At 41.6% G+C, this 72,089-nt stretch overlaps 2 protein-coding genes and 1 long non-coding RNA gene across 4 annotated transcripts; 2 read left to right on the forward strand and 1 right to left on the reverse strand.

Moving 5' to 3' along the window:
- The first annotated feature begins 2,919 nt into the window (after positions 1–2,919).
- On the forward strand, positions 2,920–8,852 carry MARCKS (myristoylated alanine rich protein kinase C substrate). 2 transcript variants are annotated; one of them, XM_033143632.1, is made up of 3 exons: positions 2,920–3,226; positions 3,519–3,710; positions 5,610–8,852. In XM_033143632.1, the coding sequence occupies exons 2-3, from the start codon at positions 3,612–3,614 to the stop codon at positions 6,366–6,368; spliced, it is 858 nt and encodes a 285-aa protein (XP_032999523.1). In that variant the 5' UTR covers positions 2,920–3,226; positions 3,519–3,611; the 3' UTR covers positions 6,369–8,852. The 2 variants fall into 2 exon arrangements, with proteins under 2 accessions (XP_032999523.1, XP_032999522.1); XM_033143631.1 differs by lacking the exon at positions 2,920–3,226 and having other exon boundaries at positions 3,415–3,710.
- Positions 8,853–13,684: 4,832 nt separating this feature from the next.
- On the forward strand, positions 13,685–17,020 carry LOC117043685. Its single transcript, XR_004426221.1, has 3 exons — positions 13,685–14,744; positions 15,034–15,115; positions 16,494–17,020. It is a non-coding gene; the product is annotated as an uncharacterized LOC117043685 (long non-coding RNA).
- A 14,620-nt stretch (positions 17,021–31,640) lies between these two features.
- Positions 31,641–56,464, reverse strand: HDAC2 (histone deacetylase 2). Its single transcript, XM_033143633.1, has 14 exons — positions 56,277–56,464; positions 46,757–46,869; positions 46,061–46,178; positions 44,771–44,845; positions 43,369–43,507; positions 42,544–42,685; positions 39,305–39,397; positions 39,102–39,210; positions 38,234–38,374; positions 35,990–36,098; positions 34,805–34,935; positions 33,484–33,639; positions 32,245–32,302; positions 31,641–32,016 (listed from the first exon to the last, which is right to left on the reverse strand). The coding sequence occupies exons 1-14, from the start codon at positions 56,326–56,328 to the stop codon at positions 31,986–31,988; spliced, it is 1,467 nt and encodes a 488-aa protein (XP_032999524.1). The 5' UTR covers positions 56,329–56,464; the 3' UTR covers positions 31,641–31,985.
- Positions 56,465–72,089: the final 15,625 nt, after the last annotated feature.

The raw sequence follows: 72,089 nt of genomic DNA on the forward strand, positions 1-72,089 counted from the left end.
TTTTATTCTGTTTTCAGTGTTCTGTTGGGAGCTGCCCAGAGTGGCTGGGGAAACCCAGCCAGATGGGCAGGGTACAAATAATAACATCATCATCATCGTTGTTGTTGTTGTTGTTGTTGTTATCACAAGATGCAGTACATGCACACCATTTGAATGGAAATGCCCATGAACTGGGGGTGAAGGGTAGGCAGCCCCTTCAAATATTTGGCGGTGGAGGGGGCTGAAAGGACCTCAACCCCTAGGAGTTGGCTCCTTTGTTACAGTGCCAGACTAGGACCTGACCAGGGTTCAAATCCCTACTTAGCCATAAAAACTCACTGGGAGACTTTGGAGCAGTCACTGCATCCCAGCCTAACCTACCTTGGAGAGAAAAAAGGTGGGGTATAAATGCAACAAATAATCAACAAGCAAAACATGGCTGCACCTCTGGAAATGGTTCCAAGAAGTTGTTCAGAGAAAGGAAATGAGTCCCCCTCCCCACTCTCAGAGCTCCTTTGCTCTCTTGGGGTTTCTTCCAGCTGGCTCCTTTGCGAGTCTCCTCCCAACTCCAGCAGCCCATCTTCCTCTCCACCCAACCCCCCCCTCCTCTTGAGGGTCCATCTGCTTGGTGCTGCCGCGCCTCGCCCTCGCTCGCTCCCTCCCTCTCACGCGAGCCCCTCCCCTCCCTTTCGAATCTTCCCTGGCCGTCGCCTAGGCAACCAGCCGATACCGTGTAAATAGGCACCCTGCAAAAGCAATGCAGCCGGGGTAACAAAGGAGCAACAAAGGAGCCGAGCCTTCTCAAATGAGGCTGGCCGAGAGAAAAGAAAGGAGTCCCCAGACTAGCTCAGTTTGCCCTCCCTTTGATGCAGATGCTTGCAAGAGATGCCTGTGGCCGCTGCCTCCTTCCTCTTCAGACAGGATTCTCAACAGCGATTTAAACCGACAGCTCCCAAATAATGCAGACGGAAGGGAATATGGTGGTGTTCCAGTGAAGAAAAATCAACAGGCTCCAAAAATGCATTTTTTACAGGCACCTGGATGCTAATGGATTTATCCATATGACGTTTCGGTTGAGGACCGCCACATGTGCACACACACGCACACACACACACGGTCGGTTTGCATCAACTAGTGCTGCCGGCTGCCTGCCCGATTTCCCTAAAGGGCGATAAGCCCTGTTTGTTGGCACGATGCACATCTACAAAAAAAGGGGGGGGGAGCTCTAGGGGAATATAACTTGGAGAGTGAATAATGCATCGAGCTGAAGCAGCGTGTCTAAAACCGTCGTCTTCGTCGTCGTCCCCCATCCCCTTTCCAAAAGAGCGAGAAATAATGATTAAAACAAAGAAATCGCGTTTGGCACTAATGGATTTCCACCACGCGATCCATTTTTCCCGTTCTCCGGGCTGGAGAAAGGAATTGCATTTGAAGGAATACCGCGGGGGAGGCGAGGGAATAAGGAAGGAAGCGGGGAGGGCAGGGGGAGAGAGAGAAGGAAAGCTTGATGTAAAAACCAAATGCCTCGTGGTGTATTTTGCCCACAAGAAACTAAATATTCTTTGACTGAGTGCCATCTTGCTAAAAATACTAGAGTGTTGGCAAGGGAAGGGGGGGGGGATTACTGAACGGCAGTGAGTGCACAAATCTGGAGCCATCACACAATGAAGTCCGTAGGGAGGGAGAAGGGTTGGCTGTGGAGCTGCTGCTTTGCAAACCCCCTTTTAGAAACCATCACCTCCCCAACCCTAACCCACCGGCATTTTGGTATCCTGCGTGATGTGATTGCTTTCGAAGCAGCGAGAGGAGAGATCGCTTGGCGTTTGCTATCACTCCACTGTAGCCATTTAAACTGAAGGGGCGGAAAGGGGGGAGGGAGAGAAAGCCCACCATGAAGCTATGCTAGGGTTGTACTCCTAACAATGCAAAGCTAGGTGTGCCCAAAGCTCACGGATTTCGATGGGTGGGGGGGGGAGGGAAGGAGGCGAAGTATAGGATCGGGCTGCGCGGTGCTTAAGGTGGGAAGCCCCCTCCCCTGCCTGTCGAAATCCAGACCATTCGCGTTTGCACACCAGCCATCATGGCTCCGACGTGCACCACATGGAAACGAATCAAGACTCCTGTTCCATTTGGCTAGGAGCGTTTTCCAAGTACACGTGGACGCTTCTCTCGCTCGCTCTTTTTGGAAAACACACAAGCAGCTCTTCTGACGGTATTGGCTTCATCTCATCATCATCATTTTTTTAAAAGAGGTTTTGCAGTCTCAGCAGCTTTTTTTTTTTAAGATACAAATCAAAGTTAATCAGGCAGCGAGATTTAATTAGACCCGTAGGCTCCTCGCAAAATATTTTATTTCAAACCAATATTGATGGGGGGGGGAAGGGCACTCTCCTTTTCCCTAGCCATGGCAGCGGCGATGGCAGCTGGTGGAAGCATTTTTCACATCTGGCCTACAGACCTAATAACGTTCAACTCGTGATCTCGTTTGGCGAAACTTGATCTACGTGGTTTAAATACCTTCCAAATTGGGACGATTGAACAATTGCAACCAATTAAAGGGGGGGGGGGAGCGAAACCTCGAGCCTCCATATCTGTTGAGTCTTCCACCCCCACCCCCCTCTTCGAGCTGAAAAGGGGGAGGAGGAAGAGGAATGGAAAGGGGGGTGGCAGCGGGGGCGAGAAGATGAAATCACAAACACACACACACACAAGTCAAACCATTGTCTCTAACTTAACACGGGGCCGGTGCGGGTGGGGGGTGGGGTGGGGAGAAGGAAGACACGGAGAGACAGACACCAAACAGAGGCTCCCACCACTGCAAGAAGAGGGATACCTTCTTTCACTCTTTCTCGCCCTCCCCCCTTTTTGTGAGGAGTGTTCGTCCGCCAGCGAAAGGAAAGGGAAATAAACTCAGTCTCCCACCGTGCAGCGTTCGATCCCCCCCGCACCTCCCCCGCTTTTAAAAGAGAAATCGGGGTGCACGCTCTAATCTCATTAATTTATTTATATTCTTCGGAGTATTAATTATCAGTCCAAGGCCGATTTCAAATTATTTGCAATCGCAGCTCCATTGTTCGCTCCAATTGGAGGCCCCGCCCCCTCTTTTGTCTGGCGGCGCCGTGATTGGTCGGCGGCGGGCGGGGGCTGCCGTCAGCGCTCGGGAAGCCCATTCATCTGTGCACTTGGGCGTTGGACTCCGCATCTTATTAGCGACCAGGGAGATTTCTCCATTTTCCCCTTGTCTACAGTACGGCTACAAATCTGGGATTTTTTATTACTTCGTTTTTTGTACTAACCTTGGGCTTCTAATATTTTTGTTCGACTTTTTTCCTCCTTCCTTTTTTCCCCCCTTTTGCTTCTGCGCTGCTGCTTTTTTGACCTCTCCAGCTTTTAATTTTTTTAATAAAAAAATCCGGGAGTGTACATATTTTTTAAATAATCGGTTGTCTTCTCTCTTTTTTTCCCACCCCCACCCCCCATCACCTCCTCCTTCTCCTCCTCCTCCCCCTCTGGTGTGTGTTTGTGTTGCTGCTCTTCAGGCTGCTGGTCTCCCAGCATTTATACGAACCCACCGCTCTTTGTTTCCCCCCTTCTTTTGGATCTGTTGAGTTTCTTTGTTGAATAAAACCAGCATGGGCGCTCAGTTCTCCAAGAACGCTGCAAAAGGCGAAGCCGCTGCCGAGAAGCCCGGGGAAGCGGTGCCTGCGTCGCCTTCGAAGGCGAATGGACAGGTAAGCGGGGTGCAATGGGGAGAAGCGAAGAATAATGATAATGGAATAATGTCTCTCTCTTTGAATAAAATAAATGGTGTGCACGGTGTTTGTTTCTGCTCCCACTTTCTTGCTTGGTGGGGATGCACGGCTTTTTTTTTTTAAATCTGACTACAGCCCTTTAAAAGAATGGTAATGAAAAGGAGTGGCTTTTCGCACTGCTGTGGATCCAATGTTTTAGGCGTAGTAGTGTGGTGAAGGCAGAAATTTGCTAGATGCTTGTGTACAGTGAGATGTGTTTTCTCTTTGGCGTGGTGCAGTTTGCTTCTTATAAACTGGCGGCATCTTTGAAGACCTTTTTGCTGTATTCGTGCTCTTGGTTGGGACTGATCGTGTGCTACTCTATGGCTTCCTATCCTGTAGGTGTAGCAGCCCCAATTCTGTTCTCTCCCCCCCCCCCCAATTCTCCTCTTTGGCGCGTGAGGAGAGTGTAGTGGAGCTTGGCAGCGATAAGGCAATAGCAAGCGACAGCGGTGCTTGGTGGGTGGGGGGCGCTGGAGAGTTGTCCGTGTGTATTGGGGAAGGGGCTAAGAGACCGTCTTCTCCATCTTGCTTGCTGGATCCTTCTTCGCTCTGTCGGTTGCCTACATATAAGCTTGCGGCACACACTGAATGTGGTTGATCGTAGACGGCACTACGAGACTTCCCCCCCCCCCCCCAGTGCATATTATTGTCGTAGCCAAGGCTACTCTCCCGGCATTGGTGGGAGATTAGGGCGAGATTTTCGGAGAGGCGCTGCTGTGCGCGCGCTTTGGAGAGCTGTTGCTACGGGATTCGCGAGCGTGCCGACGGCATTGGGGTGAACGTGGGGCAGCCGGGGCGCTTTTGCGCGCCTGCAACCGCGTGCATGTTGTATGTGGCGGCGCTTCGCTCTCGGCCGCGCTGCACCGTGTAGATCTCGCCGCCGTGCGCGCTACGCCGTGGAGGGCGCAGGGCTGCACCACGCCTCTTAGCGGCAGCTGCTGTCTCGTCGCCTCGCCGCTCCGCGGAGGAGCTGGAGGCGCGCTTTGCATAGAAATAAAACGGCAACCGGTGCGATGGGGAGCGGAGGCGCCGCTCCTTCCAGTATGGTGGGCAGGAGGTGGGGATTTATCTCTCCGTTTGGCACGAGGGAGGAGGAGGCGACGGCGGCGGTGGTAGAAGGAAGAGGCTGGGAGAAGCTGCGGACGGAGCTTTGTTCGCCTAGCAGAGGCGATCCCGGCCAAGGCGACGCTTCCCCCTGCTTCGCCAGCGCTTCTCTCCGAAGTCTCCTCCCTCGGAGCTTCGCTCCTCCTTCGGGTGGATTTGGCAAAATGGAGCCGTAGTGCCCTCTGCCGGCGGAGACTCCTAGCTGCGTTGGCCTCGTTTGATTCTCGCAGGGTGTGTTGAGAAAAGGTGGTGGTGATGGGAGATGCGCGCGCGGGGTGGGGTGGGGGGTGTTAAATAAATCGCAGAAGGGAAGAAGCGTGGACGGGGGCCACGCGGCGCGTTTCCAAACGACGCTGACTTGACGCCGCGTCCAAATTGGTGGGTGGGGGGAGCCCTGAAGGGAAGAGCCGGAGTGAAAAGGGCGCGGGGAGGAGGGGCTTGCGTCTTAGTGGCGTCGCCTCCCCTCCCCAGAGCCTGGCCCTTGCGTCACGCGCTCTCTTCGGGAAAAGCAGCGGGAAAGTCGCTGGCAACGTGCTGCCATGGCTGGCCTAGGGAGTTATATCACATAAACTGATTTGTGCAGTGCTGGGTTCCCTTCATATCCCTTTGACTGAAAGTGCCTCAATGACACAAACGGGGTATATGGTCTTGTGTCAACCTGCACTTGACATGAGAGAGATCTTACTCTCGCTCCCCCTTCTCCTCGAATAACGCTGAGTTAATCTCTTCCAGGAGAACGGCCACGTGAAGGTGAATGGTGATGCTTCGCCAGCAGCCGCTGAGGCAGGCAAGGAGGAGGTCCAGGCGAATGGCAGCGCTCCGGCTGAGGAGTCTGTGAAGGAAGAGCAGAGCCCTTCGGAGGCTGCCTCGGAGAAGGAGGCCGCCGAGGCCGAGAGCACAGAGCCGGCCTCTCCCGTCGAAGGGGAGTCCTCCTCCAAGGCCGAGGAGGCAGCCACCCCTTCTTCAAGCAACGAGACCCCTAAAAAAAAAAAGAAGCGCTTTTCCTTCAAAAAGTCCTTTAAGCTAAGCGGCTTCTCCTTTAAAAAGAACAAAAAGGAGTCTGGGGAAGGAGCCGAGAACGAAGGGGCGGGCACTGGGGGAGAAGGTGGGAAAGACGAAGGGGCGGCGGCCACCCCAGAGCCCGCCAGCAACGAGGAGGAGAGCAAAGCGGCCGCCCAGGAGGCGTCTCCTTCCGCTGCCACCGGCAGCACAGAGGAGGCCAAGGAGGAGGCCGGGGGCTCTCAGGAGGCCAAATCAGAAGAGACTGCGCCCGAGAAGCCTGCAGGGGAGGAGGCCAAGCCTGCCGAAGAGCAGAAGCCCGAGGAGAAGCAGGAAGAGGCGCCAGCTACCCCGAGCGCTGCCACCGAAGCCAGCTCAACTGAGCAAGAGGCGCCCAAAGCAGAGGAGCCAGCGGCAGCGGCAGCGGCTCCTACACAGGAAGCCCCGTCCGAGTCTAGTCCAGAAGCTCCACCAGCTGAGTCGGCAGAGTAAAAAGAGAGAAAGAGAGAGAGAGGAAAATTTGGCAATTTTGAGATGATTGAACTTTTCTTCCCCCCCGTTTGTTTGTTTGGAGTGGTGCCAGGTACTGGTTTTGGAGAACTTGTCTACAACCAGGGATTGATTTAAAAGATGTCTTTCTCTTTTTTGTCTCTACCCACAGATCCCATCTCAGATCATTCTGTTACCACCATTCCAACCGGCAGAGGAGAGACTAAACGCCTCCCTCCGCCTCGTTCCTCCTCCTCCTCCTCCTCCTCCTCCTTTTTTTTTGCATCAGTATTAATGTTTTTTGCATACTTTGCATCTTTTACTCAAAATGTAAACTTTTTTTTTCTCTGTCAATCTATGGACATGCCCATATATGAAGGAAAAGAATGGGTCAATAAAGGGATAGCAAATGAAGAGTGATAAGGGGTCACAGTGGGGAATTAGTGAGTGGTGCAGATAATTTGCCAAGAAAATGTGCCACAAGAAATAAGGGGTTAGTCTTTTTTAAAAAAGAAAGTTATTACAATGTATTTTGTGAGGCAGATGTTCTATAAGGTTTACAACACTACAAGTCTTGACTAAGAAGGAAGAAGAAAAATTCCAATACTCAGATTTTAAAAAAAAGATCATAGTCTTAGGAAATTCATTTAAACCATAGGAACTTTCACTTATCTCATGTTAGCTGTACCAGTCAGTGATTAAGTAGAAATACAAGTTGTATAGGCTTTATTGTTTATTGCTGGTTTATGACCTTAATAAAGTGTAATTATGTATTACCAGCAGGGTGTTTTTAACTGTGACTATTGTATAAAAACAAATCTTGATATCCAGAAGCACATTAAGTTTGCAACTTTTTCCACCCTGCCCATTTTTTTTTTGTAAAATTGCAGTAATCTTGGACCTTAAAAGAAAAAAGAAAAAAACCACACACAATTTTAAACTCAACCAAGCTGTGATAAGTGGAATGGTTACTGTTTATACTGTGGTATGTTTTTGATGACAGCAGACGATGCTTTCTTTTTCCAGTTGTCTTTCAGAATAAAGAATAAAAACCAGTTTCAGATGCAATGGTTTTTGTGTAGCATCTTGTCTATCATGTTTTTGTAAATACTGGAGAAGCTTTGACCAATTTGACTTAGAGATGGAATGTAACTTTGCTTACAAAATTGCTATTAAATTCCTGCTTAAGGTGTTCTAATTTTCTGTGAGCACACTAAAAGCGAAAAAATAAATGTGAATAAAATGTAGAATTGGCTGTGTTTCTTTTTCTGGATACTCTTGATAGCTTAGTAGATAGCCTGTATTGTCTAAATTTGTATAAAAGAAGGCACTTGTTTGCCACTTAACATTATTCTTTATTTCTAAATTACGGATTGTGTGGTCTTCTGGCCCTACTTAAAAGCTGTATCTGTAGAGAGAAAGAGCATTCAGGCCTTCTAATAGAGATGTGCATTGGGTTTTAAATGAATAACCTGTGCTTCTTTGGACATTTGATTAGCTAATATGTCAGATCTGGGGGGAGGGGGACAAGATAAATGTGTTCACAACAAGCTTGCACAAGTTGACTTTAGCTAGAATGGATGTGTGTGTAGCCAGAGCCTTGAGGACCACTTTATGGTGTATTAGATTATTATCTCTTAGCTTGAGTTGACTTGACACTTTGGCTGTGGTTGTTTGGGATATCTTGGGCTTAGCCTGAGTTTTCAAACAGGGATGCCTGAATTCAGGTGTAAGACAGCAAAGGTCCAATCTTACATGCGACTTCTTAACCATTTCAACATCTACTTCAGTGCCTGACTTTAAGCTTGCCAGCCTTGGAAGTTTGGCCTAAAGTAAAAAAGAAAAGAAAAGAAAAAAGTTTTTGTTCTACCAAATTGTTGAGCAATACTTTTTGTATGTTACTCCCAGCTAAATAGGTGAGCTAGCAAACAAACAAACAAAAAAGATTGCTATATTTGTCTACAAAAGGGTCACTTGGTGCTTGCCTTTTAACTGTTTAGACTTTTGGGCTAATTTCCACCAAATTGCTCAGGGCAAAATATGCCTTAATAAAACAGTAGGCTTTTGTAAAAAACAAACAAAAAAACAAAAAACAAATACAGTGTAGTAATGGTGTTGGAGGGTGGAAATTGATTCAAGGAAGTGTTGCTCCTAGGTTTATAGGTGAAATTTAGTGTTACACTTAACTTGCTTCCATCTATGTTTTCAGCAGTTAACTTGCTTTGGAAGCAATTACACTCACTTTATATGAGAGTGGCACATTAGCACCTTGTTCCCTAAAGAACAAAGCCTGAGCTGAATGAAGTTCAATGGATTTCATACTGAATACATACTCTTATTCAGCTGTCCACATATTTTTTTATTTTTTATTTTTGGCTTGTATATATACTCTGGTCACCCTGGTATTATTTCTCTGTAGTGTTAGAAATGTATTGACTATTATGCTTTAAATGGCCATGGGATGAAATAAATGGATGTAAAATGAGATCTTCCATACCGGTGTCGTTCTTGGACTGCATCTGTTGGGAACACAACATTCATACCTCTTGATAAAACGTTGACAACAGCATGGCTGCCTGCCTCTCTTCTGTTGCTATTGGTGCTTCATAAATGTGTGTTCTTAAGTCAGTAAAATAAAGCTGGGCTTGATTTTTATTTTTATTTTACATATTCTGCACTTAAATGGAATTCTCCCCATCTCCAAAAACCAGCTGGGGCATAGTTTTATATATATCAAGTCCCACTGCTTTCAATAGAACAGAGCCAGCTGGAATGCTGCAAACTGGGAAACGCATGTATTGTAAGGTACACTTACATCGGAACTTTGTGTGGCAGCAATTCTCTGTAGGGCAATACCTTTGATTTGCCTCTGTATCAGGTCTTCCCAAACCTGGTATTCGCTAGATGCTTTGGACTAAACCAAAGAATATGAAGGGCACCAGGTTGGGAAGATTTCTCTGTGATATATAGAATGGCTCTTAAACTCTCTGAATTGTGCAGATTACAAGCCTTGGTTTCTTGATTATGTTAAACTAATTATTTCCATCCACCCCCCAAAGATGTCCACTGTTGCATCACTCAAGATTCTTGGTCACTTGTAGAATTAACTGCATAGTTAACAAATTTCTGCTCCTCCTCCCAGAACATGTCTGGCTTCTACAAGCAGTAGCGTGAGTAAATGCTTTTTTGTCACCAGTGCAGTTGGTTAGCCAGTTGGAAGCAAAATGCTAGGTTAGACAGCCATGCGGCCTTCTATAGTAGTCTACTAGATTCCACTCCACTGAAGTTGGATAATTTATCTTAATGTTGGACAGTCATTTATTTTCCTAGTACAGGAAACACTGCTGTGGATTTTAAATTATTGCAGGGATTATTTCTCAGACAATATACTATCAGATGTCCCATAGTGGAGCTACCTAATTAAACAGGTGCCGCTGCATAGTAAGTGGAGGATTAAATCATTGGATGTTGAAAAAGAATAGTACACAATAGAATTCTATGGAACAATTGAGTTTCCCATGGAAATGTACTGTTGAATATTTTGAATTGGCAGCTAACATACAGTACTTGATGAACAAAAGTACTGAAGCTGCATTCTTACCTTGAAGCAGCCCATTCGCTAAATAGCACTTTCTTTCTAAGGGTGAATTAGGTGCTGGTATCTTATTAAGCCTCATGTGCTAGATCGTGATTTCCATTTTTTAAACCAATGAAGAATCAGTGTTGTAATTCAAGGCATGCATATGTGATGATGATAATTTTATTGTTTTTACCCCACCCATCTGGTTGGGTTTCCCCAGCCACTCTGGGTGGCTTACAACATATCTGAAAACATAATAACACCAGTCCTTAAAAACTTCCTTAAACAGGGCTGCCTTCAGAAAGGGAAGTAAATCTGAGAAAATGTGGTTGGAGCTGGACTTCCAGTTCAAAGGATATGTACACAATCCCCATTGATTTCAGTGGGTAATGTAACAAAGTAATATCAGAGTTACTGGCCCAAGACCATTTTTGTTATGTCTGAGTTGAGATTTGAGTGCAAGGATTTAAGTCTTGACACTGTTGGCTGGCCCTTCATGATTGCTAACAACGTTTTCCAGCAGCCAGTTTATGGTAAATTATAGTACGTTTTTAAGATAACAGATGAGATTCAACATAACATGAATGGGTGTCTGTTGTGCTCACATACAGTAATGGGACCTTGCTCCCCTGCAGTCCCCATTCCCGAAATGATTACTCCAGAGGGTTGAGGGATCTTCTGGAGATGATAATTCCCTAGGCTGGAGGAGAGAGAAAAGAAACCAAAAGTCCTGTTGTACAAGTGGGTTTTTGCTCAACAAGACACATTTGGTTGTCACCAAGCTGAACTGATTAAAACAAATTCTTCTGAAAGGATTGTGTGCAATAGTCAGTTTGTGCTCTATGAACATCCTGGTTGTTCAAATTTTAGCTGTGGAGTCTTATACAGTGGCATCCTTCAGAGAAGTGCATTGTACTTGTTCCTATACCAAGTAGTAATAAGTTTCATTGAATTTAGTGGGGCATATTTTTGAGTAAACGTGTATAGGATTGTACTGGAAACTGCACAGGCTGCCAAATATTTTAGAACAAGGATCATCTAAATCCACCATAAATCTTTTGTGTTCTGTTAAAAAATATATATTTAGGTTAATGGAGGAAAAACAGCTTGTGGCAAACATTGTGGATGATTCCCTAATGCCCTGAAACCAAAACAACACAAAATAAAAAAAATCCTTCCAGTAGCACCTTAGAGACCAACTAAGTTTGTTCTTGGTATGAGCTTTCGTGTTTTTGTTGTTTCTGGTTTTTTTAGAGGGGGGTGGCTTTCAGTGTTGAAATACTCCAATTCTCAGAAAATCAAAAAGACTTCCACAGATTAATAACCAGTGATTTCCCTCCTCTCCCACTCCCAGTGCTACTATTTTTGGTTTAAAAAAATAACAACCATAATCTTCCTGATCTATATTCACTAAAATTAGGTGGTGATGATGTCACCCTAATTGTAATGAAATAAATGGAAGAGCAACAAGTGTTCTGAAATGTTGGACTGTGTCATAGCAATCCTATTGGGAGGGGAAGGGGAGCATTCATGGCATAGAAACTACCCTATCCAAGCCCTTTTGGGCATGCACCAGTCAGGGCAGAGACTGGGGTGGCAGATTTTCCCCAAGCAATTTTTGTGTGTTTCCGCCCATTGGTTCCTATGGGAGGGAAATTCCCGATGCCAGTATCGGGACTGGATTCATTTTATTCCTGGGTAGGATTCTCTGATTCCAATGCCTCTCTCAGTCTGCCCCAGCATGCCCCTGGTCACACATTACCTATAAATAAACATCGACCAAATTCATTTCTGTTAGCTTATCTGGAATATGGCTTGAATGTAGAATGAATGGCTTTGAAACCAACAGTCAAAGCTGTGATAAACTTGCAGTATCCATTTATGCCTGTATGCCCTTGACTAATTATGAGAATTGCCAAACATGTTTCCTAAAAGCTATTTTAAAGATTCTGTACCTAATGACTGTATAATATGTACAACATTTAGTAAGTGGGGTTTTAAAGTGTTTACAAGCTGTTCCGGGCACTTTACGCCAGCTAATCAAAAAGTGGTTGTAACTGAGCTGTAATTTTAGAAAGCACTTGAATATATTTGGGATTGGCCTTTTCAAAGACCTACAAAAGTATTGACACTGAGGACTGAAACATGTTGAAGAAGAAAAGAATATTTATTTTGAACTGTTAACTCCCCCCCCCCCCGGTTGTACAGTGTTGCAGTTGATAGTTCCTTCTTAACATTTTCTGGAGACAAATAAGTATGTTTACACGCTTCTGGATACCACAATTGCTCCAGGGAGACAAGAGAATAATAACTGTGTATGACTACATGGGACGATGTAGAAGTAAAACTGCCATTAATCAATTTACCTTGGAGTAAGGAAAGCAAGTTGACATTGAAAGTGCTAATTTACTCATCTGTATGTGTGGCTGCGTTTGCCTAGGGTGCTTCAAAACAAAACCAAGCAGTCTATTTAATGTGAATATGCTATGAACTTAAATTGAAGAACAATCTTGTTGCATGTGAGATTACCCCCCCCCCCCAATTTCCACTGGTTAAGATGCACTTCCATTTTTAAGGAATCCAAGTCCACTAATCCTTGAACCAAATAAGAATCAAAGCAAAAAAAAAAAGAGAAAAAAAAGAGGGTTCTTCTTCTTTTCCTCTTCCTTCTCCAGTTGGGCACTGAGTATAGGCCAACTATCTGCATAAGATCATTGGTGTGTACCTGCAAGTCTTAGATTGCCTTTGAATGTCATCAAGCCTTCCTGGAACTGCATGGGACAAATGTGCTTGGTTGATTTCAGCCAGAGAAATCAACATTGCTTTCTGACCTTTGCTGGCATTTGCATCCTGCACTACAGAAGACTACTCCGGAGCTATGCTAATGTGTGCTGAGTTCCTTAAGGATTTCATCTCTTTTCATGCACCACATCTAGAAATCTGTTAATTTCCACCAAGGGTGGAGAAGCTCAGGCCTGGGAGTGAAGAGTAGCCTTCCAGGCTTCTCTGTCAGTCTCTTAGGACTGTTCTCAGACCATGTCTCTTCCCCAGGTCACCCCCCGACACACTGTCCCTGCTCCAAGCCCTCAGGTGTGTTAGCCAGTGGAATGTATCCTTGGCCAGGGATAATGCCTCTTGCTTGCTTGGATGAAGAACTGTGTGCTTGGGAGACGGAGAGAAGGGTGGGAAGGGGAAACTGACTTTTGTGTTGTTGGAATGCAACCTATTGTACAAAGGTAAAAGTTGTATCAATTGCTCCATGCACTTTTTGCCTCTGCCTACACTGGCATGCAGCCCATCAGGGAATATGGCCATGATAATGATGGATTTGTCTCAAATTACACCTGTCCCCTACATATGTCATCATCATACACTTGATTTGCTGTTTTGTGCTAAACAGGAGGACCATTCATCTTTGCTTAAACAAATTCCTAACCTCCACAGGGTTTAAGGGCAATTCGGATGGTCTGCCCCCAAGGTCTGAAGCTTTCCCCCAGAAACTCTGGGGATATTTCTTGCCCTTAATGGTGGCCCTGTCCAAACCTGGTTTATCTTTGGAATAGGAGGATGACCTGGATGGGTGACATAATTTATCAAGTGCTTTCTTGATACACCAGGAAGAACTTTCTGACAGTAAGAGCTGTTCAGTAGTGGAATGGTCACCCGTGGGTGGTTGTGGACTCTCCTTCCTTGGAGTTTTTTTTAGCAGAAGTGTTGAATGGCCATCTGTTGTGGATGTTTTAGCTGAGATTCCTGCATTATTCCATGATTCTTCTACTGGTTTTCTGAGGAGCTTGGAGTGATGAAACAGCAGGGATGGTGGTTAGAATGCAGGGCAGAAACTCAGACTTAAGCTGACAGAACATGGACCAGACTCTAGTCTGCAGCATCGATTGCAATGGAAGCTGACTTCTCCATCACCATTGCATCTGCCCATTGTCACTCTGTAGAGCTGATCCAAGTGTTGAAGTGCCCATTTCATATCGCTCTCAGTAGTGTTTATGGAGGGTGGGCAGTGAGAGATCAGAAGAGCCACGCTAGCCTGCTGTGACCAATTTGCATACCATTATTGGATATAGTCATTCATAAAATCACTCCAGCATGAACTGCATATTAACTACTGACATTGTTTTGGATGTCTGCATATGCAATGGGAGTAAAGAGGGGAAATGCAAGTGGCAAGATTGGCCAACCACCCAAGGTGTGTATATGAAGTGTCACTGTCCAGGATAGAACAAAATGTTAGATCAATCTCCCAGGTAAACCAGGCCAACCGTCCTGATACTTCTCTCTCCAGGCCTTGGGTTGGGAGGTCATTAACCCCACTACCTGCAACTTTTTGCTCCCTTTTACACCAATGCCTATGCAAACACCCAGAACAAAATTGAGTGGAATAACACATAGGTTCAAGTTAATTTACTAAGAAATTTGTGATAAAATAAATTGTCTGCTGTTCCCTCCCTGCCTTGCCAACGATAGCTTTGCTGTTTATAATCTCCATTTCTTTCTCTTTCGCAACATGACCCATTGCATGTCCGCTCAGAAGAAAACCCTACGTGTTCAGAGGAGCTTTGTGTCAGGTAAGTGTGCACAGGATGGCAGCCTCTCCCTAGATCACTGCAATTGTCTTCCTTGTCTCTCCCTGTTTATTGGATAGCTAGGGAAATCCACATACCATGCCTATTTTTATTCACTTTCTGGAACTGCTCTCTAGCAGAGATTTGTCACCCTGGATTTTGGACTGGAGGAGCAACTATTTGCATTTGCAGAGTTAATGACAGGCAACCGATGATGGGCAGGTTGTACTTGCCCTTTAACATTTCATTTTCTGTCATTCTTAATTTCGCACGTGAAAATCATGCGTCAGTCCTCCAAAATCAAGCAAAACAGATGCAATGCACTGATCTGTACAGCAAACCAAAACACAGGATTAGTTTCAAAGTCAAGTTATTTGTCACCGAGCTATACTTACGTTAGGAGCATACGGAAGTGAGATTTCTACCTGTAGTGTCCCTTCGCAGGTCTGTTTTGAAAAGTAAATGGATTTGGAATCTTAATGCAGTGTTTTATGTGCCTGTTTCTTGACAGGTATTTCTCTATGGAGGATAAAATTTAGATCACAATTGGCCCCTTCAGGGAGGCTTTCATTTTAAACATCTATGTAAGTCAGGTATGTAAGCCTCATAGATTATACTTTCACTAGTACAGTATTAACCTTCCAGGGAAAAAATGACTGTTATACAAAGCTGATAATGGAGCTGAATGCAGCACTTTAATTAAGAATGGGGAGAAACCAATGTATTAAAAGCAGATAATATTTTGAACAGATTTGATCATTATATAGAAAATGAACGTGGAAAGAAGTATGGGTTTTATAGAAAGCTCTCTGGTGACACAGTGAGGCCACTGTAGTGTATTACTTCAGTGCATCTATTTTTCTAGTTTGCTGCTAAATACACTGCCACAGAGAGAATATGTTTATTATTTGAGTATAAAAGAGATGTTTCAAAATACTCACTGGGGTGGCAAACCCCAAACACTTTATTAAGCCAGTTCAGAAAGTCTTGGTAGGCTTTCTCCATAAATTCTGTTCTTAATGGGCCTAATCGTCAGCCTGGATAGCTCAGTTGGTTAGAGCGTGGGGTTGATAACACCAAGGCTGCTGGTTCGATCCCCATCTGGGACAGCTGCATATTCCTGCATTGCAGGGGGTTGGACTAGATGATTCTCAGGGTCACTTTCAACTCTACAATTCAGTGATCCAGCAGGTTTATTTGCAATATACAGTAGGCTGGTGAAGCAGCAATTTGTGTCTCCACAACTCCTTACGTTGGTTCTCTCCTCACCCAACCAGCAGTGGAGGCTGGTTGAATGACTGCATGAGCAGGCTGGAAGCTTCCCAGTGAGTTTGTTTTTATTACACAAAATTTATTTGCACTCAGATTTCCCAGGTCTAAATTGGCCATTAAATTGAACATTATCTCCGTTGGGCTATGCTGTTTGTGTATTCACCAAAGACAAGTTTTGGTCTTTCTGTTCCATGTGAACATCACCGAACAGCTTTTTCAACACGGAGGTGCTTTGTGCAGAAGCAGTACCATGCAAGGCCTCTTATCCCTTGCACTCCAGTGCTGCTACTGGGATATGCTGGTACTTAAATGTATGATCCTTGCGATCGTGCAGGGGACAAGGTCAAGAACATTTAGATGTTACAATGTGAGGCATGCTGCTGTAAATCTATGGGTGCAATTTTGAAGCAACATGATGATTTCTTGATGCAATAGAACAAACAGTTTCAGGCAGAGACTAACAGTAACAAGAGGAAAAAAATAAGTGATGCCTGTAATTAGAAATAAGGTCATGAATCAGCCCACAGTTCAGTATGAAATTAGTACTATACAGTATACTGTACATAACGTTCCAGGCAACCTCCTAAAAGAGGTACAGTATGTGTGACTGCTTGCTTATATATATTTAAATCTCCCTGAAAGAGCAAAAGTTTTTGCCCCCTTTTGTACTCATTATAATTTTTCTGTAATTCTTTTCAGATGGCTGAATTATTTTTACAGATTCAGCGAGAGTTGCTCTTTGGAAAATGGTATATGATCACTCAGCACCCAGCAGACCTTTTCAGCAGGAAACACCTTTGAACTGAGCCATGAAACTCTTTCTGCTTAGATACTCATGTGTGTCATGTAACAGCCAGCAAGCAAACTAGCTCATAAGTTCAGGGTGATAATGTTGTTTTCCTTCACTGAAACCCCGGTCTTAATTCGTTTGTCAAAGTACATCTAGGGAACTAATCTGGCATATGTATAACAAACTGATCCACCTGGATGGCTGTATACCATATGGTATTGGCTAGTTCTGCCTTGACATTTTTATTTTTAGGTTTTCTAGGAAAACCTTTTGATTCTGACCTTTCAAACAATGCAGGAACCAAGTGTGTCTGAACTCGCTACATATTTCAGCATAATGTAATATAGATTTTTAAAAACTTAAATAAATCCTTTGCTCACTATTGACTACTCAGTGCTTTGCTAAAGTGCACTCATTTACACAAGCACACACACACACACACATCCCTTAAAAAAATTTCCCCTAGGTTTGGAACGTTAAGCAGATGGATGCCAATATAACCACAATGTTGTATGTAACAGGATGAATGGGATTTTTTTAGTCAAAATGGCATACCTGAAACATGTAGCTGGTCCTTGTCAAATAAACATAAGGAAAAAATGTGTTTTCCACCTGTTACACTCTATAAAAATTGTATTGAATGAATAAACAAATACAGTGGTACCTTGGTTGTCAAATGGCTTGGGTCTTGAACAAATCGGCTCCCGAACGCCGCAAACACGGAAGTGAGTATTCTGGTTTGCGAAAAAAAATTGAACACCTAACATCTGACATGGCTTCTATGGCTTCCAATTGAGTGCAGGAAGCTCCTGCAGCCAATTGGAAGCCACTCCTTGGTTTTCGAACGGTTTCGGGAGTCGAACGGACTCCTGGAATGGATTAAGTTTGACAACCAAGATACCACTGTTCAGGCAACACCCCATTTATGTAAGGCTTATGTTTCAAAGCACCATGTATTTAAGTGAAATTGTGTATATTTGAAACACCATTGAAAAAGCCTGCAAACACCCCATTCTGTCCCTGCCCCACTCCTTTTTGTGACATTTTGGCGTCACTTCTGGGTTCAGTGTGATGTGCATGTGCACGGTTGCACACTTATTGAACACACGTTAATGAGGGGTTGCCTGTACACAAGTAAATAAGATATATAAATAAACAATACAAAAAATAAGAGGGGGAGTACATTTCAACTGCTATTATATTTTCTGTCTTCTCAGAAGTCCCAATATGTTCAATGGGATATACTCCCAGGCTGCAGATCTAACTCCTTAAAAAAAAGAAAAGACTATGCTATCCCAATGTCCACTTAGAATAAGTAACCATTATATATAAGTATGTATCTCTAGGTCCTTAATAATGCCTAGTTGATGTTGGTGTGACAGGGTCTTTTCAGTGGTGGTTTCCCTGTTGTAGAATGCGCTCCCTAGTGAGGTTTGTCTGTCTCCATCATTATTCGCTTTCAAGAGGAGTTTGGAAACGTTCCAAGCATTCGGTGGTTAAAGAATACTGTTTGTGGCAACCCTGAGATCACTGGGTGAAGTAATGTTTTTAATTGTAACTTTTAAAAATGTTTAAGTGCTCAGGATGCTTTTTTAAATAGAAAATATTGTGGATGGGTTTGCTGCCCTAGGCTCCTGGTTTTTTTTATAGCACTGACCACAAACTATTTGCTGAGTAGAAGTGAAACAGCTGGAGTGGAAACATTTCCAGAAACTGTGTTAAGTTTCCTTTTTACTCACTTTCATTGTTTTCTTTTAAAAATGTGATGGGTTGTAACCAAATATTATGTTTGCACCTCAGGGTTTCTATCCCCCCTTCTTCCTCCTGCAGCCTCCTTCTCTAAATATAAGGTTACCTTAAAGTATTTTGTGCTGCTTTTTTTGTTCACATTTTACAAAACTCTGATGAGTGGGTGAACTTTTGCCTAGGACCTAGGTCTTGTTGTTTTTTTGCTCTTTGAGCCATCAAGTTCATGATATACAGTTGGCTTCTAGTTTCTCTAAAATTATAATCCATTTTTCTTTTGAAAAGATCAAAAGGGCAAGAGATCAGTTTTGCAATTGCACCCTTCAAGTGATGCCAAAATTTTGTCTTCTTTCTATACTAACTTACTCGTTATCATACAATTAAACAGAGGACCTGAATTTTTTTAAATTGCAATGAAATCTCCAAAGCTTTCTTGCTTTGGTTTAAAAGAATCTTTGATCATGCTTTTTTAAAACAGATTTCCAAATGCAATATATTTTGCAGGTGGGTGGGGAACACATTCAGGTCAAACTGAGGCTGTAATTTCTGTCTTTGATGGTGGAATGTGAATTTTTGGTAAAAATGAAAGCTGATCAGTGCAGATCATGTGCTTGCTCCAGATGTATTAGATATTTCACAGTGTCCATTTCCATCTAGGGTCAGGTGTTTGCATTTGTACATATTATGTCTATGCATGCCTTATTTTCCAACAATGATGTTTCCTGCTTGGCAGGGGGTTGGACTGGATGGCCCTTGTGGTCTCTTCCAACTCTATGATTCTATGATCAGTTTTGTTTGTAGGTAGCCAAGATGGGCTGACTCATCTCACATGATCACAGCTTGGACTTACACCCAAAGGGTAGTTAATGGACTTCGTCGTAAGGCTGCAGTGAAGAGTCAGGCAGTGCCTTTTTTGATGGAGAAACTTACTGGTAATTGCCCTGACCTACTATATTGGTTTTTTTGTACCTGGAATTGAAAGTGCTTCTAGAGATTTCTGACATTTTGCTTTGAGAGCATTCTCTTAGGTATGTGCTATTGGCCTTGAATGTGTTTCCTTGTGTTAGTTGCTGTAATCTGAGGTGTTGGGGAGGTGTTTGTGTGAGAGAGGAAAGGGTGAGGTACACCTTGCTATAGAGGATGCACCCTGCATCCAAAGGATGGAATCCTGCCATAGGGTGGTTTCCAAGCAACCTTTAATGTCTTACAAAGAATTTCATTTATACGGTTGGCATTTATCTTTCAACTAAAGTGTGCAAACCTTTTATTTGCATTTGCAAAAGCTTTTGAGGATTTTGTGTGCATGGATGCATGATGGTACCGTTACTAGTCAGTGATTAGTACCACGAGTCTAAACCACTGAGCCTCTTGGGCTTGCCGATTGGAAGGTTGGCAGTTCAAATCCCCATGATGAAGTGAGCTCCCATTGCTCTGTCCCAGCTCCTGCCAACCCAGCAGTTTGAAAGCATGCCAGCGCAAGTAGATAAATAGGTACCACTGTGACAGGAAGGTAAAAAGTGTTTCCATGCACTCTGGTTTCCATCACAGTGTTCCATTGCCCCAGAAGCGGTTTAGTCATGCTGGCCACATGACTTGGAAAGCTGTCTGTGGACAAACGCCGGCTCCCTCGGCCTGAAAGCGAGATGAGCACCGCAACCCTATAGCAACCCTATAGCCCTTTGACTGGGCTTAATCATCCAGGAGTCCTTTACCTTCTTTACCTTTAGTACTTATATCAACCTTTCCAAACCTGGTTCCATCCAGATGTTTTAGACTACAAATGCCATAACCCCTGACTCTTGGCCATGTTGGCTGGGGGGTGATGATATGGTAGCTGTAGTCTGGAGGGCATTAGAGTAAGGAAGACTGATGGAGATATTGAGCCACACCAGACATAACTTTGTAATGTTTATCATCGTGTTTTCAGTCTGATCTTCCCATCCCACATCCTTCCACTCCTTCTCCTGCTTTGGGTCAGTTCCGCTCCGTTGACTGGGCTGATTGGAGCAGCGTTTTTAAGATTGCTTCCATTTTCCCCTTAGCACTTTGATGTCCAGATGAAGCACGGGTGATTTCAACTCCTTGCCCCTTTCCCCCATCCCCATGGCTTTACTTCCTCGAGTAAAACTGTGGCACCAAGATCACTTTCAAATACGCAGCTGTATATGTGTGTTCATTCCTTCATGCTGTGAATAAAGGAATGTAGTTTCTTTTCTTCTCCTTTTAAAATTGGAAAAGTTATAGTTCAAACTGGAGCTTCGTTGTTGTGCAAAATAGTTTCAATCAACAGATCCTTGATGGCATTTGTTTGGAAAGTTATCACAACTTAAATCAGTCTACATTCCTGTGTGCTTAACACAAATATTCTTCTTTTAAAAGGCCTCCTTTCCAGATCTCAAACTTTGATCAGATTCCAAAGTATGTTGCTTTTTTTTTGCTTTTGTCTGAGAAGCCCTTGAAATGACAGGGACCAAAGATGATTGCGGCACAATCGTTTCAGGTATGCTAAATCACACACTTTTTTCTTTTCTTTTTTTAAAAAAGAAAATGGCTGCTTTTATTATGTAGCCAAAATGCATTATCTGTGGAAAGGTTCACACAATACTTTACTGCCCATGTGATAAGACTGTGATAAGACTGCCAAAAATCTTTAGATTTGCACTCACATATTAATTTAAGAATGTCTAGCAAATACATTATCAAGATAGCTTAGATACCATAAAATAACTAAGGCTGCAATCCTAATCCCTGGCTGGCAGCATCAGGGCTTGATGGAGTGCCACAGTGTTGCATCAATAGTACCCCTCCCTCCACGCCAGCTTTGTAGGAAGGGAAGGAAAAAGCTCCTTTGGAGGCCTATTCCTGTCCCATGAGAGCAACCTTGCCTGGCCCCATCCGCACCCCGAAATATCATGTTTCAGGAGTTTTCGCTGGCTACTGCAAGTGGGTTTACTGGTGACAGTAGCTTCTGCCCACCATTTAGGTAAGTGCATTGGGGGGCTGTTTGCTGGCAGGGCTTCCTTTAAAAGACCCCTGCGCAGTGGCAATCGACCACATGTCATAGCCCTATCCACGCACCTGTGTGAACATGTGTAGGTTTAAAGTAGAGAAGAGATGCCAATGTCTGCACACACACTGGTTCCGTTTCTGCTCTTCATATATTGAACCCAAATGTTTGAAAGGAGATTCTAATCACAAATGTGCTTGAAAGCCTCCCGACAACCAAAAAAGCGCCTTCTGCTATCAGGGTTTCCAAAGCACAATACTCAACAGTAGTGTACATGCTTTTCCTGGAGAAGCTCCCATATCAAATTGCTGTCATCTCCAGGTAGGAAAAGGAGAGAAATCTTGGAGAGACCCTGCCAATCAGCACAGACAATATTGAGCTAGATGGAACCATGGTCTGACCCTGGTATAAGGCACTGAAGATAGGCATGTGCTGGGATACAGGGGGTGGGCCTTGCTTGCACAGCCTTGCTCCTTTTCCACACACATTTGTCCCAGATATATACCTGTAAGATCATAAGATGACATTACAGAGACGACACGTTGCTGGATGTTTGGCATCTGCTTGTCAGCGGCTCTTCTGAAAATACTAGTTCATAGGAGAAGTGATTTACAGAGCAATTTTATATGTACTTGGAAGTGAGCTGCATTCAGTTCATTGGGGCTTGCTACCAGGGAAGCCTGGATTGGACTACAGCCTCAAGAACGGAAGACTTTCACCTGAAAGAAACAAAGAGACAGTTTGGCTGCCGAGACAGGGTGGGGCTAAAGTGAATTCCATTCCTGGGGACTTCCCAGGTATCAGTGGTTTGAAATGATAAAAACCCTTTCATCTTTAACTAGCAATCCTCACCAGACTAAAAGGAAGCTTCAAAGACTTAAGTGTTAAGGACTTTCTGGATGCCACACACCAGTACTGGACGGTTCAGATTTTTTGAATATTTGTGAGTGAATCTTCGCTGGAACACTTAAAAGAAGAAGAAGCATACTTTCCAGAATTGCTGGTGGCCACTGGAAAAATTAAGTTTCCATCTGTGATGAGCTCATTAGCTTGTGCTGTTTATTCTTTACCCCAGTTCTAGCCATTTTCTAACGTTGTTGGTAATTAAGATAAATAAAAGCTGGTAGCTTTGTAGCCCAGATTATATTTGTTCTCCTCCAAAGCATCACGTTATTGAGCCTATTATATACAGGTTTCTGTAGCTGGGAAATGCCTGAGTCTAAAACAACCATAATATTGATATCTTGCATGACTTGCTACATAAATGGTAAAAAGTTGCTGAAAAATTGGTAAAGTTTGTCACAGATGGTTAAGAATAATAGCAGTGCAATCCCATGGATATCTGCTCAGAAGCATGAGATTTTCTACCAGGTAAGTGTGTATATAGGACTACAACTTAAACACAGTAATATGTTGTTTCCGTTAAGAATTAAATACTATAATGCAATGACAGAATCATAGAATTGCAGAGTTGGAATGAATTATCAGGCAGAAGGTCTGTTTTCCTAATTATTGGTTATACCTGAAAGTCTTCCTGAAACCAATTGAAACAGACATCATTAAACTGCTTCTCAAGTTGAATGAATTCATTTTGCATTATGCATACTGGGCCATTCTCCCATGAAAATTACAAAGCACTCAGCATTTTTATAACAATGCAGTGATCAGCAGAAACCAACATGGATTTGTCAAGAAGAAATCCTGCCCAAGAAAAATCTGTTTATTAATTGGGTTACCAGCTTAGTAGATTGCAGAAATGCTGTGGATGTAATTTATCTTCATTTCAGCAAAGCATTTGACAATGTGCCCCATGATATTTTGGTTAGCAAACTGTTTAAATTGTATACTAGATGATACTGCTGTCAGGTGGAGTCACAGCTGGTTGGAAAACTAGTAAAACAGTGCTGACAAAGGTCCTCCCTTTAACTAGAGGGAGGATTCAAGTGGGGTGTCTTAAGCTCTATCTTGGGCACAGTGCTCTTGAACATTCTTACCACAGACTTAGGGGCTGGGAGAAACATACCCTTGCCCAGTCAAAAATCTAATCTTAAAGTGCAAATGTGAATAATAAAACCACAATTACCAGATTTTTATTTTTATTTTAATAACTAGGGTTCTGCAATTTGTCTCATTGGATTTTAATGGTGAGCTTTGGTTGTCTTGATTTATTTTGTTATTGTGAAGTTCTCAGCCACCTTGGGATTTTCTTCATTAGCCTAAAGTTGGAACTGAAACGGGAAAGCCCTCAAAAATAAAATAAATACATAATAGATAAAATTGTGGAAAAAGCAAGGAAGTGGCAGCCATATGTTCCCCTCCATTAACCACCCTTCCTACTTACTCATGTAACTCATAGGAATCTGCTCTTTCCTACCAAGTCAACAACTGTCCCACTTCTCCACCTCAACTTCAAATCCTAGGTGATACTGGTAAGTTAATTTTGTTATCTGTAAATATCAAGTGACACAGAGTAATACACTCACTTCAGCAAATAGTTTTGGTTTACAGACTCCTACTCAGTATTACAGCTCTCTTTCCCGAATTAAGGCACTTCCTCTTCAGCTTTAGTAGCTAGCTGACCTTTTGAAGATTTGTTTTGCTGCTTTCCCCCCTTTCATTACCAGCCTGTTTTATTTGGGTCTCTAAATCAGTAGCGCTCTTGAACAGTGCATTTTTCTAGACTACCTGCTGGGAAGAGAGAGAGAGCAAAACTACTTCAGAACAAGCTGTTGAATTAGTCAGATTTTATTGGAAATATTCATGAGGCCCCCTTTTTTTTTTTAAAAAAGGAAAATCATATAACTTGCTTGTTCTATCTTGGCTAGGGAAAATGTCTGAAGACATCTTGATCAGTTCATTTTATTAAATGCATTTTAATACGCGTCTTTCAAATGTGCTCAGTAGTACACATCCAATTGTAGAACAGACCATTCCAATATAAATGGCCTGATAGTTCATGAATAGAGGAACAGATCCAAATGAAGAGGGCAGCTGATGAAAATGGGGAACTTCTAGAAGGCATTGGAGTTAGTGGTTAAGAGCGGTAGACTCGTAATCTGGGGAACCGGGTTCGCGTCTCTGCTCCTCCACATGCAGCTGCTGGGTGACCTTGGGCTAGTCACACTTCTCTGAAGTCTTTCAGCCCCACTCACCTCACAGAGTGTTTGTTGTGGGGGAGGAAGGGAAAGGAGAACGCTAGCCGCTTTGAGACTCCTTCAGGTAGTGATAAAGCGGGATATTAAATCCAAATCACTGGATTGTGGGGGAAGATGATGTTTAAACATACTAATTCTTGTCAACACTCATGATAGTTAAAATTTTCTAGGGCTGGATCCAGACAGTGTCATGTTTACACAATACCCATTGAAATCAGTCAAATTCAGGTTAGGGAGCAATCCTAACTCCTGTCTGCGGGGAGATGTGGCTAACAGAGCTGTGGTGTCACCTCCAGGGCAGATGATAGTGAGTGGCTTTATCCTGCTCCTTCTTTTGCGGCACCAGCTGTAGACTGATGTTGCGTGCAAGCACAAATCTTTACCACTGATAGTAGTGGACCATTTAGCATGCAGTGAATCCTTGGCTAGTCTAGCTCTACGCTATCCTACGTGTCCCAGTAATGCCATGTTTCAGTATTTTCACAACCAGGTATACGGCCATTGGTAGCTTCTACCAGCTGTGCTTTCATTATGGGCACAGCAGGGACCTCCACGGAAGATTCCTCTGTCACATCCAAAACCCCTTCCAGGAATAGTGAAAAAGGAGTTGGATAATTAAAACCATGTGCAGTGATTATATGTGCAGCCCAACTTCATAGTGCCTCGTCTGTCTATTCATTGGGGTTTTTTCCCCAGTGAAGGATTAATACTGCATCCCCACAGCTCAGTTCTGTCCATGTTTCCTCCCAAGTCTTGTTGTGCGACTGGTCTTGCTGTTAAGTAAGACTGAGGACTTAGCTATTGGGAACAAGCTTTCACTCTTGCATTAATTGAATTTTTGTGTCACTGAATTTCATTGTGACACTTCCAAACACAGAAAAATTCACAGTGCCAGAGTGTGCCCTAGTTATGCATTCCCAGACAAGATTTCCAGGTGTGCAGGGGCAATGAGGGTCACTCCACAGAGGACATTTTACTCACACAGGTGAGTGAACAAGCTCTAGGAATAAAGGACATTTATAAGACAAGCCAGAGATACTCTGTCTGAATACTGAAGACGACAAGCTGGGGGATGAGAAACTCTTGAAGAATTTACAGAAGTGGAAAAGTAAGAGAATTCAGCAGAAAAAAAGAAGCCACAGCCTTCCACAGGAAACCATATAGTGGAATGAGTGAGAAAAGTATTGGAGAAGCAAAACCATGCCGAGTAAGAATGCAGCAATCATGATTAAAGCTCCACATTTTGTTCATTTAGGGCAGGGGTAGGCAACCTAAGGCCCGTGGGCCTGATGCGGCCCAATTGCCTTCTCAATCCGGCTGGTGGATGGTCCGGGAATTAGTGTGTTTTTACATGAGTATAATGTGTGCTTTTATTTAAAATGCACCTCTGGGTTATTTGTGGGGAATAGGAATTTGTTCATCCCCCCCCCCCAAAAATATAGTCTGGCCCCCCACATGCTCTGAGGGATGGTGGACCAGCCCACGGCTGAAAAAGGTTGCTGACCCCTGATTTAGGGACTTGTGTCCTGTCTAGTATCAGGATAATGGTGATTGCCATCATTTCACCTTTCAAATGGATGCAGCATCTTCAGTATGGCACTTATTAGAAGCTTACTAGTGCACCTGTAGTGCTGTAACAGGTTTTTATTCCACAAACTTAATCTTCAACCTGTTACCTGCCCTGTACTCCGTGGCAGAGCATATGCCCATACTGCCCAGTGCAGGGTGCGCTCCCGAGGAGGCCGGGGTACGGAGAGTGCCCTCCCAGGCGCAGGATAGCTGTCGCCCCCCTCAGCGAAGACACCCAGGGTGGGCTATCCCCACCACACACCTTTCCTCCGCCACTGTCTGTACCTTCAGGGAAAGGGGTGGGCTACAAATAAAAAACAGCCTCCCATCATAATGCACTTTGAGAGAGAGAGAGCTGGGATTCCAAAGAGAATACCTTCAAAATAGCTCGATTCTATGTATATTGACTTGGATGTAAGTCTTAACCTAGCTCTGGCAGCAGAGTTGCTTTTGAATGCCTGCAGCCTCCACACACCATGGCACCTAAGCTGCTGCTAACTTAAGGCTGTGTGGGTGTGAGATGGAAACGTGGAGATGTGGAGGGGACCACTGAAAAAAAGGAGAGAAGCGAATCCAATAGGATATGGCAGGGAGGCTGGTGAACAGGAGGGCAGAACTCCTCATCCCCCCCTCCGCTCGTAGATTTATAATGTCACAAGTGGACCTGTAATAAAACATGATAGTTTATCTTCATCTCCCAGTGTGTTTAAAGTTTCTGCCATGCAGCCATCCCCTGCTCCAGGATACTCCATTCCATCGCTTTTCCCTTTTCCTCAGCTAACACAAACTCGTTACTGATTTTGCTCCATGCTCATGGAACCAATTTTGTGCGTGTGCATTTCTTGACTCCCTTTGTTTCATATTGTTCAAAATATTTTCTCCTGTCCTTCTGTATAACTTAGGGTTCTGTCAAGCATGCCAATACGCCCCACTTTTCTTTCGGCCACCAGAGTTGTTGGCACGTGCTGTCTGAGGGAGCAGACAGGGAGCTGAGTGGGGAGCAATTGCCAGCGCAGGCTCAAGTGGTCATTCTGAAGTAAATATCCCACTCCTGCCTAATGCACTGTGCTTCAGGGCTGGGAAGTGAATAAAGCAGAACCAGCAAAAAGACATGCCTCTCAGTGAGACGAGAGTCCCTTGCAGTTCAAGATGGCTTCCTGTTTCACCAATGGAATGAATTGTGGGTATGGCTGTGGCCTGTGCCAGCTCTGACAGAAATATGCCTGGAAATCTATCAAAGCTACATCTGAGAGCTTCAAGAAACGACACACTGGTCATAAGGTTATTGCCAAAGATATAATCCCCCTAGTGGGTCCTTTGCATGTTTGCACCCTGGTGTAATGTTAAGAATTGGCCAACAGCAGCTGCCAGGAGCATGGAGCAGAAGCATGGAAACTCAGTGCAATGGCAACCACTTCTGCGGGCAAGCCATTCCAACAGTAACAGCAGGGTGTGTGCATGTGCCCAAGTCAAAGTTGCCACAGGAATGTTATTGATGGCATAATGTGCAATGCAGCCCTTAGCGTGGCTTTGAAAAGTTTCCACATACATTTCTGTTGGAGCAAATATAGGCCCACAGCCATGCTGACAATGCACTCCACTGGCAGGGCTGAAAGCCATCTTGAGCTGCAAGAGTTTCCCTCTATACAGCGTGGCATGCCCCCTTTCTGATATGACTTTTCTGACTTCTACAACCTTTGCTCAAATGGTAGGCTAGCCTCCATGTGTTTCCCTTTCCCTTTTGTACAGCCGCCCTGCAAAAGACTTCTCAGTGTCAACACAGAGGAATCTTCTGCCTTCAAAGGGAATAATTTCAGCAGGTGAAGATTTTGCCTTTTAAGAGCTAAAAAAACACATCTTTGCTCCATTCTGTGCATCTGTTAAAGAAGCACAAGCTTGTCTCTTACAGAAAATGGTAACCTTATTCCAGAACCCCAATATCCTACAGTTCCCCACAATGCCAGCCACTGAAAAAAATTATAGATTCTGCAAAGCCTGCAATGTTCAGTTGTTAGAATGAAGAAAGTCACACAAATGGATGCAGAAGATCTCCAGTCTACATTTGGAGATATGTTGTAAAGAGAGAAATCTTGATGTTCCTCTTGCAGAATGTGCCTTCCATGGTACAGTATAATAGTATTTTAAAACTTGAGCTGTATTTCCATTTTGTTCCCCGTACCTTTGAATACAAAGCATGTGATCTACTACTGGGACCCACTCCTATCACTTCTCTCTTTAGTGATATAGAACTCCTTTCACTAGCAAGTATGTCCCAATAGCTTTTTAAAATAGTTACACTTTATTTAAAAGCATACTCTCCTAAAATTAGCCATTAGAAGGACTGGATTCAACAACAGACTGACAAATATGTGATGTGGAATGATTGAACATTTGCCCAAAGCTCATTTTGTGCATTTCTTAGCAGTGCAATGGGGGTGGGGGGATTGGAAATGGATTCTTATTCAAAGCTGGGAGGTTCCATTTATTTCTGCCTACCCACTTCAGATGTCCCAATCTTGGCATCTGTTAAGAATATACACTCAGTGTTATTTATAATTCATCATGTACAATTTAGGATACCAAGCACTGTATGAAAACCACAGATGGTAAATGGCCAGTTTTTAATGTTGCCCACTGTATATGTCTGCGCCATCTGTGCCATTGTGTGTGCCAATGAAGCTGAGAAGACTGATGCAAATTATTTCCAGGAAACAGAAAATTAATTATTGCAACAGATTAAAAGGGACACTTAACAAGGACATCAATGGCTGTATCTACAATGCAGTGTTTAGCCATGGCTTTTTGTTAAAACACAACCAGTTTGGTATGGAATGACACAGTGCTCAGTGTGTTTTTAAAATAATAATTGTAAAAGTGCCTTGCAAATGCCAAAGAGTAGTAGCAGGCCTAAACTTTAAGTGCTCAACTTTAGCAAGAAGCTCTCAAACTATGACCTTTGTCACATCACACATTTGAAGCACTACGATACCACTTCAAACAGTCATGGCTTTCCCCAAAGAACTATGAGAGCTGTGGCAATAATTACAAACCTATATTCTTACTGGAATAAATGCTTGCATCCTAATGAACGGCTTGGATTCAGAGTAGATCTTTTGCAAACAAAGTTCTCCTTCCATTTGTGTAAGGGCAGGCCATGGAAGGGTTTTTTTTTAATTTAGAAGATCCCCCTTCTGTGCAGCCTCCCATACTGTTCAGAGGATTCTCGAAAGCAATCTGTCACGGAGCCAAGCATGGCTCGGGAAGAGAGCGTAGAAGAAAGAGCAGGGAGAGAAAGTTGTAAAACAGACAGTCAGGGGGAGGAGGCTGCATATAGAGAGCAAGGGCCAATAATCACAACAGATACGTCCTCGTCAAACAGCCCCCCTTTGCAGACATCGCCGGAAGAAAGAGAAAGCACTTACTTCAGTAATAGACAGGGGGAGGAGAGCCAGAGGGGAAGAAAGAGATATACACGTCATTTCAGAGCGACCCGGAAATTCTTATGTTGGAAAGCGCGCAAAGAAGACAGCAGTTAGGATATTTGCCCGCAGGGAGAGCAGACATGATTTATCACACTGTAATTAGCAAGCACTAATAAAATGCTTTTAAAGCTCGAAACCTGAGCCGGCTATTACTCACAGCAACATCAAAAGGCAAGGGTTGCCGTGACACAATCCTTCCAATGGCAGGTAAGAGAAAATCAGAAAAAAATGCCTTCTCCACTTTTCTGTGAGTAGGAAGATTCCATGAACGCTGTTCACAATATTCAAACTAAATGTCTCTCAAAAGTTTTCTCATTTTGTTGCTAGAGGCTGTTTTACCCCAGTCCTCTAAGCAAAATCAGACTCTTTGTAAAGAGTTTCTGCTCAAATGTTCCTATTTCTTTGATCTAAAGTGCAGTTACTCTGTTTGATTCTAGGCTGCGTTCCATAACTCCCCCTACCCCACCCAATCATTATTGTTCCATCAACAAAGCTTCATTTCAAAAGTTTGCTATTTTTTGGACTCTAGATCATAAGATGAGAGGCATCATCTCATCTTTTCTGCTCAGAGATACTGATAAAGCTACTAATGCTCTAGTCTCTTAGATAATTATGCAATCTGAAGGTGTGGAAGCATTTTGATGCAGTAAGCATTTCAAAAAGGTGCCAAGTGGAAAATCGTTACACGGGCTACTAATTTGTGTGTATGTGTGCTCACTCAACCACAAGTGCTGCATGCTTACTGTACAGTCCATCAACCTTTCAGTGTGGCAGCACTTACACCAGGCATAGGCAAACTTGGCCCTCCAGATGTTTTGGGACTACAACTCCCATCATCCCTGACCACTGGTCATGTTAACTAGGGATGATGGGAATTGTAGTCCCAAACATCTGGAGGGCCGAGCTTGCCTATGCCTGACCTACAATATGGAACTCTCTGCCCATTGACATTAGGCAAACACCTTTACCGTTTTCAGAGCCTGCTAATGGTATACAAATTCTATTAAATAAATAAAGCACTCTCAGTGCTACAGACACTTTGCACGCTTTAGAATCAGTTCCCTAAATAAAATGTTTTATTGCTAACATTCCAATCAGAATGCTAGTCTTTAAAACTGTAATCACCAAGCAGAAGCTGGAAAATTAGCGCTGATGTTGTTGTAGGTCATTGTTGAGTGCACTCCTTTATTCTTGCCTTTAAAGAAATGAAACTTTTCAGAAGATCAGTGTACTGTCAATGAGGAAGAAGGGAGCTTCATGGGCAGGGTGTATTAAAGACAGACTCAAACTTAATCTTGAACCTTCCAAAACAGAAACCTGTCCCATATATGAAAACCATAGAATCAGATTATAAAACATGTCCTATCAACACTACACCCTTTAAACACTATTTTTATTCTTAAATCAGTTTGCAGCAACCTGGGAAGTAAGTAAGGCCAAAAACTACATACAACTTACAAATGCAAGTAGTGTAATCCAAATTTTATAGGAAGATTGTTTAAAATGACGCAAGCAGCCTTACAGGGCATAATATTTTTGTGCCAAGCTTGCTTCCTACGTATTTATGTTTACTTCTCTGGTGAATTCTCAACTGTTACCACCTAAGATGCATTTGGATGGTAGGGCAGGGGTACAGAAAAGAGGAAGAATTGCAAGAGGCCCGATGGGTTGATGGTTTGACACACAACCCTGTAGTTCTTCATTCACTAAAAGCCTGTACAACCTGAGCTACAAAGCCAAACATAACCTGCCAGCCAGGGTCAACACAGCTCACTTTGCTGTCAGTTTTGAACTGCAAGAACAGGGTTCTCAAGCACTTGACTATTATATATTAATAGAGGGAGTGATATAGTGATAGTGGTATGTTTTTTCTAGTTGGTAGGTCATTCTTTGATTTTCACAAGTAATCTCCTAATAGTTATCCATGCAAAGTAACCTCTCAACACAACGTTCATTTGCCCCAATAAAGTTATACAAAAAGCATTCTTTGTGAGTCCAATGTAGTTCAGTGCAATTTCAACATTCACTATACTTCTTCATAATAGTCTTAACAGCATGACATTTATGTGTTTTCTAGGCAATGATGGACAAGACGGCTGAGTACATTTTTTTTTAATAAAGATATAATTACAAAAAGGGGTAAAATCAGTTCAGGAAAAGGCAAATTTTAATAGATCATTTAGACGTCTAACATAATAGCACATCCATTTTGAATACTATTACTTAAAGCCTGGCGGAAGGAACAAAATTTTGCATCATAATTAGAAAACTCACAATACAAGTTGCCAAAAACAAAAACACAGTTGTTTGAAAATAAATACGCTCCATGCCAAATAGTACAAAATGAAAATCAAGAGTCTCTTCTCATATGAAAAGTTCCTTTTAACTCCCCCCCCCCCTCACTTTTGTATTGTGTCCTTTAATTGATGTGAGCTTCTACATTCAAGGATTGCTGAGCTGTTCTGACTTTGTGCTGTTCAGAGGAGGGAAAAAGTCAACTGTTAACATGGGTCACAATTTAATGCCATTCTCTGCTCATTTAAAAACAGTAAGGGTTGCATTGCTCACATTATAAATTCTTTAATAGCTATTGGCACTGATTTATTGTCATCCATAATGGATAACAGATGCATAAGTAACACTTCAAAGTTAATGGCTGTTCTGAAACAGGCACATTATAGGATGGCCACAATTTACTTACCCTTTGGTATCTGCTTTCTCACCACTGCTGTCCTTGGATTTATCTTCCTCTTTAATGTCTAAAAATAATTAAAAGCAGCAGGTTTATATAAATTTCAAATGACAACTGTTGACAACTGTTTAGGGAAGTTTTTAATCTGTGATATTTTAATGTATTTTAATATTTGTTGTAAGCCTCCCAGAGTGGCTGGGGGGACCTGGCCAGATGGGTGGGATACAAATAATAAAATTATTATTATTATTATTATTATTATTATTATTATTGACTAACTGTTAACAAATTACAATGAAAATGAACACTGATAGAAGAATCTGAATGAAGCTGCACCTTTGCCAGTTCTTTCAAAACAGGTGTGTGGAATCTTTGGCCCGCCACATGCTGCTGAACTACAACTACTGGCCATGCTGACTGAGGCTGATGGGAGTTGTAGTTTAACAACACCTGGAAGGTGAAAGGTTTTAAACAAAGAATGAATATTTTAAAAGGGTTAAACTAGAGATATTCTCAGAAAGATAAACATTCCAACCAACAGCCTAATCCAGAAATGCACAACTTAGATTCAAACTAAAGCAGGCATGTCCAAAGTCCGTTTCGAGGGCCTAATCCAAACCGCCAGTCGGTTTAATCCGGCCCCTGTGGCAGTTTATTTCCTGTGGTAAAATCCTCAACAACTTCAATCCTAAAAAAAGCTGAACAGCTTTGGGGTAAACAAATCTGGCCCTCTTTGAAAAAAGTTTGGACACCACTGAAAACCAACAGTTATGGACCATGGCATGTGAGCTGTTTGATGCCCCAACTGTTTTTGCAGAATAATGAATACAGTGGTACCTTGGTTCCCAAACGGCTTAGTTGTCGAATAAATCAGCTCCCAAATGCCACAAACCTGGAAGTAAGTGTTCTGGTTTGCGAACGTTTTTTGGAAGCCAAACGTCTGACGCTCAGCTTCCGACTGAGTGCAGGAAACTCCTGCAGCCAATCAGAAGCCACACCTTGGTTTTCGAACCGTTCTGGGAGTCAAACGGACTCCAGGAACAAGTTCGAGAACCAAGGTACCACTGTATAACAAATATGGGTAGTTTACCACCATAAATTAAGTAGGTCTGACCTAACCTCAACAATATTTAGTTGGAAGCAAACCCCATTACTTTCATAACTTGTTTTCAGGAGAGTATGACATGCTTAGGAATATAGCCTACAAGGAAAGTAAAAGAAAGAAAAAATACTGATTTAGACTTTTACCTGCTTTTTTATCTTCTGTTTCTTTCTTGTCTTCTTCTAGTCGGGCTTTCTTTGCTCCTTTCTTGTGATCTGCAACATTTCTGCGTCCACCTTCCCCTTCATCTTCAGAATCAGAAAATTCTTCATCACAGGCTATTCGCTTATCTGATGCACGAACTAGAAGTAAGGGAATAGGATTAGAAAACAGATTCCTCCAAGATCACCTCCTTGTGTGTTCCATTTCTCTCACCATGAGAAGGCAAAAAATAAATAAAAGTTATTTCGTGACAACAACTCTTCCCTGCAATTTGAATCAGTAAAGGAAGTCCTGCTGCATTGATCATAACCATAATGAAAACTTTCCATATGACAGCAAAGTTGTGTTAAGAAAGACATTCTACACTACAGTGAGTGGGTGGGGAATGAACTCACAATGGGGTTGCAGTTTCAATAGTGTATTGGTGATAAGTGCAACGTGTATTCTAGCTCTTATTCAGGCCTGAAGCAAAATTTGCCGCTTATTTGCCAAAAGATGCAGTAGAAATAGCGTGTATTACTGACATGAAATTTCAACATATAAGCAGCATCAGTCCTCATTCACAGATAAACAGGATATAAAGTCCAAAGTAGAAGCTACTATTGAAAAATAGCACCTGTAGTGTCAACCTGACTCAGTTATTCCCTTCCTGGAAACTAAGTAAAAATCAGAATTTCTAGGCTAATTCAAATGCTCAGAAATGTCTCGTGATTTTATTGAACTGGTCCAATATGTAAGGCCCTTGTATCTAATTTGTGCCCTTAAACAGGTACAAGGCAAACATTTGCTGAATGAGAATGGGAGGCAGTTTTTGCCAATTCCCCCTCCATCCTGCAGCCCCCAGTGCCCACTTCCCAAATCTGCTCTAGAGAGTCCCTAATGCTTCAGAATCATTTTTTAGTAGGACTGGGGACCATTGGGGAAATAGGCAAAAATCACATTCTCTGTCTTGTTAGCAGAAACCTCTTCTGAAGCAAAAGTGATAGAACCAATTAAAAAGCTTAGTGTAAAATCTAAGAACTATGACAAAAATGGCACAGCAAATTATATAAGTTCATATGATTTCAAGATTGGCTTTAAAAATTAAGTGGCTTCCCCTTGGTTGCCAGTTGTGTTTATTCCCCAGGCTTTCTGTCTTCATGTCCTGATACATAATTGCTGTCTTCCTCACAAAGCACTAAAGCCAATTTGTTTCTGGATGGTCATTTTAGATGTCCATCTGACTTATTGGGGCACTTCTGTTCCACCTTCTTTAGTATTACTTTTTCAACAATCCACCCAGTATTAATGTTAGCCCATTCTTACTAGAAATACGTTTGTCTGGATCTTCGCCATCTTCATCACCACTGTCTTCATGAACAGCATCTTCAGGAATAGCCTGCATCTGTACACCTGGGGCATGGGGCAACATGCGCAAGTTCTCAAACAAACGCTGTCTGCAAGGCAAGTAATCCAGGGAAAAGTTGTTATGAGACAACTTTCTTCTCAATAGGTTGGGAGTTTCTTAGTTCTCTTCCTCACAAAAATACCCAGCTGCCTAGTAATGGTAGGAAAATAAGGTGAAAAGTTACATAGCAAGAGGACTAGGGGCAATTTTCTTGAAAAAGGCAAGCCATGGTGTCCAAAGGAAATACATGTGTTAGACAGAACATCTATGGTCAGAGGTGCACACATTTAAAAAATACTAACTCTCAGAACATACAGCTGGCATTCAAGCTCAATGCAACCATAATGACATTAAGCAACATATAGTGATAATTTGATCATGTTTCCTGCATTTCTGCTGACAAAAGAGCTTACTGAGACTTAATAGCTCTTTTGCAAAAATAAAAAAATGATTTTAACAATGTGTACCAAATTTTGAAAGATAAAAAGGTTTTCCTTTCCCAACCATTAAGCACTGAGAGCTATAGCCATCTAAGCCATGCTCGGAGTAGATCTAATGAAATCATACTTAAGTCTATTAATATTAATGGGTCTACTCTGAGTATGACATAGTTGGATACAACCCTGAAACATTAAAATACAGGTTTGGGTTTATCCAACCATGTCCCTCCAGCAACAGAATATAATTTGATCAAGCAAAGGCTTCCATCAGAAGAATGAGGTTTGGGGGTTTTTCCTGCTTTTTTCCTGCCCCAGAAATCTGCTCCATAAGGTTGGCCTAGCTTTTAGAACGACATGGGAGGTGGCACAGGAGGCTGCAGGGAGAACTTGTGAAAAGTGCCTCTCCCCCTTCCATTGACAGAAGCATTCACTGATCAGAGAGCCTTTCTTCAACAGAGGGACACTAACTGAATACAGTCTTTGACTTACTAGTTTCACCTGTTGGCTTTTAAAGCAGTAATTCTGCTATTTCAAGAGCCCAGGACCTTTTAACCCCTCCATTTCCCTGCTTCATATTGAGCATAAAAAAGAAAATGGATCCTTACCCACTGCAAAGATTTAGATTGTTAAATTATTTATGTGTTTTATGGCATTAATACTCACTTAATCTTCTCCATATATTCTGGGGTATTCTGGTTTGTCATATTTGAAGGGCTAATATGCAGCTTGAAATCTGGTCCAAAATACTCAAAGTAGTCATTGTATGGCAATTCTGTTAAAACAAAATCAAGTAATAATAGCTTCTTAAAACAGCCTTCTTGCTCTTCAGATTATAGTGGTCAGATATGATAGTATGCATTTTTTTATGTTTGAAAGCATAGCTTTTGTTTTCTTCTACTAAATGCTGAAAAAAGAATAAATTCAACTTGATGGACAAAAGGAATGCAATGCAGCATATGGCAGCTCTCAAATATTTAATAGACATTCAAAATTATTTTCTGATCCAGAATAAAAACATTAGGAAGAATCTGAATTCTAAGGAAGAAAGAACATTTTTTTCAAGATTAAATGTGCTACAGTTATCTTTTATAACAGAAATCTAGACGCTCCACCGTGGTATAAAAATGAAGCCTCCTTTTGTTTCTGTGATTGTAAGTTGCTTTACACTTATGGTGATAGGTAGGTAATTAGTAACAACAACAACAACAACAACAACAACTTACTGGCGTATTTCACACACCATGAATTACTAGTATGTTGAAGATGTAGAAAATCTGATGTTTATTAAAGTTTAAATGATTGTATGGTTTAATGAAATAGAGGAAACAAGCTTAACTTTAGGTTGTCATGAAACCAGGCTTCGCTTCCTCAAAGCAGACAATCAGTAAGCCATAAATAAATCTTCACTTTCTGGTTGTGGTTTGTTTGGAGAGAAACCAACATGAGTCCAGGGTTCACATTCACTACAAGCCAGACTCTGACTTGCTTCTTCCCTTGCACAGCACAATCAGGAGCTGGGAGGAGCAAAGCTCTTGTGCGTTTAAAACCATGGCTTATTTAAACAGTAGTTTAAAATAAAATAAACTATGTTGAAAATAACACACTGTGTTTAAATAAAACACACCAAATACACTTACTCATTTATACAATCTATAAAAGGTCCACGCAGATTTCTATGCATCTCATTAATGCTTTCTAAAACATCTGTGTTCACCCATCTAGGTAAGCCATTCGAAGCTACCAAGAGTCTGGTTAATGAGCCAGAAACCACATGAGTTAAGACAGATATCCTGCTTCTTAATGATTCAACCATTAGCAAAATCCCCTGTAGATCAAAGAATGGTTATGCTGTAAGACAAGTCTTTTCTGTCAGTCTCCAATCCTCTGTAGCAGGTTGGCATAGGCTCTATGGCAAGATACACTGTACTGCAATACAGTGGTACCTCGGGTTACATATGCTTCAGGTTATAGACTCCGCTAACCCAGAAATAATGCTTCAGGTTGAGAACTTTGCTTCAGGATAAGAACAGAAATCGTGCTCTGGCGGCGCAGCAGCAGTGGGAGGTCCCATTAGCTAAAGTGGTGCTTCAGGTTAAGAACAGTTTCAGGTTAAGAACGGACCTCCGGAACGAATTAAGTACTTAACCAGAGGTACCACTGTACATATATTTGCAGTTACAGAATACTAACAGTTCAATTAATGCACTTTTAAGTCCACTGATTTGAGTGAGAAAGATTTAGCATGTGCTTAGCACCACTAAAATCAGGGAGACTTTGCTTGGACTATGCTCTGACAGTGTCACGTATTCTTTCTTTGTACTCATTTCTTTGCTTTAACACCCCACACTAAATCAGCAACCGACACCACATTTTACAAAATTTCTATGTTCTGCCTAGTTATTCATCACTATTTCCAGGCTGTATATTTCAAAGAAAAAATAATTTGACATTATCTGGTAAATAATGGTTGTCTCATTCAGGACTTCGGGTATCAATCTAGACCTGAATGACATGGGGAAGATGCCAGATACAAAGGGTATCATTTGCATATCCTATGAATTCAAACACATTGCTAAAGGCAATCACCCTGGCCACTGAAACAGGGGATCTGATGACTAAGGCAAGCTAAAGTTTAAGTCACATTTTATTCTTCATATGGAGACAACTTAAACCCTGGTGCAACCTGCGATACTCCTTAGAACAGTGTCTCCTAAACCCTTTCTCCCAATGAACTACTTCATGAGGGACTTTGTGGACCACTTAATGATTTTTCTGCTTGTTGTAGCAATTGTAATACACTGTGCTACGTAATGTATGACTTTTCATGTATTTTTACAGACATGCTCTAGACCACTTGAATGAAGTTCATGGACCACAGTTTGGGAAACCCTGCCTCCAAGTATTTACCATTAGGGATTTCACAATCTAAGGCAACAGCAGTCTCATAGGTCCAACATCGAGCAACATTCCGTATGGTATATCCACCTCCTCCAAGCATCAGAAGAGGCAAGTTGAAAGTCTTCACAACTTCTACACATTTAGCATGTCCTTAAAAAACAAACAAACCATAAAGACATACAGTTATATTCATTTCAAGATTACACAATTAAGTTCTGTATACAGAAACATCAGCTCTAGAAAAACAAGCTTAAACACAACTGAAAGATGCAAGAACAAAAAAAAAAAAACCAGAATAGGATAAGGTATCATATCAATTTTGGAATCTGATCTTCTGTTTATGGCACTGAGTTACACAAGTGTTTTTGGGTTTTTTTTTGCAAGAGTCATAAAGGCAAACAGATCCACACTCAGTTTAATAATTCTTGCAATCTATTCATAAATTGAATGCATTTAATACATTACTGATCTAATTAAAGTAAAATATTGACCATATTGTATCACACATTATGCCATATTTAATAGCTTATTCACATAAACATCACTGAATTTCTACATGTGATGTCTGCCTACTAAGATCTAAACTTATTTCCTAAAATCACACAAAACTGAAGCACTGCAAATGAAGTCATCGACATGGAACATCTTTTTCGCATCTTCCTTTAGATGTACTATGGTCAAAAGGGTGCATACTTGACAGTCACCAGTGTGTTTCTGTGTGGCCGGGGGGGGGGGGAGTCCCAGCATTAGATACAGCCCAGAGAGATGGCTGCAAGAGAACTAATACTAAAAATAAAAATTCCACTAAATCTGCATTCAGTACTTGTTTCCAAAACATATGTAACTGTGACTCTACAGGGATGTTTTGCTCTCTGACCTTTGACGGTAAGATTAAAACATCCCAGCCTGTCACCAGACAGTGAATCTGCCCCACACTGCAACACCACAGCACTAGGTTGGTACATCTCCATGACTTTGGAAATAATCTGTAAAGAAGCAAAAATCATGGTAAACCTATTATGCAGCCTCACAAAAGCATCTCTAAATATATATATATATGTATATCTAGAATATACTCACTGGCTTAAATATCTGACCATATGACTCATCATCTATTCCATCTCTCATTGGAAAGTTGACAGCATAGTATTTGCCTTTTCCAGCACCTATGTCCTATAACAGAACATGAAAACAAGAAAAAAAACAAAAATCACAAACTCCTATCAAAAGGCAATACACATTTGTTGTTTACCACTGGACCACTTGTGGCCAAGAGTGTTTGAAAGTAGTTTAGATGCTACCTAGACATTTGAAAAATATTGAGTATGAAATGAATACCAATACTGCATATATAAGAACTGTGCCAGATATTTATTATTTAAATTTATCTCATTCTTTTTCCCAAAGCAGCCCAGGGAAGCAAACAATACTTCAAGTTAAATCTTCAGATAAAGCATTAAATCTTCAGATAAAACATTTGTTTGATCAGTGCAGTAGAAGAAATCAGTGCACAAGGAAGTATGTCCAAAAGAACAGAAGGATGACATGTGAAAATACAGAAGAATCAGACCCAAAAGTATAATTTGGATTTTATGACTTTATTGAATCTCACCAAAGTATGGTTTTAGAATCATTGCAGGGGTTTAAATAGGGTAGCACCAAGAGTGGGGATGGCATAAAACAGAAACATATGGGTAGATTGGCTTTAAAAGACAACCAGTTACCTGGGGATGGGGAGTAATATCATGGGTCTGCTGTGTCAGTTCCGTAAAATCACATGTTATTATATCTACAAGAAATGTGCCAAAATTCACTAAGTGAAACACATGAAGTTTATTCCTTTTTGTACCAGCTTCAACATTCATGATTTAACCAAACAGAATACAGGACCTTCGACGTCTGTTTAGTACACCAGTAGCTAAAAAGACATATTGTTTCCAGTTTGAATATATTCTTCATATTTACTAATAGGAAGTTACAATGTTGTTCTACGGGGAAGCACAATTATTGTACCTTAAGGATAAATGAATATTTTGTGACAGAAGCTTTCATGGTCCACTTCAGGTGCATGAAGTTTTATACAGTTTGGCTACAAGAATTGTGCTAGTACAGGGCAACAGTCTTCTTTGTTTTTTGAGGTACAGTACAAAGTACACTGCAGCAGTTCCTTCAGTACAAGCTTTATATATCTAAACAGTAGCAGATTTTTAAAGCGATACAATGAAAATGTTTCTTATACAAACAACCTCTTTCCAGAAGTGTCAAATCAAGTGAGGAGCTCTAACTTGTTATGGAGTCACTTTTTATCACCATGTGTCCTTCCTTACTATTTCACAACAAGAAGCAAAACTGTGAAATGCATTGAGGCTCAGGACCGCAATACCTCAAGGACCGCCTTTTCCCATATGAACCTACCTGAACCCCGAGATCATCACCTGAGGACCTTCTTTGTGTGCCTTCTTGCCATGAGGCTGGCAACACGAGGCAGGCCTTTACTGCAGTGACTACCCATTTGTGGAATGCTCTCCCTGGGGAGGGTTGGATGGCACTATCATTATACACCTTTAGGTGCCAGGTAAAAATGCTCCTCTTCAACCAGGCCTTTGGCTGATTAACAACTTATATACCCCTTTTAAATGTGTTTATTTGTTTGTGGTTGCTGCTTTTTGTTCTTGTTTTATTATGTATTTTGTGTTTTTATAGTGTATTTTTATGTTGTGAACAACCCTGAGATCTATGAATGAAGGGCAGTATGCAAATTTAATAAATAAATAAACAAAATGCTATTAAGAGAATCTCATACAATGGTTTTATCTAGACACAGCTGAATTAACACGCAGTGCTCTTAGCGTACATTGTAACATACACAAAAGGCATGTAAGCAACTTAAGCTTACTTTCTTGTATTATACAGTACATTATTATAGTTATTATATTATATATTGCATGATAGACAGGACACCCACAATGTTCCAAGTAAACAAAATAAAAAAGTCTTGGAAAATATGGGAATCAGACAAATATATTCCTATTTAGCTGAGATATTAATGTCAAAATTAACTGAATTTGCCTTCTGGACAGACTATTAAGGCTATCTGGAGACTAGGTTTAATAAGAAATTAAACCTTCATGTATTTGACAGGTGAAAAGCCTGGTTTAAGGTCTGTGCTTCTGCTCTTTTGAGGCCTGCATTTAGCATGAAGCAACAGTACCATCTTGTGGCCAATCAGGTTGAGATATAAAAGCTGTCTCCAACCTAGCACATTTAATTTCTATTGAAAAAAGAAAGAAATACCACAGCTAGCAACAACAGAAATGGTTACTATGGATTATATTATGCAAAGGAATTTTTAATGAACAACTTTGTGTGATCATGCAAATGCAAGCATCTCTACTATAGTAATGTTCTAGATAAGTTTCAACTATGATTACTGGTGATTTTTTAATGACATTTTAGTAACTATTAGCAAGCTGGGCAGGGGTTTTTTCAGCTATTTTGACGTTTTGTATGATACCTATCTTACTCATCACTGATATGCTTGAAAGTATTTTTGCCCACTCCCAGAATGGTTTATAGATCAAAATAAAATGACACAGGCTTACCCTGTTTCTCCTAAAATAAGACATGGCCATAAAATAAGCCATAGCAGGATTTCTATGCATTTGCAAAATATAAGCCGTTCCCCAAAAATAAGCCATACCCCGAAAATAAGCCATAGTGACGTGGTACCTCCCATTAAAACAGCCTGGAGAGGCATGGCTATGCAGCGTACCGATGTGACACGGTTAAAATAAGACATCCCCTGAAAATAAGCCATACTGTGTTTTGTTGAGCGAAAAAAAATTATAAGACGGTGTCTTATTTTAGGAGAAACACGGTACAATCTAAAAAGCACAAAAAGGAAAAAGAGATGGAAGAGGGAAGAAGAAACTCAGATCTACTCTTGAAGATAGTTTTTAGATTAGCAAAATGGATGTCAGATATAAAATGACAAGAAAAAAGTTACCCTAGTTACCAAAATGGTCATTCATTCCAATGTTGCAGTACTATGCCACTCAGGGGCAACACACATTGTTTACATAATAGCCCAATGAGTGTAGGAAAAAAATACTGTAATTAAGATGAAAAAGACACCATATATAGAATCGGATTCATCAAGTTAAGAGTTAGCCTTTTTTCACCCTGATCAATTCAAAGTGTCCTTCAGAAGGAAGGATAAAAACTAATTAAATTAAAATTGTTAACTTGATAACCAGGCTTAAATATAACATTTGCAAGATGCTACTTTAATCAAATGGTAACCTCATATCTGAACTTACTCTCAAATCGCCTGTGCCAGGGAAATATTCACCATATTTATGGAATGATACTGTCATTACACGATCTGTTGTGTAAAATGCTTCTTCAACGCCATCACCGTGATGGATATCAATATCAATGTACAATACTCTTTGGTGGTATCTGGAGGGAGAGGGGAGGGAGAGAGAGACTTTACTTGAGCAGTACCAATAAAACTCACTACTTACCTTTCAAGAAGTTTATCTGGTGCCAGATTTATCCCCAGACAAAATCAGATATATAAAGCAGCATGACTACATATATACAGAACTGTTCTCCCTTTTCCAATATAATGCTTAAAACTATGTGAATAATAACACAGTATCAAGAACCAGGAAGGTAAGTGTGTATAGTCGTACTGACAGCTCATTAATAAACATAAAATTATCTGCAAATTACACTTGTTTAGCTCCCGGAGAGGGACCAAATTAGGGTACCTTTGATGCACCAGACTACTGCTCATGCATCAACAATGTCCCCCCAGAAACCCCCAAAGCCTGAATCCCCTCACTATTTGCCCTGGGCAAGGCTTCAGATGGAACAATAATTCTGCTGCTTTATTTGGTCCTGATGCTTGCTCTCCAGCCAGAATCTGGATTGATCAGTAAGCTATTTAGAACAAAAAGGGTTTTGTGATTTACATCATGCGTGCACACACATACGAACACACATAATTTAATTTAAAACGACCAAGGAACAACGATCACTAGTCCTCTGGTAAATATATAAGATTAAGCCAATACACAGCCTATATTTTTAACATTTCTAGAAGACAAGTTGTGCATATAGCACCAACATGAACTTACTTTAGTAATTCCAGAATGGCAAGCACAATATCATTGACATAGCAGAAACCTGATGCCTCTGACTTCTTGGCATGATGAAGTCCTCCAGCCCAATTAACAGCCATGTCTGTTTGTTGTCTGTTTAATTTTACTGCTCCAGCTAAAGAACCATTGTGGAGAAAAATGCAGGTAAGGAATGAAAAAGGTAGACAGTATGTCTTGCCAAAAAGAAGAAAAGTGAGAGAGAGCTTCAATGCAAGACATTGTGGTACAGCCTGGATTTTAATTATTTTTAGGCACTTCTACAGTTGGATATGGGGCGCAGGTGGCGCTGTGGGTTAAACCACAGAGCCTAGGGCTTGCTGATCAGAAGGTCAGTGGTTCGAATCCCCACGACGGGGTGAGCTCCCGTTCCTCGGTCCCAACTCCTGCCAACCTAGCAGTTCAAAAGCACGTCAAAGTGCAAGTAGATAAACAGGTACCACTCCGGCGGGAAGGTAAATGGTGTTTCCGCACGCTACTCTGGCTCGCCAGAAAGCGGCATATTCATGCTGGCCACATGACCCGGAAGCTGTACGCCAGCTCCCTCGGCCAGTAAAGCGAGATGAGCGCTGCAACCTCAATGTCGTCCGCGACTGGACCTAAGAGTCCTGGGTTCCTTTACCTTTACAGTTGGATATACCAATTCATGCAGCAGAATGAACTACTAATTTGTAATGGGAGATGCTGAAAGATAAAAGGCCCAACTAGTCCAGCATTCTGTTCTCACATTGACTAACCAGATGTCTAGGGCATGGATAGGCAAACTAAGGCCCAGGGGCCGGATCCGGCCCAATCACCTTCTAAATCCAGTCTGTGGACGGTCTGGGAATCAGTGTGTTTTTACATGAGTAGAATGTGTCCTTTTATTTAAAACGCATCTCTGGGTTATTTGTGGGGCCTGCCTGGTGTTTTTACATGAGTAGAATGTGTGCTTTTATTTAATATGCATCTCTGGGTTATTTGTGGGGCATGGGAATTCGTTCATCCCCCCCCCCAAAAAAAATATAGTCCGCCCCCCACAAGGTCAGAGGGACAGTGGACCAGCTCCCCGCTGAAAAAGTTTGCTGACCCCTGGTCTAGGGGAAGCAGAGAAGCAGGACATGAGTGCATTAAACTTCTCTGACTCATGACCCCCAGCTACTGGCATTCAGGCGCATATGGACTCTGATACTGGAGGTAGTGCATATCCATCATGCCTAGTAGCTACTGATAGCAACATTTTCTTTTAATTAAACATTTCACTTTATATTTCTATTAAATTCTTTCTCCCTCATTGATTTCCACAAGAGCTATAAAAGTTGTCTCATGGGTAATGTTTGAAAAAAACAGGTACAGCCTTTTAAAAATTAACAACTCCAGGGAAACATTAGGATATACTTACCCACAGAGCCTCCTGTTGACAGCTGACAGAACTCAAACAGCCCATCAAACACAGGACAGTCTTCCCCCACGTTAACTATACAAGACAAGTTTTATTTATCCTTAAATGTATTATTACGTAAGTGTGTATATAATCTTTTTTTTTAAAAAAAAAGTATAGCATGCTGGTCAATGGACTAAACATTATCAAATGTTCAATGAAAAAAGAACACCTCTGCATTGGTAGCATTATCTCAAATGTGGCCACACCATAGGTTTCAATACTTTTTTACAAAACGTATTTCACTGTTTGTTAATCATTCAATTTGCTGATGTTGAGTGTGTGTGTGTGTGTGTGTGTGTGTATTTTTCTAAAAAAATAATGCTAAATGTCTATTACTTGACCAGTGACATGTATCAAATAATTTTTGATCCATTAAATGCCCAACACTATCTTTAAAATGAAAACCAAAACCTTAGAACAGAGGTATTTTTCAAAACTTAACCTAACCATTACCACAGATGTGAAACTTGGTACACACATTTTTTGTCAATTAAGTATATTTAAATATGCTTTTATGGATTCAGAGCAGTTTGTAGCTGACTGTATGCCTAAATTTACAGCACCACTATATGTCAAATTATGGCTTAAAAGGTTTCAGCAAAAGGACAATTACCAATTAAGATACTATAGGTGGTCTAAACTGAGCAAATAGTTATCCAACTAGTAAAATGCAATTCTCTTGCAAGTTATGCTGTCATTTAGAATTCATAATGGAAATCAATGTTCAGAAATCGAAGAAAGTACAAGTTTATTGAAAAGATAAATATTACAGCTTTTCTTCATGCTATCTAATGTTCTAAATTTTGGGACAGAAAATTACACTAGTTTAATTTAATACATGTGGCACACCTGTTACTATGGTCCAATTCAGATATATAGCTTTGAAACTAGAGAATGAAATTAGAAGCTGATTTCCACCTCTGGTGTAAAAGCTAACTATGGTTAGCAGTAACTATCCCCTAAGAAGAAAAGGGAGACGTGTGCAACTCCTAGGGAAAGAATCATGTGCAATATGACTCAGTTATCAAACTATGGTTTGGTAACTGGGCAGCATTACATCTAAACAAGCCTGAATGTTATAACCATTATAGCCAACAACTAACAACTCAAAATGATTAAACATCATATAGACAGGGTTCTGCACGTTACAGTAAAATAGATAATATAATACTTTCCATCTTAACAGATCAAGTTCCCAAAACAAGGTGGGAAACTGAGGGAAACTAGTTAGTTTAGCAATAGACTTACATCTTTGCATTTGTTTGCTATATTCAGACATATTGTCAGGTCTAATTGAGCGAAGAAATTTTATGTACTCATCGCTGTGGTATTTCGTCATTTCTTCTGCTGTAGCTTTGTGAGGCCGCTGGAAAAGAAACAGACTGAATTTGATCTGAGACAGAAGAAAAAGCAGTAGTATTTCAAGTACTTTACTTCAAACAGATTTGATCAGGTTAAGCTGAAACTTGCTGAAATATTTTAAAATATTTCAGCTTTGGCTCAACAACACATTATAAACAGAAAACACTTTATTGTATATATTTTACTGTAACCATATCATGTTTTCCATCCAGGAGATATCTGAACACCAAATGCTTGTGAATTTTGTTTCCTTATATGGCATTTTCACAGGTACTCATAGGTTTCATAGAATTGTAGGGACCCTGAGGATCATTTAGTCCAACCCCCTGCAATGCAGGGATATACAGCTCTCCTATATGGGGATTAAACCTGCAACCTTGGCATTATCAGCACCACACTCTAACCATCTGACCCAGGCTGAGTTTGTGTTCTTCTTTGGAAGAAAAATGTTACATCAGAATCAGCCAGAGGATTTTCTACAACAAAGAAAGTGTTGAAGTGAATTCTTAGGAATCTTAGGAAAATATAGTCTCTTCAGTGCTCATCAACTTTCAAGTGACCAAACTGTAAATGTATACTCACATAAATTTCCATTTTTCTGTACAAGCCATAATTTAGCAACAAGTTATGTGTCATGCGAATCCTGTGAGGCTTCATTGGGTGCCCCTGTCCATAATAATAGTTCCCAATATCACCTAAAAGAAAGCAAAAGAGTCATGCTTGAAAATGTAATGATCACTTTTTCTGGCTTTACTTAACTAAGTTCACTCTCTAGAACAGGGATTCACAATACAATCACTAGTCATAATGGCAGGCTGCTTTGGTGACTATTCCTTCAGTAAGACTGTGCCCTCCCTTTGCATCTCAAAGGATGTAGGGAAGAACCATACAGTTACCTTGTTTTGCAGCTAGGAACCGTTCTGGACGCCCGGTCGCTAGCCGAAAAGGACGCAGGGCAAAGCACCGTGTCTACACATGCATGTGGAGCGATTTGTGGTGCTGTGCATGCATGAGAAGCAAACCTGGCAGTAACCCATTCTGGTACTTCCGGGTTTGCTGCGGACGTTCGCCAGAATGGACGCTAGACAAGGCGGACGTTCGTGGAGGTATTACTGTAGTTGGTGATTATAACAAATGATGGTTTCTTAACGCAATCTACAGCTACACAGGTGCTCTAAGACACGTTTCACATTTCCAGGCAAGACTCTCACATTCTTGCAATGGTCTCCTTCCCCTAATAGCACAAGGAAAGCTGATAAGTGATTATGTCTGATTTGCACATACAGGAAATGGATGGATATTAGACAGGGATTATTACTTGTCTTGGCAAACTGTTCATTATTTCACATATAAGGCAACTGTGCTTAAGAGAAATAAGAAATAAGAGAAATAAAAACTAGAAGTGCACTTCTGCAATTCACCAATAATCAGTTTTGCATTTCATCTCCTCGTTGCCTGGGGAAAGCAGCTAGGTGGGAAAAAACTCCACTACCTTTGCACCTTAATATGCGTTTTGTTTTTAAATATTAGCTGTCAGAGTTAAAGTTACACCATCTTCTCCATTTAGATAGGTCCTTTGTCTTTTAAATCAAATCATCTGAGTTGAATACAGATAGCTTCAGACTAGAACTTTACAATGAAATCACCTACTTTTGGAGGTATTAACAAGCCAAAATATAGCAACTGTCCTACCAAATCTGTTTCCTAGGTAAGTGAGGTTAGAATTTCAGTCTAAACACAGTATTACCTACCATCAGTGTGGGAAAATAATAAAAAAGAGCAACATCAAAAGATTCAACACATAACCACTACAAAAAAGATTTTGCATAAATTGAAGATTGGCTGCATGCAGAAATTGTACTAATATAAGGAATTCTGGTCACATACACTTAATCTAAAATCAACAAACAACTAAAGTCTTTTCTCCTTTTTTATAAGCTCTGCCTGGTTCTCAAGCTGCAAACATTTCAGGACAGGGATAAGCTGGCCATAGTAGTCCATGAGTTGGTAATACTACTTTCTAAAGTAGTATAGAGCAATGGATTCTGGGCACACTTCCACCAGGAGACAAGGACTATCTTGCCCAAGAAAGTGGCAAAAAAGCAACTCTCCTTTAAGCAGCACTCTACTTCTTGCAGACAAGGGAGAAGTTAAGCATCCCCATCCAATTTATTTGAAGAGAGCTTTTGAGTCGCCAACTCAAGTGCACCTGTACAGTGCTGTCCGAAGCACACCACAGATGAGGAACTTGTGGCATTGCTATCAGTGGAGCTATAAACACACAAACTTAAAAGAAAACAGAATAATCACTTAGAAAATAGAGGAGGAAATATACTGAGCTAAGTAATGTTATACCTGGAAAAATGATGCCTACACTTATATTTGGACTTCAGTTTAGAATCACAGAATCATAGAGCTGGAAGAGACCACAAGGGCCATCCAGTCCAACCCCCTGCCAAGCAGGAAATACCATCAAAGCATTCCTGACAGATGGCTGTCAAGCCTCCGCTTAAAGACCTCAAAAGAAGGAGACTCCACCACACTCCTTGGCAGCAAATTCCACTGTCGAACAGCTCTTACTGTCAGGAAGTTCTTCCTAATGTTTAGGTGGAATCTTCTTGTAGTTTGAATCCACTGCCCCATGTCTGCTTCTCTGAGGCAGCAGAAAACAACCTTTCTCCCTCCTCTATATGACATCCTTTTATATATTTGAACATGGCTATCATGTCACCCCTTAACCTTCTCTTCTCCAGGCTAAACATACCCAGCTCCCTAAGCCGTTCCTCATAAGGAATCGTTTCCAGGCCTTTGACCATTTGGTTGCCCTCCTCTGGACACGTTCCAGCTTGTCAGTATCCTTCTTGAACTGTGGTGCCCAGAACTGGACACAGTATTCCAGGTGAGGTCTGACCAGAGCGGAATACAGTGATACTATTACTTCCCTTGATCTAGATGCTATACTCCTATTGATGCAGCCCAGAATTGCATTGGCTTTTTTAGCTGCTGCATCACACTGTTGACTCATGTCAAGTTTATGGTCTACCAAGACTCCTAGATGCTTTTCACATGTACTGCTCTCAAGCCAGGTGTCACCCATCCTGTATTTGTGCCTTTCAATTTTTTTGCCCAAGTGTAGTACTTTACATTTCTCCCTGTTAAAATTCATCTTGTTTGCTTTGGCCCAGTTCTCTAATCTGTTAAGGTCATTTTGAAGTGTAATCCTGTCCTCTGGGGTGATAGCCACCCCTCCCAATTTGGTGTCATCTGCAAACTTGATCAGGATGCCCTCAAGCCCATCATCCAAGTCACTGATAAAGATGTTGAATAAGACTGGGCCCAAGAAAGAACCCTGTGGCACCCCACTAGTCACTTCTCTCCAGGATGAAGAGGAGCCGTTAATGAGTACCCTTTGGGTTCGGTCAGTCAGCCAGTTACAAATCCACTGAATGGTAGCATTGTCTAGCCTGCATTTGACCAGCTTCTTTACAAGAATATCATGGGGCACCTTGTCAAAGGCCTTGCTGAAATCAAGATAGGCTACATCCACAGCGTTCCCTTCATCTACCAGGCTTGTAATTCTGTCAAAAAATGAGATCAGATTGGTCTGACATGACTTATTTTTCTGAAACCCATGCTGACTTTTAGTGATCACAGCGTTCCTTTCTAGGTGCTCACAGACTGTTTGCTTAATGATCTGCTCTAGAATCTTTCTTGGTATTGATGTCAGGCAGACTGGGCGGTACCGGTAATTGTTTGGGTCTTCTCTTTCCCCCTTTTTGAAAATAGTTTAATATCTGAAATCAAATATTTGGACTTCCGTTTAACAAGATTAGTGACAAACACAACAATTGAACACATTATTTAATGTATGAAAATCAGGATGCATTCTCCATGTATTCTTACAAAGTACTGGACACACAAGATTTTAACACTATCTTTCGCCTATAAAAACCAAATCTCAGTTCACAAATAGCTCTCCCTACTAAGGACTATTTTCTCCTCTGTTGAAAACTAAACAAAGAAGAGTGAGCAACAAAGAAGGCTGCTGCAACCACCATTCTGCCTTTCTTGGCAGCATTTTAGAAATTTATACTAGGCTGAAAAGCTTCTGTCTCTGCAAAGCAGATTAACTGCACTAGTCAAACTTTGAAATGCACAGCTATCTACCCCAAAACTGTCCATTCAGAGTGTGCAAAGTACTGAGTATATCCTTTCTTCACCCAGCTCCCACTGAGCATAACTATCAGATTCCCCAATTCTATCCATTCTCTCAGTGAAAAGAATCACTTAAATGGTGGTTATATATTTAATATGATCCAAGCATATTTGCTTAAGAATCATTTCCCAAGTAGATGCATTTAGGACTGAAATCCTATTCTAATTATTATAGCTAGCATATTGATGGCAAGACAGAATCTCAAACTAGGATGTGCTCTCCCAAGCCCACATTCTGAGCATGTTCATACTCCCGTCTCAGGGAAATGTGAAAGTATGATGATTCGTAATAGTATTAATGTTCTTTGTTTCTGAATGTGAAATTTTTATTGTATTTTTGATAATAGCTGGGGGTTTTTTCTGTTGATATGAAGTGGAAGATAAATTAAAATAATTTATTCTGAAATAATTTATTTTCTGAAACCCATGCTGACTTTTAGTGATCACAGCGTTCCTTTCTAGGTGCTCACAGACTGTTTGCTTAATGATCTGCTCTAGAATCTTTCTTGGTATTGATGTCAGGCAGACTGGGCGGTACCGGTAATTGTTTGGGTCTTCTCTTTCCCCCTTTTTGAAAATAGTTTAATATCTGAAATCAAATATTTGGACTTCCGTTTAACAAGATTAGTGACAAACACAACAATTGAACACATTATTTAATGTATGAAAATCAGGATGCATTCTCCATGTATTCTTACAAAGTACTGGACACACAAGATTTTAACACTATCTTTCGCCTATAAAAACCAAATCTCAGTTCACAAATAGCTCTCCCTACTAAGGACTATTTTCTCCTCTGTTGAAAACTAAACAAAGAAGAGTGAGCAACAAAGAAGGCTGCTGCAACCACCATTCTGCCTTTCTTGGCAGCATTTTAGAAATTTATACTAGGCTGAAAAGCTTCTGTCTCTGCAAAGCAGATTAACTGCACTAGTCAAACTTTGAAATGCACAGCTATCTACCCCAAAACTGTCCATTCAGAGTGTGCAAAGTACTGAGTATATCCTTTCTTCACCCAGCTCCCACTGAGCATAACTATCAGATTCCCCAATTCTATCCATTCTCTCAGTGAAAAGAATCACTTAAATGGTGGTTATATATTTAATATGATCCAAGCATATTTGCTTAAGAATCATTTCCCAAGTAGATGCATTTAGGACTGAAATCCTATTCTAATTATTATAGCTAGCATATTGATGGCAAGACAGAATCTCAAACTAGGATGTGCTCTCCCAAGCCCACATTCTGAGCATGTTCATACTCCCGTCTCAGGGAAATGTGAAAGTATGATGATTCGTAATAGTATTAATGTTCTTTGTTTCTGAATGTGAAATTTTTATTGTATTTTTGATAATAGCTGGGGGGTTTTTTCTGTTGATATGAAGTGGAAGATAAATTAAAATAAATAATAAACATAAAATATGTAACAAATTTATTAACAATTAAAATTAATTTAATAACTGCAGAGGTAGCAAGGTACTGAAACCCAGCAACTGGGGCTTGGGGGCTGAAAGGGAAAAACTACTGCCCTCATTCACTACTTCTGGGTTTCCTGGAAGCATCCGCTGATATTGTACCCCAGGATGCTACAATATGTAACTTTTTAAACTGACCCTGCAGTGTTCATTAAGAACTTTAAAATGAGCTTATGAAGACACAATAATTAAATTAAAAGGCTGAAAGCAAGCATGTTTTAATTGTCTGTGCCCAAGAAAGGTTTTAAATGGCTAACTGTTTCAAGTTTTTACCTTTTTATTTTTAATCCTCCATCCCTCTAGTGAAAGTGCCAGCTGCAAAAGTGAAGCTAACATATGCTGCCATGTGAGAGGAATGAAGTGAATGCATTCTGATAAGAAGCCAGGGGACTCAGGCGTAAAGCAAAGACTGTAATTTTTTGAAGAATAAGAATTATTAATAAGACCAAGAATACTCAGTATGGCAAAAATACAGTTAGATACCCCATTTACTGTTGGCATCGTGCAGCAACTGCTGTGTGTGCAACTGAAAGAGCTCAGAGCTGGTGATGCATAAATTAGTGAATGAAAATGGACCAGAGAAAAATAAGGCTAAAGGCGGCACAGAACCTTTGGGAAATAATATTGATGGCGGACTACCAAAACAGGAGTGGAATGGTAAAACTGAAGCAGTAGATGGTGAAATGGAGAGGACCCTCCAAATAGGTGCCTGGAGGAGTGAAACAGTCCAATGGTTCTTATCATTAATGGTGGAATTATGAAGTTGGAAGAGTGGAATGCAACCATGGATGGAGAGATTAAGAAATATTCTGGGTTGGCAGAGATAGAGCTGAGAAAGGATTCTGTATACATTTTGAGTGAATGAAGAGAGGAAAACGATCAAGCCTCTTGTAACACTTCTGGAAAAAGAATGGAAGAAGTGATTGTGAAAAGAATCTCTTTGTTCTAAATCAGATGGAAAATCACAGCTGACAGGAAATAAGACTGGAATATATGGAACTGGGTGTGAATTGATGAATATACAATGTGGAAATAACTATGGATTGCTGTTTTGATGACCACAGCGAATAGACTCCTGTGTAAATGAAGACGGAGGATTTATTGTTTTTCAACACTGGAGGCAAAGTTGTTTTGCTGGACTGGAGGAAGACTATTGTTGACATTTATTGATATTAATAACTGGAGAAGCCCTTTTAGGCTTCTTGTGTGGAAGGAAAAATGGATGAACTTGAGATGCCTAGATTTGAAGACTGGGAAAATATCACCTAGCAGAAGGAGGAACAGCTGGATATCATCTTGGAGTAAATATTTTGCATATTTTGCATATTTATATGCATAACTGTCGGAGAATTGGAAGCCCTTTTTATTTCTTCATTTTTTATTTTTTTATTTTTATATAAAATGCAATTTTTTTATATTTATGCAAATAATGAGCCCTAATAATTTCATGAGATCACCCTAATTAATCCCAGCAAACATATTTCTGCACAATAACGAATCTATTTGTGAGGTAGTAATCTTTTCTGTGTACTTGATTTCATCTTAAAATAACTGCAGCCAGTTTTAAACTTGCCTGCTGATGTGTGACCAATAATTGCCCCCAATGTATAATGAATGGCGTTTCCCCGTTCCTCAATGTTGAGCTATCCAGATTTTGTAGTCATTAAAAAACTGCAGATTAATTCAACCCTCCTACTCAATTCAGCTGACATCACCACCACCAGATCCAGTGGGATCAACATCTCTAGGAGGTCCCTAACATTTTTGAATTGAGAAAAACTGTGTATCCCTGCAAGTGTATATTGTCTACCTTACTAGAGCCACAGTGCCAACAAATAAAGGATGTGTTTGAAAAAAACATTTCTGGAGTCTCCAATGCAAGATGCCACCTAGCAAACATTTTAAAGGTAATTTTGTGTTAAATCGATGTGAAAATGCACCTATATGATGAGTGAGCAGGAAAAATCAGAGTGACACTATCACTAGTTCTTTAAACAGCACCCATAGGCAAATATTCTACCAGAAATAGGTAACATTCACAACTTTCAAGTCTTTATCAACATACAAGTTAAGTAATCTAGAACAATCCTAAATTCCAATGCAAAAAACTCAAGATTGCACACATGCTAGACAAGAGATTTGTTGCTTTAAAAAAATCCAATATATTCAAGTTTTGAGAATCAATATACGTACTTTAGGAAAAAATTACAAGTGACATTAGTTTTTTGGTAAAGGTAAAGGGAGCCCTGACCATTAGGTCCAGTCGCAGATAAGACTGGGGTTGCGGCGCTCATCTCACTTTACTGGCCGAGGGAGCTGGCATACAGCTTCCGGGTCATGTTGGCCAGCATGACTAAAGCCGCTTCTGGCGAGCTAGAGCAGTGCATGGAAACACCGTTTACCTTCCTGCCAGAACGGTACCTATTTGTCTACTTGGACTTCGTGCTTTCGAACTGCTAGGTTGGCAGGAGCAGGGACTGAACAATGGGAGCTCACCTCATCACGGGGATTCGAACCACCAACCTTCTGATCGGCAAGCCCTAGGCTCTGTGGTTTAACCCACAGCACCACATGCGTCCCTTAGTTTTTTGAAGAATGGTAAAAATACAACAACCTCTTGGTTTTTCTGTCTCTGTCTCTCACACACAATAGGCTGGATGCTTCAATTTCTTGTATTATTTTCAATAGATGCATGTTCTGCTGTCTATTTGTTGATAGCCTGGTGAAGCAGAAATAAAGTTCCCCTACAATGTCCTTACATCTGCAGTTTGTAAGTCTAAGAGCAAATAAACTGAGAATAAAACTTAACAGCTGAAACATGCAACCTATTTTTTGCTAAAGAAGTGGTTGAGAAATAAAGTCTTGCTTTAAATTAGTGGTTGCTTTTACTTAAGTGCCCAGGAAGATGCACTCTGTTCAAAACATTTACATGTTGCATTTGAAGTTTAATACAGTGGTACACTGGTTTTCGAACATCTCGGAAGCTGAACGTTTCGGTTTACGAATGCCGAAAACCTGGAAATAAATGCTTGTTTTCGAACATGCCTCAGAAGTCAAATGGCTTCCACTGAGTCCCCCCCCCCCCAATTTTCTCTATTAAATTTGCAGACTGCCCTTTGTGCCTCGGTTTTTGAACGTTTCCTGAACGGTCTTCCAAAACCGAGGTACCACTACAAATGTTTGCCTTATACAGTCATACCTCTGGTTGCGATTGCTACGTGTTGTGTGTTTTCAGGTTATGGACGCCCCGAACCCGAAGTACTGGAACGGGTTACTTCCGGGTTTCGCGCATAAGCGCCGAATTACGTCACACGCGTGCGCAGACACGGTGCTGCGGGTTACGGATGCTGCAGGTTGCAAACGTGCCTCTCGCATGGATCACATTCACAACCTGAGCGTCCACTGTACCCATGGGCCATCCCGCACCCGCATTGTGCTTCTTGATGGCTGTAGTACAGTAATTCATTTTTATTAAATTTAACATAGAAGAGTAGAATCGTCACTTTTCTACATAATTGCCACTCCACTACATAATTTTAAATCTTTACCATTCTTTTGGCTACCATGGTTTAGTATAACAGTGTTCAAAATAATACGCCAATTAAATAATCCAGAATATAAACCCCTAACTGCAATTAAAATAACAATTTCCTGTATTAGTGATGGGGTTCCAATGGATGGTGGGGACAACCTGTATTCACCAGGGTGAGGTGTTTAAGAAAGATGCTCTATGGAGCTATGAGAATGCGGTGGGGCTCAGTGAAGAGCTCTCAGCTTTGGCCAGAGCGTGCCAGTCTCGCACCTTCTTTCAGGGATTCAACGTTGAGGCCTTAAGATTTTCAACGCAACGCAGTTACTTGCGCGCGCAAGTCCCACTACTGGTTCACAGCTCGAAGTACGCTTAGCAGGATCCACCCCACCTCTCAAAATGGGGACCCTTCCCAGGAGGTTTGTTGCTAGGCCGAGCTGGGCGCACACCCCTCACCCCCTTTTGCAAAGCGTTCGTTAGTAGACGCGCGCGGGTTTCGAATGAGGCGAAAATGTTCCCCCCAGTACAAAAATTAAAGGGGGGGGGGTGTAGATGCGGTTTAAGAAACCAGGGGCTCAGCACCTTCCTTCCAACCCAGATGCAGCCCCTGCAGACACAATGGGTAAAAGCAAGAGGGGAGGGACAGGGGGGAGGGCAGGAGAGGCGGCGCGTGCGCCGGAACGAGAAGGCGCGCGAGGACAGCCGAAGGGCTGCCGAGGGGGCTGGGGCGCGCGAGGACGGAGCCAACGAACATTCCCAACGGCGAAATAAGCGCGGTCTGGAGGGGAAGGCGCGCGGAGACAAACAGCTGCTCTTGCTCCCACGCACCCCAACCGACACACAAAACACAACAAAAACCGGCGCCGTGCCCCGCCCCCCTCACCGTCATAGTAGTAACAGACTTTCTTCTTGCCGCCTCCCTGGCTATACGCCATGAGACTTGTCTGAGGGGAAACCCGGGGCCGGGCGAGACTAGGCTTGAAGGGGCCGGGATTTACGTCGACGGTGGCGGCGGCAGCAACAGCAGCAGCAGCAGGGACGCCAGAGCCGGGCCAGCCTCAGGAAGACCCGGTCCCGCCTCTTCCAGCAGCGACTGGTGCCACCCGGAGGAACCACCCTGAAACGGGGAGAGGAGGGAGAAAATGCTCTAGCGCCCCCCCCCCTTTCGCAGTCACGGAAGCTCTGTTTCGGTTTTGAACCGCTCTGTAACGCGTCGCCCCGTTCCCTTGGGTGCTTCGGATTGTAAATTGCTAAGGCTAATGGGAGGAAACGTAGAGCGGTCAACCCCTTCCTCCCCCCGAGCAGAGTCGCAATGGTACAGGCCAGTCTGGTCAGACTCTTTGCAGGGCGCGTGCGCAGAAGCATCTGCTCTGTTCTTGCTTGTATGGGCTATGACCACGAGAGCGTTGGCTCCGCCCCTACTCCTTTCTTCTTAGGCCTCCACCAAAATACCCCACAACCCCTCTCGCTTTTACTAATAAACATTTCACAATGTCCGAAATAAGGATGGAATGATACACAGGCAAACAGGGCAATGTCCTGGCAACTGCTACTATTTAGGGGTCTAAAATGGATAAATGACAATATTATCAATCGTCACACACAGTTTCATCAGCATGCAAGCCAAAATGCATCCCAACAGGACTTTTGGTTTTGGGCTTGGCTACCAAATGGTAGTATTCAGGACAATCTAAAATACATTGGTACCTCGGGTTACAGACGCTTCAGGTTACAGACACCACTAACCCAGAAATAGTACCTCAGGTTAAGAACTTTGCTTCAGGATGAGAACAGAAATCGTGCGGTGGCACAGCTGCAGCATGAAGCCCTATTAGCCAACATGGTACCTCAGGTTAAGAACAGTTTCAGGTTAAGAATGGACCTCCAGAACGAATTAAGTTCTTAACCCGAGGTACCATTGTACGGTGATCAGCTATATGGAATACAAATAATCTGGGACTGCCAGACTGCCAGCAAGCCTGCTAGGAGGCAGAAGCTGCAGTGGCAGAGTTGGCTTGCCATGACTGTGGTACATGTCAGCAGTAGCAGCAACAACCTGCAGGGCTAAGATGGCGGCAGTAATGGTGGCAGCCTGTGAGGCCTCATGGTGGTGTTAGGGAGTGATGGCACCCTGCAAAGCTTCACAACGGCGATGGGAGATTGTGAACGACTTTTAGTTGCGAAAGGGTTCTTCTCTTCCAACCCTTTTGAATGGTCTTACATTTCGGCTTTGCGGCACGTAAGAAGAAGACAGTTGTGGAGTGAAGTGAGCAACAGATACCTTAGATGAGTTTCATGCTGACTAAAGAACAGCTTAACACTTGCAAATACTGTATATTCTGGCATATAAGACTACTTTTTAATCCAGGAAAATCTTCTCAAAAGTCAGGGGTCGTCTTATACGCCGGGTGGAGAATCTGCGGTCGAGTATATCTCAAACTCTATATTTTAACTGGAAAAGTTGGGGGTCGTCTTATACGCCCAGTTGTCTTATATGCCAGAAAATACAGTAATTACCCACCAATGTTGTTCGAGCAAGTGGCTGCCTTGCTTTGTGGCCAGCCATTTTACGGCAGGCTCCATTTAACTGTTTGGCCTGGCCAAAATTGTGTCTTTCAGAGCCAGCCAAGGCATCCTGGACAGAATGGCACCTAGGATGCATATGGGTATCTAGAGGTTAATTTTATTTCATTATTATCATTTTGCTATTTATGTCTGCAATGAAAGGTATTGACCCTGAAACAATCTAATTATTAGCATTGGTGTGACACACTTTACACACCTGTGGATAAATGTAGTAGGGCTTGTTTTTTAGTCGTTTAGTCGTGTCTGACTCTTCATGACCCCATGGCCCAGAGCACGCCAGAGACTCCTGTCTTCCACTGCCTCCCGCAGTTTGGTCAGACTCATGTTGGTAGCTTCGAGAACACTGTCCAATCATCTTATCCTCTGTCGTCCCCTTCTCCTTGTGCCCTCAATCTTTCCCAACATCAGGGTCTTTTCCAGGGAGTCTTCTCTTCTCATGAGGTAGCCAAAGTATTGGAGCCTCAGCTTCAGGATCTGTCCTTCCAGTGAGCACTCAGGGCTGATTTCCTTCAGAATGGATAGGTTTGATCTTCTTGCAGTCCATGGGACTCTCTCAAGAGTCTCCTCCAGCACCATAATTCAAAAGCATCAATTCTTTGGCGATCAGCCTTCTTTATGGTCCAGCTCTCACTTCCGTACATCACTACTGGCTCTCACTTTCATACATCACTACTGGGAAAACCATAGCTTTAACTATACGGACCTTTGTCGGCAAGGTGATGTCTCTGCTTTTTAAGATGCTGTCTAGGTTTGTCATTGCTTTTCTCCCAAGAAGCAGGCGTCTTCTAATTTCATGACTGCTGTCACCATCTGCAGTGATCATGGAACCTAAGAAAGTAAAATCTCTCACTGCCTCCATTTCTTCCCCTTCTATTTGCCAGGAGGTGATGGGACCAGTGGCCATGATCTTAGTTTTTTTGATGTTGAGCTTCAGACCATATTTTGCACTCTCCTCTTTCACCCTCATTAAAATGTTTTTTAATTCTTCCTCACTTTCTGCCATCAAGGTTGTGTCATCAGCATATCTGAGGTTGTTGATATTTCTTCCGGCAATCTTAATTCGGGTTTGGGATTCATCCAGTCCAGCCTTTCACATGATGAATTCTGCATATAAGTTAAATAAGCAGGGAGACAATATACAGCCTTGTCGTACTCCTTTCCCAAAGTTCTAACTGTAGCTTCTTGTCCCACATAGAGATTTCTCAGGAGACAGATGATGAGGTGATCAGGCACTCCCATTTCTTTAAGAACTTGCCGTAGTTTGCTGTGGTTGACACAGTCAAATGCTTTTGCTTAGTCAATGAAGCAGAAGTAGATGTTTTTCTGGAACTCTCCAGCTTTCTGCATAATCCAGCATATGTTTGCAATTTGGTCTCTGGTTCCTCTGCCCCTTCGAAATCCAGCTTGCACTTCTGGGAGTTCTCGGTCCACATACTGCTTAAGTCTGTCTTGTAGAATTTTAAGCATAACCTTGCTAGCGTGTGAAATGAGTGCAATTGTATGGTAGTTGGAGCATTCTTTGGCACTGCCCTTCTTTATATATCCATGCTATAAAGGTAAAGGTAAAGGTACCCCTGACCATTAGGTCCAGTCACATACAGCTCTGGAGTTGCGGTGCTCATCTCACTCTGTAGGCTGAGGGAGCCGGTGTTTGTCCACAGACAGGTTCCGGGTCATGTGGCCAGCATGACTAAGCTGCTTCTGGCGAACCAGAGCAGCGCATGGAAACGCCATGCTATACTGCCTCCTAATATTTTATTGTTGGCATCTGTCTGTCTCGAATGACAATGGTGTGTACTTCTGGGGCTGAAGTCAAAACTGCAGGAGAGTCTTATCATTCCCCCAACCCCAGTGGCCAACTTTGAAAGGTGGGACAACCCACCAGTCAGTCATCTGACAATATGATGATGCCAGATGATTGACACATGTCAAAGTCCACTGTGCATTGCTTCCCAAATGTTTGACAGTCAGCTGGGAGCACCATGCAAATGCTTTGCAAAGCCTTAGGAGATGCTGAGCGCAGGGCTGGTAAAAGTGCTTTGTGCAGTGGTTTTCACAAACATCCAGCTGTTGGGCATTTGAAAAGTACTTTGTGCAGCAATTGCCTGGCAGCCAGCTGTTTGCTAGGTGCTTGGGAAGCAATGCACAGCAAGACTCTTCAAAATCCCCTTTATGCAAATCCCACTTTTACCTGTCCCATACCTTATGTCAGGTGTAGGGCAGGATGCATGGCCTGCCTGAAATGACTTCAGAGGCCAAATGGTTGGGTTTGGTGGACTGAAGGTTCCCCGTTTCTAATTTAATGCAAGCTCCAAAGTCTTCACACTATTCATCTTTTGAGAGAAGAGATGGCAATGCAATGCTATTTTCAACTTTTTGCAAAAATATGAGGGAGGAGAACTTAACACATTTCATTTATTTCATAAAATTTATATACCTCTTAATTATAGAAAAAAAACCATCAAAGCAATTTTTGCTTGAAACCTTTGGGGAAAATAAAGAAGAATTTCTTCATCCTTTGAAGTGTATAAAGACAAGGTCAATTTTTGTTCAAGCAGTTTCTTCCCAACCTTTGAAAATTTAAGTGCTTTCTAAATCTAGCAGCTAATTTTTTAAGTGATAGATTAGTTTTAACAATTCAGATTAATGGTTAAGATTGATGCTATTAATCTTAACCCTGTCCAATCAGAAGGAAATCCTATTGACTCCAGTGGGGCTTATTCCCAGGTAAGTGGGGTTAGTACTGCAGCCTACGTTCTGATATTGGTCAGCGTCTGTCTCTGGCAAATCTTTAAATTGTGAGAGCACAGCAGGGAAGACACAGCACACACACAAAAAGTTTAGCAAATTGAAGCAAAATAAATTTTGGCTTCTTTCAGGTTACTCCTTTACATATTGGTAAACAAAAGGAACCTTATTTTGAGCTGATTCAACTGTTCCTTCTTAATGCTACATGAGTTCTTAGAATTATGAGGTTGGAACACACCTTGGAATTCATCTAGTCTCAACTCTCTGCTGAATGCATGACCTGCAACATAGGATGCTTTGTGCAACTACAGTGTTCCTGACATGCCTCTACTTAAATTCCTCCAACAAAGGAGATCCCTCCGCTAGCGGAGGCAACATCTTCCACTGTCAAACAGCCCATACTGTTAGACAGGTCCTCATTATGTTTAACCTAAATCTGCTACCCTGCACTTTTTCTACCAACTGAGCAACAGAGACCAAGCCTGCTATGTCTTGTGCATGACATCCCTTTTGACACTTGAAGACTGCCATTGTGCATCCTTTTGACATTTGTCTTCTTTAGGCTATCCAGCTCTTTCAACCATTCTTCATAGGACATGGTTTCCAGACCCCTCACTATCTTAGTCATTATCCTCTGGACTTGTTCCAGTTTGGCAATGTCTTTAAAGGATGCTGTGTTCTTATAATTTCACATAGTACTCCAGCTTCAGCCCAAACAGTGCAGAACATTTGTAATGAATAATATCTTCTGTGCCTTTATAGTCTCTGGTCTCACTGGGGTGGTAATTCTATGTTTGGAATGTAGGTGGACCTTACTTGATTGAATGCAGCACATAGAAAACTAGTCTAGCACTCATCTCATTGACATGCAGTTTTCTATCTGCAGATATATTTTTCTTCTATTTTGTTTAGTACTGTATAGAAAAATATTCGAAGGTGAAATCCCGCATGCAGTCAGAAGTGGTGTAGACCAGATTTAGTGCCTGAGTGAGAAGTAGCCCTCCATGACATTATAGGAGAAAATTCTTACTCCTCTGTACCATGTATTTCTGACTGATGCTTTTCTGAATGGATGTGCTTTGGGCAAGAATCTTTTGGATTTGGGTAATGCTAGTAATCTATTGTTTAGATTTCCACCTGACTGGATGAGGTCTTTTGGGCATGATCCAGTTACGGAGGAGTAGATTCATTTTGCTACATTCTGTTATCATTTTGCTATTCCAACATCCTTTTCAAGCCGCATGAAGACATCCACAGCCTCTACTTACTGGTGTGGGCAGACAGCAGGCAGCTTGGAAACACATCCAACTGTACTGGTGTACAAGGATGTCCACCTGCAAGTTGAAATGCAGTGGAAACCAGCAACCTCTCTGTTTTATGGTGGCATTGTGTACATAGACTGTGTCTTTCACCAGGTGTATATCCATGCTGCAGTCTTTCCCTGACCCTAATGAATCCAATGGTATGCACAGCCATACTCTCTGTTGAACTGTATGACAGAAAGAGAGAGGCTGTAGTCTAGCATACTCGGGGGGGGGGACTGTCAGCCCCTGCCAAGGTCCTGTGGGGAAATAGAGTCACCTGACTCTGCTTTCGCTCTTTTAAGCCAATCAATTGGCAGCAGCACTAATTGGAAGGAGTCAAGCCATTCTCATAGAGGCCTCCATGGCAGCTGCTGTATATTGCATAGTACAAATATACATATGCATGTTAATAGGATTCTGGTAATTAATATCACATCTAGTTTGGGCCTTATAGTGTGGGAAATATCTCCAAGTTTATGAAGCTTTGGATGCTAAAAGGAGGGGACAGTTGGGCAATGAGTGCATGATGTAATTATGGTTGCAAGTTGACTGCGTGGGCTGGAGGTTTGCTAGATGCACAACCTGTTCCTCTTCAAAGCCATATGACCTTGAAATACACAAAGATGTTTTGCTTTCCTTCTTTCTGAGGAAACTGCATTTCCTGAGTCTGTGTTGAAAACAGAAAAACAACACCTCTGAAAAGGCAGCACTTACAAGATGACCCCACACCTCTTTGTGGGAATTGGGGCTAAGGAAACAGCACCTCTTATTCCTGAATAAAGCACATTAGCTAAGTCCTGCAGTACAACTAAGGGAATTAAAGCAATCTCCATATTTTCTATTCCTCCCTATCAAATTATGACATTGCATTATTAACTCAAATAGACTTGATGAACTTCCATTACAGCAAAGCAAACTTTTTTTTTTAACACTGTAATGTGGTTATGCTGAGAATTTTTTAAAAGGTCACTGAACAAGGGTGTTCTGCCACGAACAGCAGCATTTGGTATTTATTCCCTTATTTAGAAAGTTCAATAATGGATGTGGGGCTGAAAACCTCTAGCATTTGGTGACTCGTCCAGAATAGCAAACAGGCAACTTGCTACCTGAAATTTGTTGCAAACCTGTGAGATGACTGCTTTCTTCCATAATGAATCAGATGACACAAGGTGATGGTGAGGAGTGCATGAATCACAGATGATTCATAAAGAGAATTAGGCTAAGCACAGGAGCAAAAGGGGTCAACACATGGGCCTCACATGGCAAAATGAAACTTCGGGTGCAGCTTACTGAGACAAGAAGAGTTAGATACTCCGTAGGCAGGCATTGGATCCCAGCTCTGTTTTTAGATAAGATAATAAGAACATGGTAGAAGGTGGAGGTGCTTGTTCTTTCTTGTGAACCCTGTTTCTTCCTTGGAAATGTCCCTCGTGAGGCAGTTTCTTTCCACACAGTCCAACTTCCAGTTCAGAAGTTCAGAATGTAAGAAGAGCCTGCTGGATCAGGACAGTGGCCCATCTAGTCCAGCACCCTATTCTCACCAGGTGCCTTTTGGAAACCTGCAGGCAGGACCTGAACAAAAGGGCACTCTCTCTTTTTGTGGTTTCTAGCAACTGGTATACCCCCCCCCCAAGTGTGGAGGCAGAGCACTTCCCCCATGGTCAATGGCTAGTAGCCATTGATAGACCTGACCATCATAAAATTGTCTGATCTTTTAAATTGTCTAAATCCTTCAGGTTGGTGCTCATCACTGCTTCCTGAGGAAGGGAATTCCTTAGTTTAACCATGTGCTGCATGAAAAAGTGCTTTTTAATCCATCTAGTATTCAGCTTAATTGGCTGACCAATTAAGTTTTAGTGTTATGAGAGAGAGGGGAAAACTTTTTTTCTAATCACTTTCTCCATAACATGCATAATTTTCTAAACTTCTATCCTGTCACCTCTCATTTGCCTTTTCTATAAGTCCCAAATGTTTTCCTCATAGAGAGTTGCTCCATTCTCTTGATTATTTTGGTTGTTCTTTTCTGAACTTGACAACATCCTTTTTGAGGTGAAGTGACCAAAATTGCACATAGTATTCCAAATGGGGTTGGACCATAGATTTGTATAATGATATTATGATATTAGCATTTTAAATTCCTTTCCTAATGATCCCTAGTATGAAATATGCCTCCCCACCTTTCTAAAAACAACTGCACGCTGGGTTGACATCTTCAGAGAGCTATCCACTTTAACCCTGAGATCTTGTTTCTGGTCATTCACTGCCAGTTCAGACCTCATGAGTGTATATGTGAAATTATTATTTTTTGCTCTGGCATACTTCACTTCTCATATGTTTATGTTAAATTGGAGTTGCCTTTCCCTATATACAGAAGAGGGGCTTCTTGTATTATTTCTCATGAACTATAATACTAACTCAGAATTTAGATCATGATGATGATATATCTTACCGCTTGGGGCATGGATATTTTGGTCTTTATGTTAGCTTGGTATGACAAGTGAGAAAACTCAATGCTTTGTAACATGAGAAGAGCAACACTCACTTATGCAGCAGTGTGTATGTAGAAGTAGTATAATTTAGACAACCTTCTCAATAGAAAATCAATTGTGAGACTAAACATGTATGATATCCAAAATGGGGAAGATATTAAGGGAAAATATAGATTGTTGAATTCCTTTATGGTTTATGCTGATTGTCCTCCCTCCAGTTTCGTCAAATAAGCCCTGAGAGAAATGTTGCCACAGTGATGAGTATCTGGGAAAAGGCTCCCCCCACCCCAATAATGAGGGGTGTTGTTGTTTTTTTGGAAGTATATAAAAAGGCAGTGATGCCATGGCACAGGAGAAGGCCACAAGGACATCTTGAATTAGAGTTTGTAGACTTTAGGCAAGTGCCACAATGTGCTGTCCCCCAGCAGCATGTAACTGAATCTGCTTTTCTCTGCTAAATAATGACTTGTATTTTGGGAATTCCAGGCCTCTCCGGTCAGCTGATATGCCAGAAACAAACCACTTTTAATATTGTCATCTTGTTTTTATTGATTATCCTTTTTAATTTTTATTACTAGCTGCAGTTGTGTTTTCTAAAAATAAATAAATAAATCCATCCCATTAAGAATTTCTCCCATCTTCTTCATTAATGTTTGCTCTCTTTGGTTTTATTTATTGAATGATTAAATTACCATTAGCAGATGGCAATTGAAGTATATAAAATGCAAATGCCTCCAGTATCAAACAAGCATATTTTACTGACAAAACCCAATTTATAAGCATGTGGCAATTGCTCTCTGTTTTGCACACAGAATGGAAAATGATAGGGATGCACAGACCATCTCACTTAGATAAATTAAAAATAATTTATTCATCAGATCAAAGTACTGCCAATAGTGCAGTTCAAAATATGGATTGGGAGATGGAATTTGAACATATGGTTTTCAGTTTACTCTTCATCAAGGAGGTGAACTGTCTCTTTCTCTCCCCCCCCCCCACCACCACTGTCAGTTTAACAGGAGGCCACCAGGGCACTTGAGGTGGTAAAGAGTAGGCTAGTTTGGATTTGGTGGTTACACATATGCTTATGCCAAGAAAAAGTATTGGTTTTTAAGACTCAGAGCTTGCATTAAAAACTTTGCACTAAAGCATTGAACTAATGCAGAACAGACCTTTGTGTCCAGAATGAAAGATACCAGAATGAAAGATGCCAAAGCAGCAAGACTGATTGATTAGTTTTTATTGGACCTTCTGTATATTGATAAAAGTGTATGTAATATCCCTGGTCATTTTCATTGTTTTCAGAAAAATCATTGCACTTTCAGTTACTTTGCAGCTAGTGCTCAGTACTAGTACCACCCCAGGTGTCATACAACATATGCAGTACAATCCGGTGGAACAATTCTATATTCACTGGACACCATTCCCCAAAGAAATACCACATAGGATTGCAGCCACATTACAGCAAACATACCATTAGGGAACATACATGCTAATTCAGCAGTTTCTTGTAGAAGCCTAAGCTTGCTGCCATTGACGTTGGGGAGAGAGGAGAGTAACTGTCCTGTGATTATTTTAAGAAATAATAATAACGGGAGAAGAAATTCACTGTATTTATTTTCCCCAATTTGAACTGTATTTATTTTCCCCTGTGGTGATTTTCCTGAGTCAAAATGAGAGTACCCCCTAATCATTTTTTTAAAGAAAAAAAAGCACTGAATTATACCATAAAATTGTATGTCAATGGAAAGATAATCTAATGAATAATGTAATGCAATAACATTTATGAAGGATTATTTGTTACAACAGCAGTCATAAAGAAGAAACGTGAAACACACAGAAAAAAATGAGATATACAGGTTAAATTGCCGTGTTGGCACTTTGCGATAAATAAGTGGGTTTTGGGTTGCAGTTTGGGCACTCGGTCTCTAAAATGTTTGCCGTCACTGAGTTAGGGTGTATGCAGTGATACACAGAAAGTCCTTGTTGCGCATTGGAACCCAACAAAGAGTTTTTTTCCTTTTGTAGCATGTGTTAAGACTACCCTGACACTTTGATAAACCTATGCTAGGTTTGTAATCTCCAATTGGGAAAGTGAACTTTTCACTTTGCTCCTTGAGGGGGCGCTCTTGTTCGTGCAAAGAGTCTCACTTAAGTTAACCAAGGGAGAAAAAACCCGACAATTCATTAACAGAAGAGCTTTCCAATAAATGGTTTTGTTGAAATTAACCTGCACTGCACTGCAACCCTTTACTTATGCTATTGGAACTTCTGTATCATCTTCATACAGAGCTGTAAATATTTGCTATGTTCTTGACATTTAACGTTCTCTGACTTTTTCTGAATTAAAAGAAGTACACACAAGTGGATAATTTGCTGAAATAAAGCCTGCATTATGGTTTAATAGAGTCTCTACTTCATTTAAAGATTAATATTATTTTTGGATCATTTTAGTTTATGCTTTTCAGCCACAACCTTTGAGCTGAATAAATATATTTCCAATGTTCAGTCTACCGGTAATTTATTTAAAATAATGGCATAAATTGGAAGTAGCAACACCTGCGAATAAAAAATAAAAACATTATCAAGAATAATATAAATTAGTTGAAAAGAAATGAAAAAGAGAAAAATGCAACCCTCACACAGTACGGCTAATTATAAACATCCTTATCAGACCAGGTAGTTGCCCTGTAAATATAACAGTATATTGAGACTGATTCTGAAGTGAAGATGTGAGATAGATCTAGGCTGCACTCCATTTACATGGGTAGAGCTCCTCTTTGCATGACCCAGTCATGGCCACTCATTGCCTGAAAGAGCACTATGTGAGTTGAACACTTTCTGGCCATGAAGGGGCAATCACCTATTACGTTCAAAGGGTATGTACACCCTTTGTACCTGTGTATACAAATAGTTGAGTTGCACAAATCAAATGCCTTTAATACAAACACTTGTACGTGTGTAGAGACAACTGGTACCTGAGTTCACTGTAATGTGTGAACCAGACTAGTTGGTATGAGTAGGTATTACGGCAGTGGTTTTAAAGGGTGTAGCACTCCTCACTGGTGTGGCAGGAAAGTGTGGTGGGAAGATTCAAGAACAATCAAAGAAACTTTTAAACATTTCAGTGTAGTATACTACAGGCAACCCCCAATTTTTGCACGGGGGTTGTGTTCCGGTCTTTGTGCGTGTTGGAAGAGCAAACATAAGCCCTCCCCACCTCCGTTACACCCATCTTGCCCTCTTCTGGGTCCAAAAATGGCCCACACATGCATAGTTGAGCATTCTTTGAATGTATGCAAAACAGTAGTATAGTATGTATCTTCTTCTTCTTCTTCTTCTTCTTCTTCTTCTTCTTCTTCTTCTTCTTCTTCTGATATACAACCAGAAACAGTATCCATGCCTCTCTTCAAGAGCATTAGCTATTCTACAGTTCTCCATGGCATGTCGTTGTGAACAGGGATTTTCAACTCTGAGAAATATGCAAGATCAGAAGAAATAAATGCTTCTTTGTGTTGATGAGGTGATTTGTTTATCTCAAACTAATATAAATGAGATTACCCACCAAAAGCAAGCTCACACCTCTCACTGAGTTTGTATACATACTTAAGGTACATAAGTAAGAGGTTTGTTTATAATTATATTTTAGGAATGATTCATGTTCTTATGTAGCTGCACTGTTTTATCATTTCTAGATGGCCCATGATCATATTATAAAGTAGTTGGGTTCTGTGTTATAAATGAAGCACGGCTAGAAGTTGTTTCTTTCTGTTTTCCAATATATTTCTTATAAATAAAAAATCAGTGTGGTGCAAGCAAATTTTCATTCTGAAAATGTGGCCCAGAGAAAGAAGTTGGAGAACCACTGCATTAGAGAATGCTGCCATTGGCAGGCAGGGTTTGCCGTCTGACCTTTCCACATCTTTTTTTCAACATGTGGAAGGGTTTGTGTGAATGACCTTTCTAGGGAGAAAGGGAACATATGTCGGGGTTTGGGTGCTGGAGCTCCTCGTGCACGGCCTTGGGCTGGTTATGCACGAGGTACCAGTTGCGGGGAAAGCGGCCAGCGTTCCGCGTGCTTTTGAGCACGGTCGCCGGCCAAGCCTCACAGTCTGAAGGATGATGAGTAAGCCAATTGAAGACTCTGGTGGTGTATGAGTTCCTAATCGCCTTCTTTAATGAAAAGTTGCCTCGTGAAATAAAATATATACCCTGACTCTGAATAGGCGGACCAAATTTAAGAAATTAAAAATTTTACTTTACTCCCCCCTTTAACCCCAAAGGAAGACAGACACCGGTTGTATCTTTAGTGGCTTCGGCAGAACCCGCATAGGCTCGTCCCCTAAGCTAAGTTCCCCTAAGCTTAAAGACCCTGCGCGCCCAATCTTCCGCGAGGCTAACTAAATAAACTAAAACCGAAATATCTTCCGCGGGCCTAACCCTAGGCTAACCTAAAAGAACCTATCTAAAACTAAAACCGAATAATCTTCCGCGATCTGACTCTAACTAAAGAAAAACCCATCCAACCCGTCCAGCCCGCTCCTAGTCCCTTAAACTAAACTTGACTTCAACTAAAACCCAACTAAAAGAACATGAACGAACTCCTCTGCCTAAGCGGGGTGCCTCTGCCTTTTATTAGGGAACAAACGTGACATCATCATTAGTACTTTAACCAATAAAATCACTGTTGCTGCCCTCCAAAAAGGCGGGAAGCAAGTTTAACGCTCATTAACAACTTTGAACATGACCGGATCTACAAAATAAAGGCGGATTAATCTCATAAGTGAACCACACTATTCATTCATGCTTTCACTTTCGCTTTTACGCGCAATTATACTAAAAGTAGACCTCGAAAAACTTATAAAATAACCAAATAAATGTGAATCCATGGCGGATCCGTGAAACGTATTCCGACATATCATCTTTCTTTTTTTGTTTTAAATTAAATTATTTTTGATTTAGTTATATAAAAAAAGAAGGTTAGAGATATCATAAGCATTTATCTGACACAAACATTACCATTTGTTTTGATATAAACCTTGACATGAAAAGGCAAACGTCGACAATGCCGACAGTGTCCACGCCAAAGTCTACATCAAGACTGTGATATAAACACTAGCAATACCATCAACATCCATCCCTTTCATCGGAGGAAATACTTGTACAATAATGTAGCAATAAAGTCATGAAAATAACAAACCACTAGCCGAACATAAAAAGTGATCGATCCGATACACTGTAAACCTTTTAGGCATATATAAATACTTCAATATGTAATGTAACACAACAAATCATCTCATAAGCATATATACTTTCGCGTGTAGCGTAAAACAACAAATTACTCCCCAAACACAAGAGAGGACCTGATGCAGGTCCAAAATTAAAAATAACGGATAACGACTGCCCAAACATAAGAGAGGTCCCGATCCGGGACCCGAAATTAAAATATAACTAGAGCTGGGGCTACATAGCCTACCCAGACCCCTCCCCCATTTTTTTTAATTTTTTATTTGGAAAACTGAGGAAAATGGATAAGGTAACGGAAAAGGGTTGTGGCTCTGAGGCTACAGAATCGAAGGAACTTTCAGGAAGGCAGATTCTGGACTTACCACAGCGACCACAGGTAATGGGGAACTAGGGTCCGATTCCAGAGAGGGGATTTAAGGTACCTAAGTACAAGTGGTTTTCGCCACAAGAGGGGATTTAAGCTACCTACATAAAGGTGTCCCAGCCAGGATGAGGATTTAAACCATCTACGCAAGGGTTTCCAGCGAAACGAAATGGGATTTAAACCAGCTACATAAGGGTCTCCCATCAACAGCAGGAAACAGAGCGAAGGGAAAAGCTGGGAACCTGGTTTACTGCCAAAGGTAGCATATAGAGGGGGATTTTTTCAAAGAAAAAGGGGTACCAAAAGGGTAGGACACCACCAGACTTGACATATATATCTTGAACAAATCCGAGAATGACCAATACTTTGACCAAAGGAAATCATTTCAAATAAAGTATATAAATGTTACCACATTTTGAACTACAACTTTTGCAAGCACAACGTGGAGATTTAGGATTACTGAAATAAAACATATATGCATGAATATGTCTATGACTAGAACTGCACAAAGACAATGTTTTGACCTTACATAAACATTTCCATATCATCAAAATTGTGACACTCTAAATGGAAACCATTTCAGAAAAGCTTTGTATATATAAACATCCATATCATCAATTACCAAGCTATAAGGAAAACACATGTAACATGCGAGGCGGATATTTCAAGAAGCATACAAAGGTAAATATGCAATTTTTACAAGTACAATATAAAGTATAAGACAGGTTTAGAACTGCAAAATGGTGTTGGAGAGGAGGATGAAGACGATGAATGAGTTGCCGGTCGTCTTCTCCGATTACACACGACCATGTAGAAGAAATAGTCCTGGAACTTAGGAAAAGTTCGTGGAGCTCAGGAAAGTACTGAAACATTGAGTTCTGAAGAACCAACGATACCTGTAGAAGAAAGGAGGTTAAGCAAGCAAATCAAGGTGATCTGCTAGTGAATGCAGGTAAGAGAATAACTGGAACAAATCCAGGCAGCCAGGAACCAGAGGCCACCCAGAGGCAAACAAAAGGCATAGGTTGAGGATAGTTGAAGAGTTGCTGCATTTAACAGGAAATTGAGAAGTTAGCGAGTAGCTAACAACCAGAGTTAGACATCACGGCTTGCGATGAAAAGGGAGCATCGGATTTCACGCAAAGTTTGTCCAGCGTGTCTTCTAGAGAGGAATGAATGTTGAACGCACAAACAGGCGTGAGAGGTAAGGGTTTTTTCCACAGAAGCAAGGACAGTCCTCCGCCGAGAGGATTAAGCAACAAGGGGCTGTCGTTGAAAATGCAGGCTGGCAAGTACCACGCAGGGCTACATGACTTGACTTTCAGGTGAAGAGTTCCTTGCGGAAGACAGTACTTCTGAGCACAAGGAGGAACCGTCTGAAGAGCCTGTAGTAGAGTTCTTGGTTGATGCAGGAAAAGATACTCCAGAAGAATACCTGAGGAGACGCGGAGCATATTTGCAATCAGGTAGAGAGCAACAGAAAGCAGGTGAAAAGGGTTTGCGGTTTTGGTTGGAAACAGGTATGCTGCAAGAAGTGATGGCAGCAATTTATAGACACGGTGAGTACCAATCAAAATCAGCCAACAGAATGCCCATGCGAAAGACAGCACGGAACATAGCAAGGAACGTCCCATGGTTGGCGATTGGATCACTAAGACAAGGGAAAGTTTCAGCGGCGTGAGAGTGCTTGAAGATGCTGCTGAACAGAACTTGTAGACAGGAGAATTCACCTTACCAAGCAGTGAAACTTTCCAGAAGAACTTTGCAATAGGCTTACTGCAAAGGATAGTGTTGAGACTATCAAGGGAACGCTCTAAGGTCAATGACTGTGGAGCTTTATCCATGAGGTACTGACGGAGAGTAAAGGGTTGCATGCGATCCTGGTGTAGCAGCTCTTTGATTAGGGCCTCTGCTGCAGCGAGCTTTTCTGACGTCAGCGCCCATTGGTCGACCCATAC

The sequence above is a fragment of the Lacerta agilis genome, chromosome 3, assembly GCF_009819535.1.
Source record: "Lacerta agilis isolate rLacAgi1 chromosome 3, rLacAgi1.pri, whole genome shotgun sequence".
Lineage (NCBI taxonomy): Eukaryota > Metazoa > Chordata > Lepidosauria > Squamata > Lacertidae > Lacerta > Lacerta agilis.

Bases quoted from the DNA above. Each gene is read 5' to 3' on its own strand.
- MARCKS (XM_033143632.1), top strand. From the start codon at position 3,612: ATGGGCGCTCAGTTCTCCAAGAACGCTGCAAAAGGCGAAGCCGCTGCC. The intron at 3,711-5,609 runs GTAAGCGGGGTG...AATCTCTTCCAG, and splicing joins CTTCGAAGGCGAATGGACAG to GAGAACGGCCACGTGAAGGT.
- HDAC2 (XM_033143633.1), bottom strand. From the start codon at position 56,328: ATGGCGTATAGCCAGGGAGGCGGCAAGAAGAAAGTCTGTTACTACTAT. The intron at 39,211-39,304 runs GTGAGTATATTC...GCTTCTTTACAG, and splicing joins ATGGTCAGATATTTAAGCCA to ATTATTTCCAAAGTCATGGA. The intron at 34,936-35,989 runs GTGAGTATTAAT...CTTGCCTTGCAG, and splicing joins GAATATATGGAGAAGATTAA to ACAGCGTTTGTTTGAGAACT.